General features: G+C 40.7%; 1 protein-coding gene, 1 non-coding gene and 1 pseudogene across 2 annotated transcripts; all 3 read left to right on the plus strand.

Moving 5' to 3' along the window:
* Positions 1-4,739: 4,739 nt before the first annotated feature.
* LOC138985417 (endogenous retrovirus group K member 25 Env polyprotein-like) lies at positions 4,740-6,552 on the plus strand. The gene is given in 3 exon segments (XM_070361799.1): positions 4,740-4,971; positions 4,974-6,466; positions 6,469-6,552. Coding segments are annotated over 3 exon segments (1,809 nt in total).
* A 3,912-nt stretch (positions 6,553-10,464) lies between these two features.
* On the plus strand, positions 10,465-13,402 carry LOC138985381 (endogenous retrovirus group K member 18 Env polyprotein-like; annotated as a pseudogene).
* Positions 13,403-18,153: 4,751 nt separating this feature from the next.
* Positions 18,154-18,260, plus strand: LOC138985470 (U6 spliceosomal RNA). The gene has a single exon (XR_011462538.1). It is a non-coding gene; the product is annotated as a U6 spliceosomal RNA (small nuclear RNA).
* The last annotated feature ends 53,829 nt before the right edge of the window (positions 18,261-72,089 follow it).

The following is a 72,089-nucleotide window of genomic DNA, read 5'->3' on the forward strand; positions in this document are numbered from 1 at the left end:
CAGAAATAAATTTGTCAGTCCTTGCAAGAGAGTGTCCGAGTGTTGTTCTTTCAGGTCTGTCATTTCCAAGTCCCGGGAGAAAATCCCCACAAGTGGCGCCATGAACAGGGACATGAAAGGAAGCCTGAACAAAGCAACAAGCCCTGCAGAAAGAGGTAAGCAGGATGGGACAACATAGCAATAAGATTCCTTTCATTTCTATAATGCATCATTTTCTGAAACAAAATAGTATTAATATTTCAAGAGATCATTTGAACGACTGCTATCATATTTTACTGGAACAATTCATGGTTCCCAGAAGAGGGGACACTCAATCTAGACATATAGAAAAGGGTTAAAAGTAATGTTTTGTGAGCATATCGGCAAGGGTTACATGGTCACTCATACGGGCTATCATAGAACAAATTGAAGGGCATAACGTTGATTTGGAAGTAAAGACTATTCAGTCCTTTACATGAATATGAGCTTAAGGAACAAGATATGCAAGGTGCTTTGAAATATAAGAATGTTATGTTCAATCAGATACAATCCTTAGAAAAACAACTTAGAGACATATATATACAGGATGTGTCAAAACTGAAGCCACTTAGAATGGAGGTCATTTCATTCAACGGACAGCCCAAATCTGAGGTTTTTCCTTCTGCTCCACCTGTAACAGCAGTTGCTAACTTTGCTCATACTAATCATTTCACTCCTCCTCGGGAGATGCCTGCTTGTGCTTTTGCTTTCCCAATACAGTTTAATCAACCTGCCCAAGGCCAAAATACTTGGGCTAATCTAGATTTTGACGTGCTGTCTAGCCTTGAGAAAGCATGCACTCTGCATGGACCTACTTCTCCTTACTGTGTAGAATTCCTCAGAGGATGGGCTGATCACTGGATGCCATATGATTTTTTTCAAATAGCAAAGATGGTTCAAAATCCTCAACAATTACTTCAGTGGCAAATATGGGTTAATGATGAGGCCCAACAAATGATGATTAACCAGCAATCTCATGGTAACCCTGCCAATTTAACCTATGGCATACTCACTGGAACAAGAGCCATGGCCGATATGATTGTGCAATTAGCTAATATTACCCCTCAGATGTTGCATTTCATTAAAGAAACTGCCTGCAGGGTGTGGGCAAAGGTTGATAGCACGAACTCTGATGGTTCATTTGTTAAGATTATTCAAGGACATGAGGAGGAATATTCTCAATTTATAGGGATATTAAAGGATGCAATCGAAAAATCTATTAAGGATGTGACTTTACAAAATATTATTTTCAAACAACTTGCTTTTGAAAATGCTAATGAGGAATGTCAATCCGTGCTTAGACCAATTCGAGAGACTGGCTCTCTTATGGAATATTTGAAAGCTTGGAAGGATATTGGATCTATGTCCCATAGAGCAAAATTGGTGACATTAGAAACTTTTAATGTACAGAAAGCTATTAATGCCAAATGTTTTAACTGCAGGAAGGCCAACCATATGAAAAAAACAATGCCACCTGCCAACACAGGCCAGAAAAAAATAATACTACTTCTAATAAGAAGAGACCCCCAGGAGTATGTCCAAGATGTAAAAAGGGGTTCCATTGGCTGAATGAATGTCATTCTAAATTTGATAAGGATGGAAACACATTGACCCCGATGCACAACAAAAACAACAGGGAAACTAATAAAGGGGCCATCCTCTAGCCCCATTACAAAAGGAGGACCCAACATATGACGCTACAAGCAGCTACATCTAAGAGTGCTTGCATTGATATACCTAGTCCTTATGACATGAATTAATGGAATTATATAACCCCACAAAATTCCCACTGGATATTATGGCCCAATTCCATCCGGGATGGTGGGACTAATTTTGGGACATAATAGCTGCACAATGAAAGGTTTAATGGTATTAACTGATGTTATGGATGAAGATTATAAAGGGGAAATACATGTTATGGTAAATGTTGTGAAAATGGGGAATATATATTTACAAAAAGGGGAACATTTTGCACAATTATTACTTTTACCATATGTCAAACCAATGAAAGCATCTGATAAAATTTGGCAGGGAGGCTTTGGTAGTACCAACCTTACTGCTGCACTATCCACCTTGTTAAAGGAACATCAGAAACCCATGCTCACTTTACGAATACAGGGAAAAAATTTCACAGGCATGCTAGATACCAGAGCTAACATTTCAATCATTAGAGTGGAAAAATAACCCCTTGATTGGGGTAAAATTGTGGCTCCTTCTAGACTACTAGGAGTGGATAAAACTGATGTAATAAAAAAGAAATCAAGAAAATGGCAAATGTTGATAGATCTAAGAAATATTAATAATACTATAATTCTTATGGGGCCATTACAACCTGGATTACCCTCCCCTTCCATGGTACCAAAAGGCTAATCTATAATTATTATTTTACAAGATTGCTTTTTTACTATACCTTTGCATCCTAAAGATAGAAAACATTTTGCTTTTTCAGTTCCTTCTATAAATCACATGGCTCCTGTTAAAAGATTTCAATGGAAGGTTCTACCTCAGGGAATGATGAACTCTCCTACCATTTGCCAATATCTCATATTTGTTTTATTACAACCCATTAGAGATAAATATCCTACTGCTTTCATAATTCATTACATGGATGATATACTTCTCTCCATGGAATCTGAACTCTGTTTACAACAGTTATATAATGAAGTTACTATTACTCTTCAAAATCATGGCCTGCTTGTTGTGCCAGATAAAATTCAATTGAAAGCACCCTTTAATTATTTAGGACATGTTATGGAAGAATCTAAAATCAAACCTCAAAAAATCTCAAATTTCTGTGCAGTCTCTACGCACGCTGAATGATTTTCAAAAGTTGCTAGAAGATATTAATTGGCTACAGCCATCTGTTGGCATCCCCACCTATGCCTTACAAAATCTATTTAAAATTTTAAAGGGATCCCTTAACCCTAATAGCCCTAGGCAGCAAACAAAAGAGGCCAGAGAAGAGCTAGCCTTAATGGAGGAACACATTCAACAATCTTTCTCAACTCAGCTAGATCATGATCAACCAGTTTCTTTATATATATTCCCCACTGAACATTCAGCCACTGCAATTATAGCTCAACACAGCCCAATAGAATGGGTATATTTATACACTAAACAGTCTAAAAAAATCGTATCATATATTGAGAAAATAGGGCAATTAATTGTGTCAGGGAGAAGCCATGTACAAACTTTGTCTGGATTTGATCCATATACAATACACGTCCCCTTGACAAAAAAAGGAATTGCAAATTGCCTTACAGTATAACCTGACCATGCAAATAGCATTAAATGATTTTCAAAATGTTATCTCATTTCATTTGCCAAAAGGAAAATTATGGGACTTTCTACAATGTACTAAATTCATTATAACTAATATCATTGCATCCCAGCCTATTTCCAATGCACCCACCTATTTCATTGATGGCAACAAGAAAGGCATAACAGGGATTGTCAGCCCTAATATCAAAGAGAAATTACCCACTACCTATTCTTCAGTACAAAGAATTGAATTGTATGTTTTATATGCTCTTTTGTCTCTTCAACCATTATCCTTCAACGTATATACTGATTCCAAATACCTTGCTTCCCTTTTTCCCGACTTTGTTACCACCTTTTTATACAATCTAGATGAAGAATTATATACTCTTTTTTCACAGACTCAAGCCTTAATTCACTCACGTACAGAACCTTTCTTCATTGAACATATACGTGCTCATTCAGGTTTACCTGGCCCTCTGGTTGCAAGAAATGATGCCATTGACAGGCTCATAGCTCCCGTCTTTACATCTGCCAGTGACAAACATGCTAATCTTCATACCAATGCTAACAGATTGCACTCTAAATACCATATTCCTCTCACTGAAGCAAGGCATATTATTAAAACCTGTGATGTCTGCCCCTCTGCACTTACAAACTACGATTTCAGGAGTTAACCCCCAAGGCCAACAGCCTAATTCCCTTTGGCAGTCTGACTTCACTCAGTGCTCCCTAGGAAAGTTTTCTTTGCTTTTTGTCTCAATAGATACATTTTTCCAGCTTTATCTGGGCAATACCTGTCTCTTCAGAATCCAGCAAACACGCCATTTCCACACTCTTACTCACCTTCCCCCTTATGGGGATTCCCTCAGTCCTGAAAACAGACAATGGACCTGCATTTACCTCACACTCGTTTCGTTCATTTTTATCCGAATGGAACATCACACACATTACAGGAATACCCTATAATCCCCAAAGTCAAGCCATTATTGAAAGAGCCCACCACACTCTAAAAACTCATTTATTAAAACAGAAAGGGGGAATTTAGAATAGGAGGTACACTTCTTATCCTATGAACCCTCAATTATTATTATCTTTAATTCTTTATTCCCTAAATTTTTTAAACTTAACAAAAAATAATTCTGACACTCGTGTAGATAGACATTTTGCAGAAGACAGAAACAGCAAATTAGAAATCAATACACCAATATGGTATAAGCAATTCAATCAATGGTTGCCAGTAATCTTACGACTCCTAGGCAAGGGTTATGGTCTTGTCGTTGCAGATGGAGAAGAAATCTGTGTTTCCCTTCACCATGTCCATTACCAAGAAGGACCCCAAGACCAGGCTCCCTTGGCAAGTGACGAAGCTGACGCGAAGGGTCTCGTCAATGACCTTGAAGGAGCCAATGAAGAAACGCCATTGTCTGAATCCTTACCTGACATGGGCTCAAGTGAAAAACATGACTCGTCAGGCTGAGCAAACACTGAAGAACACTGGAACTCCTATGACTCCAGATAAGCTGTTTTTGGCAATGTTAACTGTTCTTTCCTGTTCCTCTGGGGTAAGTGTGGAATATATTTATTGGACATATATACCTAATCCACCTTTGTTATCCATAGTGGATTGGGTTGACAAAGCCCCTATGGTATTCACCAATGATAGTCTGCACTTCCCTGCCCCATGGTCAATGCAGGGTCAATTCATGAAGAAGATGAAGGAAAAAAGATAAATGTTTCAATTGGATTCAAGACACTACCTATATGCTTTGGAGTTCACTCTTTGTGCATGACTATATTCCCACAATGGTGGGCTTACTCTGTACACAATGTTTCTGCCTACAGTATAGGAATGTTTGCAACTGCATCCTTCCTCTTAAATGGTTCTGAAAGACATTATCCTGGACAAATAGCTAACTATACTGACTCACTTTTCCAGCCTGCAGAACTAATATGTGATGCTGTATCTTGGAGAAAGAAACGATCAATTCAACCACTATATTGGTCTAACTGTCGGGAACAGTTCAGGAAGGTTTCTGTCAAACAACAAAATCAGTCCATATTCAAATTCATGGATTGGGGGCCCCATGGGTTATTTGTGAATTGCTCTGAGGAGCAAGAAAAAAATCATAGCTGTTCCTGGTATCATAGAGTCAACACGTGGGGATTCCATAAGACCAATATTGGCTTTTGGACTGATAAGGATGTATTGTTAAACTGGTATAATGGAGGGTTATCTCCACCTCGGCCCAGAATTATAGTCCCTCTTATAGGACCTGAACAATGGCATATTTGGAAGATTCCTGCTGCACTGGAATGCTTTGCCAATGTACATGGGACTGTGAAGGCTTTAAAACCCCAAAACTATACCTTTATGTATAATAGTACAGGTTATATCCAATCCTGTGTGCACCTCCCATACATGTTTATTGTAGGTAACTTTGATATAGATCTTTCTGCTAAAATTGTTAACTGTACAGCTTGTGCTTTATATACATGTTTAAACCATACTATTTCTTACCACAATGCCAACATCACTATAGTCAAGCAGAGGTCTAAACTATGGCTTCCTGTCAATTTAACAGAGCCATGGACCGACTCTGTATTCCTTTCAGTTCTGCTCAGAAATGGTCTGAAAAGGTTGAAACACATAATAGGGTGGATTATTGCTGGCATTCTTAGTCTAATATCCATTGTTACAGTAGGAACCCTGTCTGGTATGGCATTACACAATTCTATACAAAATCATGATTTTATCACTGCATGGCACAAAGACTCTCATGATCTTTGGACTCGACAAGCCCAAATAGATCAGCAATTACAAACACAAATTTATGAGTTACAAACTGTGATAATCCACTTAGGAGATCAAATGCAGCAACTGACTTTCCAAACACATATACGTTGTCACTGGAATTTTATGTCTTTTTGTCTGACTAACATGCCTTATAATAGCACTGAATATCCTTGGGATAAAGTTAAAGCACATTTTCTGGATCTCACAAACAACTCAAGTTTAGACATCAATCTGTTGAAACAACAAATTGCTAATTTTCAAGTTGAGGTACCTAAGGAGTTGTACAGCACTCAATTTTATGATACTTTAACTAAAACCCTATCATCCCTAGACCCTAGAACATGGTTTTCAGGAAGCAACATTTTTATATATGTATTAATCACCCTACTTTTTCTGTCATTGATTATAGGATACAGATGTCTCTACTCAAGACTCCATGCCTCTCACAACGGAGTCCAACTAGCAGCTGCCGTGCTTAAGCTAAAAACAAAAGGAGGATATGTTGGGAAGAACAGCACAAAATAGCCTTGACTGAGAAGGTCCTTGGGAAAATGGCGGAGGGCCAGAAGTACCCAGGCTTTGCCATAGCTGAAAAACATCTCCTGCTTTTAGCCATGCTCGGCACCAAGATTTAATAATACTAAAGATGTTGCTTGAGAAAAATGGGTCATGGGATAAACACCTGGGTCATTTAAGAACAGAGGTCATTTCATTCAATGGACAGCCCAAATCTGAGGTTTTTCCTTCTGCTCCGCCTGTAACAGCAATTGCTAACTTTCCTCGTACTAATCATTTCACTCCTCCTCGGGAGATGCCTGCTTGCGCTTTCGCTTTCCCAATGCAATTTAATCAACCTGCCCAAGGCCAAAATACTTGGGCTAATCTAGATTTTGGCATGTTGTCTAGCTTTAAGAAAGCATGCACTCTGTATGGACCTACTTCTCCTTACTGTATGGAATTTCTTGGAGGATGGGCTGACCATTGGATGTCATATGATTTTTTTCAAATAGCAAAGATAATTCAAAATCCTCAGCAATTACTTCAGTGGCAAATATGGGTTAATGATGAGGCCCAACAAATGCTGTTTGACCAGCAATCTCATGGTAACCCTGCCAATTTAACCTATGATAGACTCACCGGAACAAGAGCCATGGCCAATCTGATTGCACAATTAGCTAATATTACCTCTCAGATGTTACATTTCATTAAAGAAACTGCCTGCAGGGCATGGGCAAAAGTTGATAGCGCTAACTTTGATGGTTCATTTGTTAAGATTATTCAAGGACATGAGGAGGAATATTCTCAATTTATAGGAAAATTAAAGGATGCAGTTGAGAAATCTATTAAGGATGTGACTTTACAAAATATTATTTTAAAACAACTTGCTTTTGAAAATACTAATGAGGAATGTCGATCCGTGCTCAGACCAATTCGAGAGACTGGCTCTCTTATGGAATATTTGAAAGCATGTAGGGATATTGGATCTATGTCCCATAGAGCAAAATTGGCAGCATTGGAAACCTTTAATGTACAGAAAGCTGCTAATGCCAAATGTTTTAACTGTGGGAAGCCCGGCCATATGAAAAAACAATGTCGCATGCCAACACAGGCTGGAAAAAATAATACTACTTCTAATAAGAAGAGGCCTCCAGGAGTATGTCCAGGATGTAAAAAGGGGTTCCATTGGCTGAATGAATGTCATCCTAAATTTGATAAGGATGGAAACACTTTGAACTCCGGTGCACAACAAAAACAACAGGGAAACTGATAAAGGGTCATCCTCTAGCCCCACTACAAAAGGAGGACCTAACGTTATGACGCCACAAGCAGCTACATCTAAGAGTGATATACCTAGTCCTTATGATATGGAACTAATAGAATTATACAACCCCCACAAAGTTCCCACTGGATATTATGGCCCGATTCCACCCGGGACAGTGGGACTGATTTTGGGACGTAGTAGCTGCACAATGAGAGGTTTAATGGTTTTGACTGGTGTTGTGGATGAAGATTATGAAGGGGAAATACATGTTATGGTAAATGTTGTGAAAATGGGAAATGTATACTTACAAAAAGGGGAACGTTTTGCACAATTATTACTTTTGCCATATGTCAAACCAATGAGGGCATCTGATAAAGTTTGGCAGGGAGGCTTTGGCAGTACCAACCTTACAGCTGCACTATCCACCTTATTAAAGGAACATCAGAAACCCATGCTTACTTTACGCATATGGGGAAAAAATTTCACAGGCATGTTAGATACCGGAACTAACATTTCAATCATTAGAGCTGCAGAGTGGCCCCTTGATTGGGGTAAGGTTGTGGCTTCTTCTAGACTATTAGGAGTGGGTGAAGCTGATGCCACACAAACTTTTGTCAATGCATCCTATTTACAAGTGTATGGCCCTGATCAAATTGTAGTTTATCTTAAACCATATATTACTAATATCCCTATCAATTTATGGGGACGGGATTTTCTTGAACAAACGAAAGCCACAATTTCTTTAAATGAACCTTTTTAATGGGGGCCATTGAGTTAACACCACTGCCTCTCGATTGGGAATCTGATACCCCAGTATGGACACCTCAATGGCCCCTAACTAAAGAAAAATTGGCAGCTCTTACGCAATTAGTAAATGAACAATTACAAAAAGCTCATATAGAACCTTCATTTTCCCCATGGAATTCCCCTGTTTTTGTAATAAAAAAGAAATCAGGAAAATGGCAAATGTTCATAGATTTAAGAAATGTTAATAATACCATGTTACCTATGGGGCCCTTACAACCCGGATTGCCCTCCCCTTCTATGGTACCAAAAGGATGGTCTGTAGTTATCATTGACTTACAAGACTGCTTTTTTACTATACCTCTGCACCGTAAAGATAGAAAACGTTTTGCCTTTTCAGTTCCTTCTATAAATCACATGGCTCCTGCTAAAAGATTTCAATAGAAGGTGCTACCTCAGGGAATGATGAACTCTCCTACCGTTTGCCAATATCTCATATCTGTTTTATTACAACCTATTAGAGATAAATGTCCTATTGCGTTTATAATTCATTACATGGATGATATACTTCTTTCTATGGAATCTGAACTCTGTTTGCAACAGTTATACAATGAAGTTACTACTACTCTTCAAAATCATGGCCTGCTTGTTGTGCCAGATAAAATTCAATGGAAAGCACCCTTTAATTATTTAGGACATGTTATGGAAGAATCTAAAATCAAACCTCAAAAAATTCAAGTTTCTGTGCAATCTCTACACATGCTGAATGATTTTCAAAAATTGCTAGGAGATATTAATTGGCTGCGGCCATCTATTGGCATCCCCACCTATGCCTTACAAAATCTATTTAAAATTTTAGAGGGATCCCCTGACCCTAATAGTCCTAGGCAACTAACAAAAGAGGCCAAAGAAGAACTGGCCTTAGTGAAGAAACGCATTCAACAATCTTTTTCAACTCGGCTAGATTATGATCAACCAGTTTCTTTATATATATTCCCCACTGAACATTCGCCCACTGCAATTATAGCTCAACATAGCCCAATAGAATGGGTATATTTACACACTAAACAGTCTAAAAAAATTGTATCATATATTGAGAAAATAGGGCACTTAATTGTGTCAGGAAGACGCCATGTACAAACTTTGACTGGATTTGATCCATATGCAATACACATTCCCTTGACAAAAAAGGAATTGCAAATTGCCTTACAATATAACTTGACCATGCAAATGGCATTAAATGATTTTCAAAATGTTATCTCATTTCATTTGCCAAAAGGAAAATTATGGGACTTTCTACAATGTACTGAATTCATTGTAACTAATATCAGTGCATCCCAGCCTATTTCCAATGCACCCACCTATTTCATTGATGGCAACAAGAAAGGCATAGCAGGGACTGTCGGCCCTGATATCAAAGAGAAATTACCCACTACCTATTCTTCAGTACAAAGAGTTGAGTTGTATGCTTTATATGCTCTTTTGTCGCTTCAACAGTTATCCTTCAACGTATATACTGATTCCAAATACCTTGCTTCCCTTTTTCCTGATTTTGGTACTGCCTTTTTGTACAACCTAGATGAACTACAACTCTCTTTTCACAGACTCAAGCTTTAATTCGCTCACGTACGGAACCTTTCTTTGTTGCACATATACGTGCTCATTCAGGTTTACCTGGCCCTCTGGTTACAGGAAATGATGCTATTGACAGGCTTATAGCTCCCATTTTTATGTCTGCCAGTGACGAACATGCTAATCTTCATACCAATGCTAACAGATTGCACTCTAAATACCATATTCCTCTCGCTGAAGCACGGCATATTATTAAAACCTGTGATGTCTGCGCCCCTCTGCATTTACGGACTACGATTTCAAGAATTAATCCCCGGGGGCAACTAGGGGGCAACTGATTTCCTTCAGCAATCTGACTTCATCACTGCTCCTTAGGAAAGTTTTCTTTGCTTTTTGTCTCAGTTGATATATTTTCCGACTTTATCTGGACAATACCTATCTCTTCAGAATCCAGCAAACACGCCATTTCTGCACTCTTACTCACCTTCCCCGTTATGGGGATTCCTTCAGTCCTGAAAACAGACAATGGGCCTGCATTTACCTCGCACTCGTTTCGTTCATTTTTATCAGAATGGAACATAACACACATTACAGGAATACCCTATAATCCTCAGGGTCAAGCCATTATTGAAAGAGCCCACCACACCCTAAAAACTCATTTATTAAAACAGAAAGGGGGAATATGGAAGAGGAGATACACTTCTTATCCTATGAACCCTCAATTATTATTATCTTTAACTCTTTATTCCCTAAATTTGTTAAACTTAACAAAAAATAATTCTGACACTCGTGCAGATAGACATTTTGCAGAAGACAAAAACAGCAAATTAGAAATCAATACACCAATATGGTATAAGCAATTTAATCAGTGGCTGCCAGGAATCTTATGACTCCTAGGCAAGGGTTATGGTCTTGTCATTGCAGATGGAGAAGAAATCTGGGTTCCCCTTCGCCATGTCCATTACCGAGAGGGACCCCAAGACCGGACTCCCTCGGGAAGTGACGAAGTTGACGCGAAGGGTCTCGTTGATGACCCTGGAGGAGCCAATGAGGAAACGCCATCGTCTGAATCCTTACCTGACATGGGCTCAAGTGAAAAACATGACTCGTCAGGCTGAGCAGACAATGAAGAGTACTGGAACTTCTATGACTCCAGATAAGCTGTTTCTGCCAATGTTAGCTATTCTTTCTTTCCTCTTCCTCTGGGTAAGTGCAGAATATGTTTGTTGGGCATACATACCCAACCCACCACTTCTCTCCATAGTGGATTGGGTAGATAAAGCCCCTATGATCTTTACTAATGATAGCATGCATTTTCCAAGTCCCTGGTCCATAAAGCAACCAATTCATGAAGAAGATGAGGGAAAACCAATCAACATTTCCGTGGAATTCAAAACCTTGCCTATCTGTTTCGGATCTCACCCCCTTTGCATGACTATCTTCACACAATGGTGGGCATACTCTGCCAACAGTGGGACTGCTTTGCGTCTGGGAATGTTTGCTATGGCATCTTTCTTACTTAATGGCTCCGAGCGACATTGTCCAGGCCAGATAGCCAACTATTCGAACTCGCTTTTTCAACCAGAGGAACCTTCATGTCATACTGTATCTTGGAGAAGAAAACAGGAGATACAACTGTTACATTGGTCTGATTGTTGAGGCCAATTTGGGAAAGTTTCTATAATTCAGCAAAATCATACTAATCATACATTCAAATTTGTTGACTGGGGACCTCATGGGTTGTTTGTAAACTATTCTGAAGAACAGGAGGAACATCATAACTGCTCCTGGTTTAATAGATCAAGCATTGGAGGTTTTCATAAATCTAAGACAAATTTCTGGACTAATAAGGACATATTGCTGAATTGGTATAATGGGGGCTTATCACCCCCATGACCCAGGATTGTCGTCCCCATTGTGGGGCCAGAGCGATGGCACATTTGGAAAATTCCAGCAGCCTTAGAGCACTTCACTAGTGTTTATGAGACTGTGGGTGTGTTTCGTCCTTCTAATTATACCTTCCTATACAATAGTACTGGCTATATTCAATCATGTGTTCACCTTCCGTATTTGTTTATTGTAGGGCATTTTGATATTGACTTATCAACCAAGATTGTCAATTGTACTGCATGTGCATTGTATACCTGCCTTAATCACACCATTTCATATCACAATGCTAGCATTGCGCTAGTTAAACAAAAATCTGAGTTATGGCTTCCCGTAAACTTAACTGAGCCTTGGACTGATCCTGTATTTCTTTCTGTATTGTTGAAAACTGGACTTAGGCGATCTAAACGCATCATTGGGTGGATTGTTGCAGGCATCTTAAGCCTTATCTCCATTGTGACTATAGGAACTTTGTCTGGTATGGCTTTACATAATTCTATACAAAATCATGATTTTATCACTGCTTGGCACAAAGACTCTCATGATCTTTGGACTTGACAAGCTCAAATAGATCAGCAATTACAAACATGAATTCATGAGTTACGAACTGTGATTATCCACTTAGGAGATCAAATGCAGCAACTGACTTTCCAAACACGTATATGTTGTCACTGGAATTTTACTTCTTTTTGTCTGACTAACATGCCCTATAATAGCACTGAATATCCTTGGGATAAAGTTAAAGCGCATTTGCAGGATCTCACAGATAACTCAAGTTTAGACATCAATTTGTTGAAACAACAAGTTGCTAATTTTCAAGTTAAGGTACCTAAGGAATTGTACAGCACTCAATTTTATGATACTTTAACCAAAACCCTATCGTCTCTAGACCCTAAAACTTGGTTTTCAGGAAGCAACATTTTTATATATGTATTAATCACCCTGCTTTTTTTGTCATTGCTTATAGGATATAGATGTCTCTACTCAAGACTCCATGCCTCTCACAACGGAGTCTAACTAGCAGCTGCCATGCTTAAATTAAAAACAAAAGGAGGATATGTTGGGAAGCCCAGTACAAAAGCGCGGTTGGAGGAAGTCCTTGGGAAAATGGCAAAGGGCCAGAAGTACCCCGGCTTGGTGCTGCAGGCAGAAAAACATCTCCTGCCTCTGGTTATGTCCGGCGCCAAGATTTAATAATAAATATTAAGGATGTTGCTTGAGAAAATGGGTTATGGGATAAGCACATGGGTCACTTAGAGCGCGCTGTCCTTGAAATAGTTTTACTGATTGGATGTTAACCCCATATGCGCTCTGCTGGCTGTATACCCTAAGCTCTTTGTTCCTGCTTCTATAAAAAGGCTTGACTGCAGAAATAAACTTGTCAGTCCTTGCAAGAGACTGTCCGAGTGTCATTCTTTCAGGTTCGTCGCTTCCAAGTCCCGGGGAGAAAATCCCCAACACTGCTATACTCTCTGCCTTCCTGATTCTCACTATTGCTTGACTTCACCCTACAGCCATATTCAGGAAGGTTGTAAGAGAGAAAGAGACCTTCAGAGCTGGGAAGGGACCAGCTAGTCCAGTAATTCCAAGCTGTGCTCCTGTGGTGCCTAAGCATCTGCACAGAGTTGGGACTCAGAGCAGAGGTGAACCAAACTGGGGTCTGCTCAAAGCCCTTACCAGCTTTCACCTGCCTTGCTTCAAACAAATCAGTAAAAGGTTTGAAACTCAGTGACCTAGGCCAGTTGCTTTCCTTTCCAAGTAAGGAAATTAGAGCTTGAAGAGCTGACTTCCTAGATAAAAAGCGCTTGAGTGTGGTAGTGACAGAACTGTTTTAGAAATGGGTAATTTCTAGGAACCAGAAGTTCAGCCCTCGCTAATGAAGGAGTGAGTTATAAGGTAACTTTGTAAAGTTTTGGTTTCCTCTGGAGATTTTAACCTTTGGTATGGACCTAACAGAATCAGAAGATATTAAGAAGAGGTGACAAGAATACACAGAAGAACTGTACAAAAAAGATCTTCACGACCCAGATAATCACGATGGTGTGATCACTCACCTAGAGCCAGACATCCTGGAATGTGAAGTCAAGTGGGCCTTAGAAACCATCACTATGAACAAAGCTAGTGGAGGTGATGGAATTCCAGTTGAGCTATTTCAAATCCTGAAAGATGATGCTGTGAAAGTGCTGCACTCAAGATGCCAGCAAATTTGGAAAACTCAGCAGTGGCCACAGGACTGGAAAAGGTCAGTTTTCATTCCAATCCCAAAGAAAGGCAATGCCAAAGAATGCTCAAACTACCACACAATTGCACTCATCTCACACGCTAGTAAAGTAATGCTCAAAATTCTCCAAGCCAGGCTTCAGCAACACGTGAACCGTGAACTTCCAGATATTCAAGCTGGTTTTAGAAAAGGCAGAGGAACCAGAGACCAAATTGCCAAACATCCGCTGGATCATCGAAAAAGTAAGAGGGTTCCAGAAAAACATCTATTTCTGCTTTATTGACTATGCCAAAGCCTTTGACTGTGTGGATCACAATAAACTGTGGAAAATTCTGAGGGAGATGGGAATACCAGACCACCTGATCTGCCTCTTGAGAAACCTATATGCAGGTCAGGAAGCAACAGTTAGAACTGGACATGGAACAACAAACTGGTTCCAAATAGGAAAAGGACTACGTCAAGGCTGTATATTGTCACCCTGCTTATTTAACTTCTATGCAGAGTATATCATGAGAAACGCTGGACTGGAAGAAACACAAGCTGGAATCAAGATTGCCGGGAGAAATATCAATCACTTCAGATATGCAGATGACACCACCCTTATGGCAGAAAGTGAAGAGGAACTAAAAAGCCTCTTGATGAAAGTGAAAGAGGAGAGTGAAAAAGTTGGCTTAAAGCTCAACATTCAGAAAACGAAGATCATGGCATCTGGTCCCATCACTTCATGGGAAATAGATGGGGAAACAGTGGAAACAGTGTCAGACTTTATTTTTTTGGGCTCCAAAATCACTGCAGATGGTGACTGCAGCCATGAAATTAAAAGACGCTTACTCCTTGGAAGGAAAGTTATGACCAACCTAGATAGCATATTCGAAAGCAGAGACATTACTTTGCCAACAAAGGTCCATCTAGTCAAGGCTATGGTTTTTCCAGTGGTCATGCATGGATGTGAGAGTTGGACTGTGAAGAAAGCTGAGCGCCGAAGAACAGATGCTTTTGAACTGTGGTGTTGGAGAAGACTCTTGAGAGTCCCTTGGACTGCAAGGAGACCCAACCAGTCCATTCTAAAGGAAATCAGTCCTGGGTGTTCATTGGAAGGACTGATGCTGAAACTGAAACTCCAATACTTTGGCAACCTGATGTGAAGAGCTGACTCACCTGAAAAGACTCTGATGCTGGGAGGGATTGGGGGCAGGAGGAAAAGGGGATGACAGAGGATGAGATGGCTGAATGGCATCACTGACTCGATGGACGTGAGTCTGGGTGAACTCCGGGAGTTGGTGATGGACAGGGAGGCCTGGCGTGCTGCAATTCTTGGGGTCGCAAAGAGTCGGACACGACTGAGTGACTGAACTGAACTGAACTGAAGGATATGCTTGCCACCTTCTTTGGATTCTCTGTTTTGGGAACACAACCTTAGAGAAATGTACATGCTGTTTCAGGAAAAAATTCAATAGCAACTTTAAACTAGTGCTTCTCCTGGCAATGTGAGGCTAAACATGGGCTACTATGGCAAAGACTGTGACTTTAGACCTATCTTTAGTGTAAAGCTCCTTTTTCACACTTTAGAGAAGGCTGTGATGAAATGATATTGACATTTTTTTTTGACAGTGAAGTTGCTCAGTCTTGTCCAACTCTTTGCGACCCCATGGACTGTAGCCTACAAGGCCCTTTCATCCATGGAATTTTCCAGGCAAGAGTACTGGAGTGGGTTGCCATTTCCTTCAACAGAAGATCTTCCCAACCCAGGGATCAAACCCGGGTCTCCCACATTTTAGGCAGACGCTTTACCGTCTGAGCCACCAGGGAAGTCCGATGAAATGATAAGCATGCCTAATCCACGTCCCTAGTTCCCAGATGGCAGCTTGACTTGTGATGGTGCTGGAAATCTGCTGTCACCCCTCCCCCTGCCTAAACTCATCTCTCCTTTAGACCCTCCCTCTCCAACCCTAGACTTATCAACAGTCTGCCTGACATTTCCATTTGCTTGTCTAGGAAACATCTCAAATTCACATGACAAAAGGTGAATTTCTGGTCTTCTGTACCAAGTCAATTCCATTTGAACATTTTTCATCTTGGTTAATGGCAACTTTTCCAGGCTTCCCAAGTAGCGCTCATGGTAAAGAACATGCTTGCCAATGCAGGAGACTCAAGAGACCCAGGTTTGATCCCTAGGTCAGGAAGATCCCCTAAAGTAGGAAATGGCACCCCACTCCAGTATTCTTGCCTGGAAAAGTCCATGGGCAGAGGAGCCTGGCAGGCTGTGGTCCATGGGGCTGCAAAGAGTCCAACACAACTGAGTGACTGAGCACATGTCATACATCATGCCACAGTGGCAACTCTGTCCTTCTGCTTACTCAGGCCAAGATGCTCAGAGTCATCTTGCTCCTGTCTCACATCCTCTGTCCACTCTATATCTGACGAGTTCTCACTCCCTCCACTGCTATCACCTCGGACTAAGCCACTATCATTTCCTGTCCTGTTTAGTTTGAGTTTCTTAACTTGGCTTTCTTTCTGCCTATGACTCTTGCTTTCAGTCTATTCTTGGAGTGGTCAGAGAGGTCCTTTTTATAAGTAAGGCAGGTCATGTCATCCTTTCTTCAAGACACTCCCCATCTCACTCAGAAGTTAAAAGATCTTCCTCCTCCAACCCCTACCCTCTTCCATATCCCACTTCTCCAAGCCACACCTGTCCAAGCTGCCCCCAGGTCCCTCCATACCCTTCCTTTTCCATGGTCACTGCTTCTGTGCCTCATCCCCGTAACTTCTCTGGCCTTAAGGCTCCACTACTCTTGTTCCTCCTGGTCACTCCACTCTAGCCACACCAGCCTCTGGGCTGAGCCTCAAACACTCTTGGCATGCTTCAGAATTAGACCATTTACTGGTGGTCCCCTCTGCATGGGTCGCTCCAGTCAGATTTCTAACTCCCTCACAACTTCAGGGCTTTGTTCCAATGTCCCTTTCTCAATAATCATCCTTGCTAAATCATCAGGGAACTGCAGATAAAAACCACAATGAGATATCATCTCATACCTGTCAGAATGGCTATCGCCAAAAAGGACACAACAAATGTTGGTGAAGATGTGGAGAAAAGGGAACCCTCTACACTGTTGGTGAGTGTAAATTGGTGCAGCCACTGTGAAAAACAGTATGGAGGTTTCCCAAAAAACTAAAAATGAAACTACCGTATCACTTGGAAACGTCCCCCCCCAAAAAAAAAACAAAACACTAACTTGAAAAGATACTACCCCAATGTGTTCATCAGTTCAGGTCAGTTCAGTCGCTCAGTCGTGTCTGACTCTTTGTGACTCCGTGAACTGCAGCACACCAGGCCTCCCTGTCCATCACCAGCTCCCGGAGTTTACTCAAACTCACGTCCATGGAGTTGGTGATCCATCCAACCATCTCATCCTCTGTCGTCCCCTTCTCCTCTTGTCTTCAATCTTTCCCAGCATCAGAGTCTTTTCCAATGAGTCAGCCCTTTGCATCTGGTGGCCAAATGTTCATAGCAGCCTGATTTACAACTGCCAAGATTTGGAAGCAAACTAAGAGTCCATCAACAGATGAGTGTACAAAGAAGATATGGTATATATTCAAAGGAATACTACTCAACCATAAAAAGGAACAAAAATATGCGGTTTGCAGCAACATAAATGGACTCGGAGGGCACTACGCCAAGTGAAGTAGGTCATACAGAGAAGAACCAATACTGTACACTTTTATAGAGAATCAAAAAAATACAGCTAACTAATGAATATTAACAAAAAAGCAGACACAGATATAGACAACTAGTGATTACTAGTGGGGAGAAGAAAGGAGAGTAAGAGATAAAAGCTATTAGGTATAAAATAATCTATGAGGATACATTGTACATTGCAGGGAATACAGCCAACATTCATATAACTAAAAATGGGATATAACCAATTGGAACGATACAGAGAAGATTAGCATGGCCCCTGCGCAAGGATGACATGCAAATTCGTGAAGCGTTCCATATTTAAAATAAAAAAAAAAAATTGTGACTCATATTGTTTGTTGTTGTTCAGTTGCTCAGTCATGTCCGACTCTTTGAGAACCCATGGACTGCGGCTTGCCAGGCTTCCCTGTCCGTCACCATCTCCCAGAGTTTGCTCAAACTCATGTCCATTGAGTCAGTGATGCCATCCAACCATCTCATCCTCTGTTGCCTCCTTCTCCTCCTGCCCTCCATCTTTCACAGCATCAAGGTCTTTTCTAAGGAGTCGGCTCTTTGCATCAGGTGGCCAAAGTATTGGAGCTTCAGTTTCAGCATCAGTCCTTCCAATGAATGTTCAAGGTTGATTTCCTTTAAGATTGACTGCTTTGATCTCCTTGCTGTTCAAGGCACTATCAGGTGTTTTCTCCAATACCACATTACATTATACCCCTGTGATATATATATTCAACAGCAGTTATCAGTTCAGTTCAGTTGCTCAGTCCTGTCCGACTCTTGCCATACTTCAATTAAAAAAATAATTTTAAAAATTTAAAAAGAAAATAATTCTAGCTAAACAGGAAAAATCCTGCCACCCACAAATGTCTGTCCCTACCCATTCCTGTCTGTGGATAAGCACAGCGGTGTGTCCAGAGAGAGACCAGCGGTAGAACACGGGGAACTCTCTCGAGACCCCTGATGCCCGGAAGCTGCGTGGGAAACGCTGTTGCTCCCGGTGCCCTGGCAGGGGGCGAAGGCAGCTAGAAGCCAAGTGATGGGGAGAGGCCCCTGGGAGTCTGTCAGTGCCCGGCAGCCTTGCTTAGAGGATCTGAGAGGCCGAAATCACTGAACGGGTAGGCACTGTTAGCCGGCTGGCTTCAAGCACTTGCTCTGAACCATGAGAACCAGTTTTACACCTGTCCCTGGGCTGGCGCTGGAGAGGCTTAGTGACTGAGATGTAGCGGTGCACAGGGACCCAGCATCCTGCCTCCTCAGTGCAGGCGGGAGCGTGGGGCCCTCTGAAAATGGCGGGAAAGCTCTGAGAGGGGCCCACAGGCTGACACCTCACAGAGGGAGGGTCCAGACAGCATCGCCAGACAGGTGATGGTTGACAGCAAGGAGCGTTTGAGCAAGTGATGCTGGGTTAGTAAATTGCCTCACTTGTTAAATTAAAAAAAAAAATTTATTTTTTTAAAAAAGGAAAAAAGGAACAACTGGGTTCAAATCAGTTCAGTTCTGTTCAGTTGCTCAGTCGTGTCCGACTCTGCAACCCCATGAATTGCAGCACGCCAGGCCTCCCTATCCATCACCAAGTCCCAGAGTTCACTCAAACTCATGTCCATTGAGTCGGTGATGCCCTCCAGCCATCTCATCCTCTGTCGTCCCCTTCTCCTCCTGCCCCCAATCCCTCCCAGCATCAGAGTCTTTTCCAATGAGTCAACTCTTCGCATGAAGTGGCCAAAGTACTGGAGTTTCAGCTTTAGCACCAGTCCTTCCAAAGAACACCCAGGACTGATCTCCTTTACAATGGACTGGTTTGATCTCCTTGCAGTCCAAGGGACTCTCCAACACCACAGTTCAAAAGCATCTGTTCTTCAGCACTCAGCTTTCTTCACAGTCCAACTCTCACATCCGTACATGACCACTGGAAAAACCATAGCCTTGACTAGATGGACCTTTGTTGGCAAAGTAATGCCTCTGCTTTTGAATATGCTATCTAGGTTGGTCATAACTTTCCTTCCAAGGAATAAGCATCTTTTAATTTCATGGCTGCATTCACCATCTGCAGTGATTTTGGAGCCCAAAAAAATAAAGTCTGACACTGTTTCCACTGTTTCCCCATCTATTTCCCATGAAGTGATGGGACCGGATGCCATGATCTTAGTTTTCTGAATGTTGAGCTTTAAGCCAACTTTTTCACTCTCTTCTTTCACTTTAATCAAGAGGCTTTGTAGTTCCTCTTCACTTTCTGCCATAAGGGTGGTGTCATCTGCATATCTGAGGTGATTGATATTTCTCCCGGCAATCTTGATTCCAGCTTGTGTTTCTTCCAGCCCAGTGTTTCTCATGATGTACTCTGCATAGAAGTTAAATAAGCAGGGTGACAACATACAGCCTTGACATACTCCTTTTCCTATTTGGAACCAGTCTGTTCCATGTCCAGTTATAACTATTGCTTCCTGACCTGCATATAGGTTTCTTAAGAGGCAGGTCAGGTAGTCTGGTATTCCCATCTACCTCAGAATTGTCCACAGTTTATTGTGATCCACACAGTCAAAGGCTTTGGCATAGTCAATAAAGCAGAAATAGATGTTTTTCTGAAACTCTCTTGCTTTTTTGATGATCCAGCAGATGTTGGCAATTTGGTCTCTGGTTCCTCTGCCTTTTCTAAAACCAGCTTGAACAGCTGGAAGTTCACGGTTCACGTATTGCTGAAGCCTGGCTTGGAGAATTTTGAGCATTACTTTACTAGCGTGTGAGATGAGTGCAGTTGTGTGGTAGTTTGAGCATTCTTTGGCATTGCCTTTCTTTGGGATTGGAATGAAAACTGACCTTTTCCAGTCCTATGGCCACTGCTGAGTTTTCCAAATTTGCTGACATATTGAGTGGAGCACTTTCACAGCATCAGCTTCCAGGATTTGAAATAGCTGTACTGGAATTCCATCACCTCCACTAGCTTTGTTCGTAGAGATGCTTTCTAAGGCCCACTTGACTTCACATTCCAGGATATCTGGCTCTAGGTAAGTGATCACACCATCGTGATTATCTGGGTCGTGAAGATTTTTTTTGTACAGTTCTGTGTATTCTTGCCACCTCTTCTTAATATCAAATATACGTCCTTAATTTTTTGCCAGCTATTGCCAAACCACTATCCAGATTCTTCTACTTCACATTTTCATCAACTGTGTGTTCATTCCTTGCTCCAAACCTTTGATAACACCGTCTTATTAGAAAGAAACATCTTTGCTGATTCTTATTGTTTAAGTCACTAAGTTGTGTCTGACTCTTTGGGACCCCATGGCCCTCCAGACTCCTCTGTTCATTGAATTTCCAGGCAAGAATACTGGAATGGGTTGCTATTTCCTTCTCCAGGGGATCTTTCTGATCCAGGGAAGGATCGAACCTGCTTCTCCTGCATTGGCAGGCGGATTCTTTACTGCGATACAGGCCAACAATTGTATGTTATTACCGGTTTAGTTTATATACCTTTGATTACTATTGAGGGTGGACATTTTTTACATCATTATTGATAATTTACAGTTTTTACTTTTATGTATGTTTTTTAACATTGGAAAATTATGAAAACTCTTTATGCATTAACCCTTTCCTAGCATTTTAATTTTTCTCTCCTCATTTACTTTTTATATTTTTATGGTGTTTTTCTCAAAATGTTAAATGTTTAGAGAATTAACCATCCATCTTTTCTTTTATGGGATCTAGTTTTGTTGTTTTGCTTAAAAACTCTCTCAATTCTCTTCCCATCAATATTTCTCCGTATTTTCATCTAAGTTTTCTGTGATTTTATTGTTTCACCAAAATCATTATATGTTCTATGTTTATTCAGGTTTAATAGTTGTGACAGGTTGCAAAAATGGCTACAATCTTCAATTCATCCTTCTCAGGACCACTCCTTTCTGCAGTGTCAGGGTGCAGCTCTACCCATGAAGAGGTGGAATCTGTTTACCCACCACTTAAGTCTGGCCTTGTGACTTGCTTTGACCAATAGAATCAGTGGCAATGACAGCGTGTGGTTCCAATGCTAGAACTTATGAGACCCTTGGTGCTTCTCCCAGCTCTCAGGGAACTCTCCAGGGCCACCAGGTGATCAAGCCTGCTGGGTGAGCATGTGGCCTTATTGCTCTCCATCACTCCAGCTGACAGCAAGTCAACTTCCAGAAATGTCAGTGAGGTTCTCTTAGACCAGTTGGTTCCTAGCCAAGGTATCAGCTGAGCAGTAGCTGACAGCAGAAGCATCAAGACTTGAAGAAGAGCTGCTCTGCTGGGTCTAGCCCAAATTGCTGTCCCACAGAAAAGTGAACTAAATAATTGGAAGCTGTTTTTAAGCCCCTAAGCTTTGGAGTTTTCCTGGTTGTATAGCAAAAGGTAGCTGATGTATGAAGTAGGGAATTCTATTTTATTTATCCAAGAATTAGCCTGTGGCCTAATAGCATTACTTAATAGTTCATCTTCTCCCAAATATATTGTCTTGATTCTGCCTCTAAGTTATCCATTAAATTCTATTGATTTGTCTGTCCTTTGTGTAATAGATTCACTCAATGATACGCTTCAGTATCTGGAAGGATAGGTCTCTCTTATCTCCTACAATTCTTAACTACTCTTATATTTTTATTCTTCCAGATGAATTTGGTTTTATTGTTTCATATTGCAAAAATACATATGTTGGGCTTTTGAATGGAGTGTTATGAAACATAAACTTTGAAAAGTATTGACTTAAAAATATTGAGCTATCTAGAAATATATTTTGAATAATTGTCATATTTTATATATTTCTGAAGAACTTTATAGTTTTCCTTATGTAGATTTCTCATAGTTCTTGTTAAATTGATGCTTGGGTATTTGTATTTTACAGTAAAAGGAAGATTTTTTTTTCATTATATTTTATATGATTACTTTAGATTTTTAAGAAAACTATCCATCTCAATATATTAATTTTGTAACTGACCACCTTACTGAACTCTCTGTTTCTAGAAAATTGTTTAAAATTGTTTTTTTTTTTTTTAAACTGGATTTTTCAGCTATTCACATCATATCATTGCAAGTACTGGTGACTTTTTCTCCTTTCCAGTGTTTTCCTCTTTATTTTACTGTTGCATCTTATTATTTTGGTTAGCACTTTCAGAGTAATGTTAAAGAATAGTGGTGATGGGTCACCCTTTTCTGAATCTTGCCTGTATTGTTTTGTTTAAACAAGAAAATAACTCTTTTAGAGCAGGTTCCATGTCTTGTTCTTTTATTCTTTCTCCCTTGATTCTTAGCACAATGCTTGCTTATATTTGGCAATAAAGAAATATTTAGTAATTTAAGGGCCAGATACTTATTGTAGACCTTCTTTGTGTTGGACACTGTAAAGGGAACTGTGGTGCAAAGATTAAGATAAGGTTCCCCTTATCTTAATTAAGGGGAATGTTAATTACTGTTATTATTAATAACAATAATAAGCTTTGTTATTGTTGTTCATGTTTTAGTCACTACGTCGTGTCTGACTCTTTTGCCCTGATGTCAGCAATTAGAAGGTCTTGGGTGCTCTCTGAGGAGAGGCTCCACCACTGGAGGGCGAGAGAGGAGGGCTGATTGCTGGGCCAGTGGTAGGTGAGAAGGCAGAGAGCAGCTCTGCAGGGAGGATAGAGCTGAACACCGTTCTCTCTGTTGACTTGGTGGGTGGTTCATAGCTCAAACCCACACAGTATCCACGTTCAGATATATCTCTGGGAAACTCTCCTCTGGGTGACCACATCTTAGCCTACTTCTGTTGGGGGATGAGGCACTTCCTGGCAGGCAGAGTATAACCCCCAGCAAGGATCTCCCCAGTTGGACATGGAATGCAAGGTGGCATTGGCACACTGAAGATTCCAAAGAATGCAGAGTAGTTTTGGCTTCTCAGTCGTTCCAGAACATCAGCACAGTGGACAAGGTGTTTATCAGGCTGCAGTGCTTGGCAAATGGGGCAGTAGCTGGCAGAAGAAACAGGCGTGGTTATGATGCTCAGGGACAGCCTAAATGGGGCAGTAGCTGGCAGAAGAAACAGGCGTGGTTATGATGCTCAGGGACAGCCTGGAGGGGATGACACTGGTGCCTTCCAGAGAAGGCAGGTTCTGCAGGGTGCGGTGGTATCTTATGTCACCAGAGGAGATGGCCGGGGGGCTCCACCTGATACCTGACCAGGCTTTCCTGTGATTATGTTTAAGACGGGGCTTGGGGGATTCTCAGAAATACACAAAGGGGCCTCGAGGGGTTTAAGGTCTTGCGTGGCAGTTAAATGTAAGAGCCAGCAAAATGTGGGTGGTGAGTATTCCTATGTTCCCTTGTGCACCCAAGAGCTAGGCTGTACCTGGGGCAACATGTGTTACCAGGTGAAGAAACTGTCTCTAAATAGGTCTAATAAGACAACCATTTGCCACTGTTGCTGGGATTGTCTCTGCAGGAAAAGTGTCTTAGCAGGACACACACACACGAGTTCTAGGGTGAAATACTCAGGAAAACATTGGGTTAAAGAACATTGCCGAGGTTTTCGTATATATACCCTTTTTTTAAGGGCCTCTGGTACCCTGATCCATTCGCATCATATTCACTGGGTGCCTACTCGGTCTCCGTGAAGTAGGCACAGTGGTGAGCACCATAGACATGGCCCCTGCAGCCTAGACGGGGAGACAGAGCTGCTGTGCATTATGACTGTCTAGGAGAGAGGGGAGTGTTCAGCGTTCCCCAGACTCATGCCATGAATCCTTTCTGGCGGAATACCTTTAACACCTTTCATGCTTGGGATACTGAAATATCAAAGGAAAAGAAGTGGAAGGACAGCTGGGGAGGGTGAGGTATGGCTATTTGGTCTCTGACTAAAGGACATTAAACAAGTTGAAACAAAGAAACAATACACATCATAGAAAAGGTTCCTAATTGAGCAATAAAGCCCAAATAGGGACTTCCATGGTGGTCTGTGGTTAAGAACCCACCTTTGAACCCAGGGGACGTGGGTTCAATCCCTGGTCAGGAAACTAATGTCCCACATTCCTTGGGGTAACTAAGCCCTTGAATGCAACTGGAGAACCTGCCTGCTACAGCTACTGAGCCCGCCCACTATAGAGCCCTTGCGATGCAATGAAGACCCAGAGCAGCCAATTAAAAAAAAAAAAAAAATCCCAAATAGGGGTGAGGTGAGCGGAAAGAGATTCTGAACTGCTCCTACCCTCCAGAGCCCTTGTCTTTCTCTCTTCTTCCTTTCTCCTTCCTTTCTTTCTGATTTCATTGCCTCCAAATTATGTGAAAATCTGTATCTCCCCTCTCACATACATACTTGATATTTAAACATAAGCTCAGTAGTTATAAATATGCAGTTACCAGATTATTGCGTGTGTGCTTCAAATGTCTTTTTGAAGCTACTGCTTTGAGTTATCTAGTCATAAAATATGCCCACCATGTAACCGATGGACAAAACTCTTCCTCATTTTCACCCCACGCAGCCAAATCTTTCTAACACACAGTGGTTTTCTTTCTCAGTCCCATTCAGATGCATTCCTTTGACAGCATTCCACGTCTAAATTCTTGTCATAGAGTGGAGGGAACATGCACGCAGCCATAGAAGACAAAATCCTTCAGGATTTCCTGCCTCACTCGCTCTGCTTTGCCCTCAGGGGAGGTGCTTTCTCACGTTGTCCACCAGTCTGGTAACCTGGGGCAGTGCTCCAGTCCACGGGGCTGAAGGCCGCATCTCTCCTTTGTGAGGGGGTAGGACTGTGGGAGGGGAGGTCGGGGTGACCCTGCTCCAGCCCAGAGCCTGTGCAGGGCAGTCACTTTTAGGGAAGCACACGGAAATTGAGGGTCTAGTGTCCATGCCCTGAAAGCCTTTCTAGGTCCTAGCGTACTTGTATGCAGTTAAAACCCCACTGGTGAGCTCACCAGAGGGTAGTGAAAAGAAGGCGCGTTTGATTAAGTTCAGGCTCCACGCAGTGGCTCCTGACCTTTGTTCTTTCTCAGGAGGCACTCCTGAATTCAAAGCCCAGGTTCAGTGGTCTCAGCCAACCTGGGGGGGCGGGAATCAATCTGCTGGATGATGAGTCCAGAGCTGAGGGCCATAGGCATTTGGATTGGCAGGGAACGGGTCATCAGTAGCACCTGAGCTTTCTTCCTGTGCCCAAGGCACACTCTCCTGCTTTACCCTTGCGTCTGTTATCAGGAGTCCCTCCACCCCTCAGCCCCAGGGTTCAGTGTAGTGGGCTGATCTGTACCTGCCACAGTTCTCCCCTGGCCGAGCCCACCAGGGTCTCAAGGAGAGGAATGCCCCCTACCACAGGGCAGCACTCACCCCAAATGATCTCATATCCACCTTTCAAAAAACCTCCCCAGACCCTCTCAGCCTCTCAGCTACAAGAGAGTGGATCATTGTCTGAGTGTTCCCCGAGCTTCCTTCAATTCCCTCTCATAACACTGGTAATATTGCTTTTTCCTCCTAAGTTGTCGAGATGTTTTATCTCCTTTGCAAGCTGGGAAACTCCTAGGGGCAAGGTTTTTTTCTCCTTATTCATTTGTGTTTCCTCGAAGTACCAAGAAGGGGTGTCTCACATAGTAGGTACTTAGCAAGTTAGTTCAATCAGTGAAATTGGAGGTGATATAATATACATAGACGTATATGATCTATATCTTGATAAGACTCAGGCCACAAGTATAGCATAAAATTGATATAAAGAAAAATACGGGGGAACCTCCCTGGCTGTCTAGTAGTTAAGACTTCACCTTCCAATGCAAGGGAGCAGGTTTCATCCTTGGTCAGGGAACTGAGATCTCACATGCTTCGTGGCCAAAAAATCAAAACATAGGGCAGAAGCAATATTATAATAAATTCAATAAAGACTTAAAAAGAAAAATATGAACACCCCACTTACAACCGAGGTTTTTAGCAGTCATAATGGCTGCTACTAGCTATGCATTATTGACAAGAAAATTGACAAGAAAATTCATGGATCTTAGAGCGTGGCTCCTTATTTTGATAACCACATTCTGTGGTTAGTATGTTGAGCCTGAAACTAGAGACTGAAGCCACCCCTGCCTCTGGGCATCAGATGGCGCTCACACACCATTAGAGAAGTTTTTACAAACTGCCTCAGTCTGGTTTCTTTTACCAAAGCAGAGAGCTGTGGTTGTCTGCACAATTCTACGACAAACTGATCTCCTTCAGACGTCTGGGCCAGAGCTCAGGTTCTCCAAAGGCAGGCTTAATACACACACACACACACACACACACAAACCTGATTGTAAAGCACCCAGCTCAGGCTGTGTTGAAGGTCAAATCCTGTTTCTGTCAACGTAGTGACACTGTCTCTTCTTGCTTGGTCTTTGTGCCTTTTAAACAGCTTTATTACAGAGAAGGAAAAGACCAGCAGAAAAGCAGAGAAAGAGAGCTAGAGAAAGAGGGTATTATCTGGGCACGAGAATCAGTGCTGACCTATAGGGAAACCCAGAGTGCAAGTACTTTGGACAGATCACTTGCCCTGAGCAAACCTGGGTTTCTTTTTAGAGGGAGAGAACATAGCCTCAGTGCTTTCAGATCTCGGTTGTGTCCCACTCTTTGTGACCCCATGGGCTGTGGCCTGCCAGGCTCCTCTGTCCAGGGAATTCTCCAGGCAAGAATCCTGGAGTGGGTTGCCATTTCCTCCTCCAGGGGATCTTCCTGACCCAGGGGATCAAACCCGGGTTTCCTGCATTGCAGACAGATTCTTTACCGTCTGAGCCACAAGGGAAGCCCATAGTAGGTACCCAATAAATGTTTGTTGCATGAATAAATGGTTGCAACAGTCCCCCACCCAGCGTAGGCACAGCAGGGCTTCCTGCTCCATTTCAGAGATGTTGAATGACATGTCCTTGGCCTTAGGGTTCAGAAAGTAATGGAACTAGAACTAGAATCCTGACTTTTGCTCCCAAAATTTTTAAAATATTTCAGTCTTTAAAGTCTTTACTCCATTGTGTATATGTACATTTGAATCAGTTCTAATGAGGTGGATGAAACTGGAGCCTATTATACAGAGTGAAGTAAGCCAGAAGGAAAAACATAAATACAGTATACTAATGCATATATATGGAATTTAGAAAGATGGTAACAATAACCTGGTGTACGAGACAGCAAAAGAGACACTGATGTATAGAACAGTCTTATGGACTCTGTGGGAGAGGGAGAGGGTGGGAAGATTTGGGAGAGTGACATTGAAACATGTAGAATATCATGTAAGAAACAAGTTGCCAGTCCAGGTTCGATGCGCGATACTGGATGCTTGGGGCTGGTGCACTGGGACGACCCAGAGGGATGGTGTGGGGAGGGAGGAGGGAGGAGGGTTCAGGATGGGGAACACATGTATGCCTTTGGCGGATTCATCTTGATATTTGGCAAAACTAATACAATTATGTAAAGTTTAAAAATAAAATAAAATTTAAAAGTAAAAAAAAAAAAAGAATAAAAATAAAATAAAATAAAAAAATAAAATAAAATTAAAGTCTCATCTTTATGTTTATAGAAGTTCTCTTCGATATGTTGGAGAGTTTAGGTGAGATACAGTCCATATGTCTGATGGAAAACCAGTGCAGTCTTGTGGGGAATAAGCTGTTTTTCGATATCTCTGGCGTTAATCCAAGTGAAGTTACCCATACCACCTATTTTCCACCCATAAAATCTTGGACAGGTCTACACCTGCCAGTTGCTGGTTCTTGGGTGTGTTTCACAAGCCAGTGATTAGCTCAAAAATTCTAATGCTTCTGTGAATTGTTATGAAAGGACGAGTCCAGAATTTCAGGAAGGGTGTGGCAGCAGCATTGTGCACATTGTAGGAGGTCCACATTTCGGGAATCGGAGTGCAGCTCTTCCTGTTCCCGTTCATATTCACCCCTCCCCTGCAGGAAGTGAAGTTCAGGGAGCTCTCAAGGGTATCTCCTGTGTTGGTGCCTGAACAGGACTTCTTGAAGATAAGATCTCTGGTCAAAAAAAATCTCTCAGGGGGACCTGGAATTCCACCCCATCAATGGCTTTGTTTCTTCATTTTATGTAGAATCTTTGCCTTGAAGCCTTTCTTTGAACACAGATCTACTCATCGCTGTGCTAGGTTTTGGGAGAGATGCAAAGAGAAATACAAGTTTTTTCTACTCAGTAAAAAATTTTTTTCCTTCCTGTCTTCCTCCTTCCTTCCTTTTCTTTCTTCTTTCCTTCCTTCCTTCCAGTAGTATTTCCTGAGCACACGTTATATGCCAGACCCTGTGTTAGGCTCTGGGTCAATCAAACAGTTAACATTTTGAATGTTCACTATAAGCATGCACTAACTATCTAAAGTGCTTTTAATGAGTTAACTTATAGACTCACAATCTCTGTTGATAAATCAGAAAAGTGAGGTTCAGAGAAGTTGGGTGATTTAACCTGAGGTCACACTGCTAGAGAATAGCAGTGACAGGATTCAAATTTGGGCATTCTGACTCCGGAACCTGGGTCTTAACAGGGGCCCTGACCTAAGCTCCTCACCTAGTAGGAGGGGTGGGGGCGGAACACAAATGTAAAAAGATGAACTAGAGTCCAATAGGCCTGCGATGGAAGGGGAAATACGGAGAGGGCTCCTGGAGCCGACTGCCTGGAGGAGCTGGGAACCCATCACCAGGCATGAGGCAGGAACTCTGGAACCATAGCTTAGTCACCAACAATCAGAACATGAAAAAACACTCTTTTCTTACTCAACGACTTTCTTTGCTGTTAAGGTATGTCGTGCCACTGAGGCTACTTTGGTAATACAGTTTTTAATTCTTTTAAAAGTAATATAATAATAAAGCACTGATTGAAGCAATGAGCACCATTTGCATTTGTAAAACTTGGCAGGATCCCACGTGTACAGTCTCACTTTATGCTCTTGCTTTTCTCTCTCAGCCTCTGTTGTTCTCTGGGTCAATGGCAGGGGTTGAGGCAGGGTGGAAATCTCCAGACACTAGTATGTCTCCCAGGACCTCATGGACCTGATTACAGCCACTAGAAATGGAAAAGGAATTGGAAAGGGGTGGATAAATTCAGCCACACCATTGTGAGCTTTCATCTGTTAATTCTCTGCCTGCTCACTGTCCCTCAAAGTCTTGCGTCTTCCACCTCCTTTCCTGCCCTTCTGTCGTCCTTCAGGACGTGGCTCACAGCCTGCCTCTAAAAAGCCTCCCCTGCCACTAGCCCCGTCCCCTTCATGTCAGACTCCTGTAGTGCTTAAGATCTGCACCACTCATTTCACTAGTGAGCAGATGTTGCTTTTTGAATAGCTGATGGTTTCATATTATGACATCATATTTTATATCTCTTCAAATTCAACTCAGTACCCCTTTTCTCAAACAGAAGAGTCTAGTTAACTATATATTTAGGGTAGGGCTTCCTTTTAAAGCCAAGGAAATCTTGATCGTGCACCTGTAAATCTCTCTCCTTTCAAACTTGTCAGCAAGTCATTCTTCCTAATGCCATTTTGCTTAAAAATTAGTTCCTCTTCTGATGGACTCCTAACACTTTTTCATAAACGTAGTTTATCTAGAAGTTACAAAATTTCAAAGTATCAGCATGGTTGTTGCTACTTTTAAGAATATTGCATTGTTTTATGTACACTTAAAATTTTTTTCTCATGAAATATGTATAACATATAATTTACCATCCTAACCATTTGTCTATTTAAAAAAATCTCCAAGACTTTGAGATAAATAAACTGAGTACATTTATATCCTTTTACATTTGTACTATTTCATAAATGTATAAGTTCCATAGATTTTTCATTAAATGTGTCCTATTGGAACACTGTTGTTTCCTTTTTGCTCTTTTGTGATAACAGTGAAAATACGGATAAGGAATATATTTACATAATAAATTCATTACACTTTAATTTTTGCATTCCTCATTAATGCTCCTGAAAGTTTAATTGATAAATTCCCAGTTATGAACAACTCAGCAAGTTCATCACACTCTGCTTTTTACCTCCACACTCATCTAGGTTTCAAATGTTGTCAATACTTACAGCTGGGATTGAATTTTTTTTGACATTACCTTGAATATTATGATTTTATATGTAAATAATATGAATAATACTACTAATAGTAGCTAACACTTTTCAAATACTTACTGTGTTGCTGGGGATTTTTCTAAGTGATTTACACAGATTGACTCAGGCACTCAAAACATTCATTCTATGGTCAATTCCTGTGCTGAGTGACACTTCATACCTTCTCATGAAGTTAGACGCATAACAGAATCAGATGTCTTTTGTCCTCTCTTGGATTTGTTCTTGGGATGTAGGGCACAAATATTAAAGTTCACCTAGTAGGTGAACCATCTAACTAGACTAGATTGGAAATTCCTAGAATTATTTATTTGTGATACTCCAGGTTATCATTTAGCATACAAATGTTTGAAAAATAATGAATATTATTTCAATGAAGCCCAATAAAATACAGGATCATGATGGGCTTTGAAATGGCAGGGGAAACAGCTGTGCGGGGAGCTGAGTTTGCAGCTAGAACTTACTTATTGTTAGCGAGGTGAGTCAAGAAAAACATCTACTCCTGTCAAGGCAAAATTTAAAGTACATGATGTTGGCTTCGTGCATGATTGCAAATGTCAAAATTCCATTAATTTGATTTTTAAAGTTTAAGGTATTCTGCCATTTGGTTACTCAGTGTATGAATAGAATGACATTTATTCTGCTTGGCTTTCTGTAAGCTGCACATGCACACTTATTTGAAGGGTATCATTTATCCCTTTAATGAGTATTTTAGGAGCACACCATGTTGGGCCAAATAGGATGTGTGAACTAAAAGAAAAGAACTCTGGTATTTAGACTCTAATGGAAGGCAGGCCTGATAAACTTGGAAGTCTTGCGTTATAATGAAAAATAGTGTGGGACTAAGTGGCAGGGAGTGATATAGACGAGATGGTACGCCTACAGAGTTCAGAGAAAGGAGAGGATGATCAACTAAGGCCTGATGAGGAAGATGGGATTCTGTTTGGGCTTGAACTGCAGGGAGGGGAAGAAGAGATTCTTTCAGGAGTGGAGATATTTTGTGACCCAAAGCAGGAACTAATGATATCTGTTTTTTGAGGTAATGTTTTTTTTTTTTCCTGGAGTGTTTTTTTTTTTAAGAGACATCATTTAATTTAATCTATCATATGGCCAGCTGAAACTCAAAGGTTCTATTCCTATGAGAAGAGGAGAATGAATATTGAGAAAGAGTTAGCAATCTCTGCCACAGAGGGAATGATTAAAAAAGGAGACAAAGTGTGAGAAGACCAAACTGTTAAAATCCTTGGCTTGGAAAGGGAGGCAGTCCTCTAATAGATGTTGTCTAGGGACACTCTTGGCTCTCAGCTGTGCCTTATTTAGATAGAGACAGAGAGAGAGAGGTCCTAACGCACCTTCGTTCCTTTAAGGATTCTGGGTGCTCCTCCTTCCAAGAAGTAGATCTCACCCTTGGACCTCCACCACCATCATCCTTAGACACAACAACCTGCAGCCATACCTTTGCCAAATTCTGGGTTTTTCTATCTAGAGTTACCCATATGCCACATAAGCAGAACACCCAGATGTTCTAGAAGAGTGTTGCAAATGCAGCCACGTGTAGCTTTTTGCTTCACATCATTGGTGTTTTGTTTTGTTTGTTTTTTCCCCCAGAAACAAAGTAGAAGTGAATGTCTACCTTGCTCAACTTCTGCCGGCAGGTTCTGAGTCTCCACACAGAAGTCATTGATTGGGAACCCCAGGGGGATGTTTAGCGATGTCAGTGCCTGAGTGTCTCTTCCAAGGCTTCTGAGTTAATTTGGTCCTGATCATGGCCTGGGCCCCAGGATTTAATAGGTGGTTTTAGTGCAGAGCTGCTGTTGGAAATCTGCTCTCCATCTATTCACAGGGATATTTCCCAGAGGATGCAATTCGGAGTTAGTGACTTATTTTAAAATGGTTCTAAGAGCACTTAGGCTTGGCTGGTAGAGAGAACAAACTGGTGAGCAGCATTGAGGATTGGGTAGAATTAGAAATAAAGTTGAGATGCCGAGTCCTCTGGATCCAGAGTGAAGTGTGACACAGGTGTGCTCTGGGTGGGAGGCAAGGTGGCTGACCCTGGCAAGATAAGAGCGAGGACACACGTCAGGGAGGCAGACACAGGAGGGAAAGGGTGAAGGGCTGGGTTCCGCTTCTCCAGCCTTCGGAGATGAATTCTAAACTGGAGGATTTAGATTGACTCTGGACTTTGGAACAGTGCAGAGGCAAGCAGGAATCCCAGGGGCGAGAGTGGAATTAGAGTTCCCCTCTGTCAAGCACCCCTCTTTCAGAGCTGCTGGGCTGGTCCTGTGTGCACTGAGGGGCTGAGAAAATGAAGGTTGGACACACCCACCTCTCCGGTCCCTTCTCTCCAGGCTTTTCCGCCAGGGGACTGTGGGCAATTCCTACTGAGAGCAGGAGGTAACGGACAGTTCCTACTCAGACAAGCTTTGACTTGGAATTGGAAAATCTCCTAAATCCCTATTTACTGTTTTGCCCAGTCATTCATCTCTGCAATCCAGGAGTTTTAAAGGGAGCTTTTAAAAATGGGACAGGTAGAAGAAGTTGAGGAATAGGAGAGAAAATTCAAATTGGTCACTTTTCACCTGTTAACGTTTGAAGACCTGGAGCTAGCTGGTAATGCCTGGATGAACAGTAATAACCTGGCTTCACTTTACTCCCTAACGTCATTTTTGCTCTTTGTAGACATTTGCTTGGTGTTTTTCTGCATCTAGTTGCTCTTCGATAGAGGGTAAGATCTGATTATGGCCAGATAGGAGGATAATATTAAGTGACTATGTTTTGCCTCATATCATATTTCTGTGTTATAATAGTCTGCTTTCCTAGGACATTAGATTTTTCATTTAAGTGCAGTACAAGCATTGAGTTTGGCTTTTCTCCAGTTTTTTCTGGTGGACACTAGAGGAAACAGTGTGTAAAATTTATTCTTGTCTTGGATCCCTGTAATTAGGGGTTCAAATCATCAAAGAGTTTATCAAAGAGTTAGGGGTTAACTGTCAAATTTATCAAAGAGTTAGGGGTTAACTCTTTGATAAATTAGTTAAGATTTCTGAGCCTCAGTTTCTGTTTTGTGAAGTGGGGATAATAATAGTCTTTATTTTATAGGGTTGCCTTCTTTATTGCTGCTTTAAAAATTATTAATATTATTTGGTTTTTACAAAAACCTGTTTTACAATGCTGGAACAATTTGGGCAACAACATATAAAATAATACTGCACTAAAACTCAAAGTATAAAATAAGTAAAATATCAATACTGACATAAATATTGATACATGATTTGTTAATAAATGGAGGGAGACTAAGCAAATCTGTGCAGAAGAATTGCAAATAATTCCCAAGGCCAATGCATTTTTCAGCCCCAGGTCTGAAGTGTCTGATGGTAAACAAAACAAACATTCATTTGAAAAACAAACAAACCTTGGAATGGCCTCCAGAAATCTTAACACCTAATGAAAACAAGTTAAACACGGAAAAGTCAGGAATGTTGGAGGGGAAACATTCTCTCTTCAAATACTATAAAAACAATGTCGATAATTTTATGTTTTGCAAGACCCAAAGTTTTTTCCACGTTAGAGTGATTTCTTACAAAACCCGAAATTTTTCACATTTAAGTGACTTTTAAATTTGCATTCCTGTAATACAGTGTTGGCTAATCCTTTAGAGTCTTTATTTTTCCTTTTCATTTAGAAAAATGAGGCTGGAGTAGTTCTGTTTTCTGATGTCAAAGAGAGTAGACTTTGACAACGTCATCCCTCCCCTTTCTCTCCATCCCCCACCCTCTCCTGCCCAGCCAGAATATTATTTTATGGCTATTCATCAACTCTTCCTGTAGCTAAAGAAAATCCTTTTGGAAAAATGAAAAGTATGTGTTACCTATTCTCCAGATTTTGTGTCTGTTTCCCTTTCGGACAGCCCTAGAAGAGATGAGTGTATGTGAAGGCGTGAAAGGGATCAGGAGAGGATCTGGGAGAAGAAGGCGGTAGGTGTGTCAGAGATTTTGTTAAGCAAGGCTTCAGCCAGCACCACCTGCAACCTGCCTCCTTCCCAACAGAGACCTAGCAGCTTTGCACCAGGTCTGCAGGGCCTGTTGGAAGTTTGTATTTGCATAATGCTTCTTAATGAGTGCTTTCAACAGAGCTCACCTTCATACTTTTGAGGAACCAGTCTTGTTAAATCTTGTTTCATGAGAAATAGTTTAGCATCCATCCCTTCTTTATGTCAAAGACCCAGGAGCAAAAAAGTGTGATGGGATAGATTAATGAAATATGAGCTGATTATTTTCTCTGGTTATTTTCCTTTTTTCTCTACTTGAGGAATATAGCCTGGTCTAGTTTTTTTTTCTTTTTAATTGGTTCAGAGATTTTTGTTGGATGGAAAGGAGAAGCAATCCTTCCTTCTTTCCTTTCCCCTTCCTTCTTTTCTTTTTTAGCTAATTGCCAGAACAGGGAAGTATCGCCATTATTTTGTAGTAGCACCAAATGGAGTATAATCTATAAAAATACTGAATCGTTATGTTGTATACCTGAAACTAATATAATATTATAAATCAACTATATTTCAGTTAAAAAAGAAAGAGCTAATGGTAATGTCCTCTGAGGAAAAGGGAGATAAATAAAAGCCTTTAATGGCTTGGGGAAATTGAGGCTGAAGATTCTCCCCAAATTCGTAAGTAAGAGGTTTGAGGTATCATGGGGAGAATAAACACATTGCTTAGGGGCAATAGCTGAGGAGTTGAGAAGACCCCAGGAAAGTGGCACTTAGGGGAGAAGAGACTGAACGTGAGGGTTGCCAGTTCAGGGGGAGATCCCTGCAGCCCGCGCATAACAAGGGGCCAAGTCTCCTGCCCTTACAGAACCTCTCTGGGCTGGGAGGGTGTTCACCCAGAGCGCCTCCTGCCTTTGCTGCATTCCCAGTGACCCCACTGATCTGTGCCACCTGGGAACGAAGGGGATGCTCATCATGACTGGGATGAAATGTGGGCTTAGTGCCATATTAAGTTGATTAAAAGGCAATAAAACAGCAATATTTCTTGAACACCTGAGCTTGTGGACTGAGATTCATATCTGCTACACTAGAATTAGTACATGGCTAATTGATTCAAGGGGAAAATATTGATCTTTCACACCAAAGGCAAACATTTGAGTAAGCCCCACAAAAGTAGGAACTGCGTTAATTTCACGTATTAAGGGAGAAGGAAAATGCATACGTGTATAGGGTTTGTTTTTCTATAAAAACTCAGGTTCAAAAACCCTAGTCAGAGTTTCTTTTACAGAATATATACATTTTAAATTCTAGGACTTTGCAGTCATTTGGGGCAAGTTTTAGGTGTGACTGGAGAGGGAGTCATTGACTTATTTCTCAGGTGGTTGTCCTTTCCTTTTCCTGTCCAACTAATGCACTTTCTCATCTGTGAAAAGAACGCTGGACTGGGAACCAGGACCCTGAATTCCAAAGCTTGACCTTGGGTGAGCCATTTTACTCCTAAATAGTGAAACCAAGGGGCTTGGCGTACACAAGAGTCCCCAGTTGCGATGGTCGAGGACGGGGAGTTGCTTGTGGGGAAATGTGTGGAGTGAGGAACAACAGACTTTCTCTGAGGACCAAAACTCAAAGTTTGACTTTTAATACTTACTAGTTTCTATGACTTTTGGCAAATTATTTGATTTTTCTCAGTGTGTGTGTGTGTGTGTGTGTGTGTGTGTGAGAGAGAGAGAGAGAGAGATACGGAGAGAGAGGATGAAATGAAAGTGTATGCTGGAGTGCTTTGTAAATTGTAAAGTATTGTGCAAATTGCCTGGTTAGCAATCAATCAATATAGATTTTTGAGGCCTGAAATATGGTGCTTGGATCTATAAGAAGATGAGAGGAGCCAAAGATGATTCTGGGTCTCAGTGGACTTTTTGTTCAGTTGAGGACAAAAAACGATCAGCAAACACTGAGCAAAAGAGAACTTTCAAACAACAAGTCTTACTGGGGCAGGACAGAAAAAAAAAGAGCTGGGGCGTAGTATTAAAAAATTATGACATTAAATAAATTATCTGCCAAGCCTTCTAAAATCTGCCACAATAAACCCAGATGATCTTCCATTTTTAAAAATTTTATTTTTTTTTCCCCTGGAACTTTATATATCATCATAGCAGGAAACAGTTCCCATCCTAGTCAGAAAACGCATATAACTTCTCTGAGTGAGAATCTCCACGTGTGTTAAATCCTTGATCAGTTAGGATTCTTAGCTTTTTGATTTCTTGAAAGTGAGTGTTTCTGAAAGGAATAATAGTAAACGCTAGAAGTCATCATTCTTGGCGTAAATCAGCCTATTTAAGCCTCACAGCAGTCCGGTGAGTTAGGCCCCATCAGGACCACCAGTATCCCTGCTCTGTAGAGAGGAGCCTGAGGCACAGAGGAATTCGAAACAGTTGAGCCTGAACCTGTGAACCTGGACAGCCTGATTCCAGGGCCAGTATTCTGTTATTAACCAGTATTCTATGCTGCTGCTGAAACAGAAACATCTCTGATTTCTAAACTTTTTTGCTAACAATGAAATTTGTATCCAGTAGAGTGTGGAATACCGAAAGTTCTCAAAGAGAGTTTTTCGGGAAACATTGTCTTATTTCATTTAAAGTGAGAGTATCTGTGACAGTCAGTTTGTTCATTGTTGGCGCCATCGGTGAAGACAATATCCCAGGAAGATCAATACTTTCCTTTGTGCTAGGGATTCTATAGAGTGATGATACTGGAACTGTGAGTCCTACACTCACACAAAAGTGGCAGAAGATAAAAAAAAAAAAAAAAAACGGAGACAAAGAGGGAAACAGAATGAGGTCTTGAAAAGACAGAGTGGAAAAACAACATATGTCAGATTTATTTTAATACGACTCACTTGAATTCAGTGCATATTGTGAACAGTTTTGATTGGGATTTTTGAATTCCCAGAGAATATTTTGGTACATCCTTTAATTTTAATTTAAAACTATGTATCTGCATGTCCAGATGCTTACCTTTAGGACCAAATTAGTTACGTGTGTCCTTAAGAAATCATTTGTATTGCAAATGTTGTTGAATAAAAATATTAGGTCTCCAGACAGAGGGGTCTGTTCATGCTTAATTCCTATTTATTAACAAATGCACATGTAAAATTATATAAATCATCTTTTAAAAATACAGATAGCTATAGTAAAGCTATTATATGAGAAACAATAATAAGATTTTACAGTTGTGATGGAAAATTGGTTTGGGTGTTTTATTTCCACATTAAGCCTTACATACCTTCAGACACTTAGGGCACTTCTGAGGAATGAGGAAGAAATCAGGAAACAATACAATTAATGATAATTGCATTAAATCACCAACACCTATTTGATTGTAGTACTGAAAAAAACACACATGATACTAGGTGGCAAGATTAAATGGAGAAACTGGAACTTAAGAAGAATGAGACGGACATTCAGAAAATTTGAGAAATCAGGCAGTAAAAATTCCCAGAATTCCCAAAATTATTGCTTTGTAATATTACTTTGTAAACACACATGTAAAAAAGGTTTTATCTCCTTTCCTTTCTCCTCCTTTCCTTCAAAGGCCTCCTTTTTTTTCTTCTTTAATTCTTTCTCACATATTTATTGGGTGTCTACTGTATTCCAGTCATTGTTCCTGCTCAGAGTGTTTCAAACTTTGTTCCCACTCCGGTATTCTTGCCTGGTAAATCCCACGGACAGAGGAGCCTGTCAGGCTACAGTGCATAGCATCTCAAAATTAAGTCGAACATGACTTAGCGATTAAACAACAATAGCTACTATGTTCCAGACGTTGTTCCCACTCAGAGTGCAGCAAGACAGATGTGATCAGGAGAGATGAGGTTCCTGCCCTCCTGGGACTTACAGTATCTCTTCCATGCTGTTCGCATTTTTTTCATTTTCACTGCCATCCCTCATTAATAAATGTGGGCTATTGTAGCCAGACGTATTTCCTAGTTTCAACTTTCTTTCCTTATTCTGTTTGGCAAATTGCAAACAAATAAATCTTTGTATTAATAGTATGTTGCTTATTTGAATTTTTTTCACAGAGTGAAGAGCAGAATATGATAATATGGTTAAATGCAGGTAAAGACTTAGCACAGTAAGTTCCTGTTCAATGTTGGTTAAGTTCCCATTAAATATTGGATCCTGCTGTTATTCTAGCGCCTCCACTGGCTTCTCCCTATCCAGGAGGAAAAAGTTAGTTTCTCATCCATCAATTGCACGCCTTCAAGATTTTGTTTAGAGTCTGACATATAACACATTAGGCAGGTCTGTTTGGTTCACAGTTTGTGGGATAGTGAGGGTCAGGTTAGTTTTGTGACACACACTAAAAAGTGATTCAGTTCCCAAAGTGATGATCACTGGCGTAACAATAGGAAGAAAATCTTTGTCCAGATCACCTTTGAGTATTTCAAATTCTACTCTGTTAGCCAGTGCTCACCCTTTATAACAATATAGGATATTGTTCCAAACAACTTAACAGGGAGAAACCAAACAGCAACGCAGGATATTGTTCTTTTTACTAAATTGCATGCTAACTTTACGTGCCTAAAAACAACTTATGATTTCTCCTCCCTATTGTCTCCCCTCACCCCCACTGGTAAATGACACTGCCAGGCACCTGCTAGCGGAGTGTAGAGACCTTGGCATTGTCCTTGACTTCTTTCTTTCGCTGTTACCCATACTGAGTTCCTAAATAAAGCCCAGGGGCTCTCATTTCAAAACGTATTCCTGTCACACCTATCTCTCCTAATCTCTGGTCCGAACATCACCTTCTGTGGCCGGGGTTTCCCCCAGGAGCCTTGTTCCTTGACATTTTGCTTCTCTTGCCTGCTATAGTCGATTTCCACACAGCAGAGTGATTCTTCTGAAACATTAAGTGACATTAAGAACCTAAGTCCTTGGCTTCTCCAGTGATCTATCTTCTTTAGAATCAAGGCAAACACCTTGCAGGGGCCCCTCCCTGCCCCGGCTCCTGGCGTGTGTTTAGCCTCATTTTCTACCCTGTCACCTCTTGCTCACAACTCTCTAGCACGCTGGCCTTCTTACTGCCCCTCTGACTCACTGTCTCCCAAGCAACTTAACCTCCTGGAGCTGCTTTGGTTCCATTGTTTGAAGGGGATATTTGTGTAGTTGAGAGTTTCTGTCTCACATTGCTTGCGGAGATTATAATGGATTAAGGCTTGTATTGTGCCTTGTGCCTAGCCTATAGCAATTCATTAACTTTTTTTAACATTGTTTGTCTTTTATTACTACTCTCAATTCTCCACATGTCCTTCATGTCTCCCTGGCAGATTGAATTTGGTATTTCCAACCTGAACTCATAAATGCTTACCAACAAACCACTTATTGTTCTTGGCACTCCTACTCAGGTGAAGGACATCACCAGTTTTCTGTTTTTTAAAAACCCCAGTGGGAGGATAATCTATTTCCCTCCCCAAGTAGTATCCCTTTATTTATTTTTGGCTGCCCTGGGTTTTCCTTGTTGTGTGGGCTTTTCTCTAGTTGTTGTGAGCAGGGGCAATCTTTGTTGCGATGCTCAGGCTTCTCACTGCCGTGGTGTCTCTTGTTGGGAGGCACGGGCGCTAGGGTGGGCGGCCTTCAGTAGTTGCAGCGCGCAAGTTCAGCACTTGAGGCATAGAGGCTTAAATGCTTCTTGTCACGTGGATTCTTCCTGGACCAGGGATCGAAACTGTGTCCCCTGCGTTGACAGGTAGACTCTTATCCGCAGCACCATCAGGGAAGTCTGGCGTCACCATTTTTCAAGATCCATGTCAAATCTACACCTCACTCTTGCTCAGATGTCACCTCTAATTAGCCACCAAGTTCTGAGAGGCTTCTCTAGTGGCTCAGATGGTAAAGAGTCTGCCTGCAATGCAGGAGACCTGGGTTCGATCCTGGATTGGTAACATCCCCTGGAGAAGGAAATGGCAACCCACTCCAGTATTCTTGCCTAGAGAATCCTATGGACAGAGGAGCCTGGTAGGCTACAGTCCATGAGGTCACAAAGAGGCAGACACAACTGAGCGACCAACATTCTGTTGACTCTATTTTTGAAAATTTCCATCTATCTCTTAATGTCACCACTCAAACTCTCATAGTAACTTCCTAACTGATCATTCTTTTCTGGTCTCTTCTTTCTAAAGGATCCTGTGTTCTGCTCTCAGATTCCTACAGTTCAGTTTGGCCCTGGTCATGCCACACCTGGCTCAGAATTCTTCAAAGTCTTCCTGTCACCTACAAAAGAAAAGTTCTGTGACCTGGCTTGTTACTTAAGGCCTCTGTACTTGTCAGGATTCTCCAGAGATATAGAACTAATAGGATATGTGAGTGTGTATACTCACATATGTGTGTATAGAAATCAGTTGTGGGCCTCACCAAGAGGAGTTCATTGCCAAGTGAAGAACTCACTTCTCAAATGGGCAGATAAGGGATAGCTCACAATAGAGAGGGCTTGAAATGATTATAAAAGAGTGTCCTGAGCTGAAGAGCAGTTGAGAAGTAGACTTAACTAGGTTACCTAGATATGTTAGGATTCCGCGTTCCTGCCAAGAGAGAACCCAGTATCAGCTCAGACCCCACCTGCAGGAGATCTGGGAGGGACTCTTTCCCCAGTCCACAAAAGACACCCACACAGGGAGGATTCATTGTTTTCTGTTTAAAGAGAGAACGGTCCACCTTGGCTCTGAATAAGCAGTGGGAGGTATCTGAGTGTGATTCCTGGAGGATGTAAACTTTCCCCCAAATCAATTACAAATAGTGCCTCCAAATGAGCTTTGAGCAAATTCATGAAAAGCTAAGTGGTTTTTGCCTGTTGTAAGAAGCGTTCCAGTACAAGATCAAAATGCCCACGTTCAGAACTGAGCCACACAGCAGGAAAACATTTACAGAACCAAGGAAAGGGGGGAGCCAGAGGCCCAGAAACAAAGATGTCTTAGTTCTCACCAGAAACTTGACACTCTGAATCAGTTTAATAATATACGTGTGTCTATTATGTGTACTACTTTGTAAATGTGTGTATTTAGTATTCTAGAATAGTATATTTTCTAATTATTTCTATATAATCGTTTGTGGTCCTCAGAAGCTTTGAGTTTGAGTTCCTTCAAGTATTTGAAGGATTGAGTGAGTCAACATAAAAATGGAGGGGGGTGCCATCATCTTCTCTGATACAAAAAATACAAAAGTAAAAATGCCTTATTAATAATTACTTCACTTTATTTTTAAAAGCACAAAGGAAAAGAAATCGCCTAAAGTAGGCTTTTTAAATACTGAAAGCAGAAAACTGAAGGAGAGTATAAACTATAAAAGCAAATTTCAAGTTTACCTATGGCAATGATGTAAATTGCATCCTAAGTAATGCGATCTCCCATTTTAGGTCAGTCAGTATATATTTTCAATTTCTAAAGCGAATGTTACCTATTTGAAGTTATAAAATATGCATCAACTTATTTAAAACAAAAGCAGGATGACAGATTCTACTCATGAGAATTTTTAGCAATACCACAGAATTCTAACACTACTTTTTGCATATCAAAGATTTTTTTGGCAACAAAGAGCACCATGAGATAGGAACATATTAAGGAATTCATTTATAAACTGACTGTAGTCTTGCAAATGTCAAACACTAACTTAAGGTGTTTGATATTTCACAGAGCTGGAGAAAGGATGAGCTTTCTTCCTTTCTCTCATTTCCTTCCCTCTATTCCTGCACTAGGCCAGCCCCTCTCAAATAAAAAATCAGAACCTTTTGTCTCAATTTCCAGAAACGCTGTTCCTGCATTAATAAATAGTTAATGCAATATTGTCTCTCTCTCTTTTATTTTTTTTAAAAGGAAGGCAGATAAAAAATACTCATTTGAAGAATGACTCAGAATTACAAAACTTTAGTCAAAGATATTTTATTTTATGCCGTAAGCTTATTAAGGGTTGAAATAATGTTTGTTCTTCTTAAAAGGAAATATACGTATTCTGCCAAGTTCAGGGCCTAGCATAGAGTGAACACTAACTAAATGGTAGTACTTAAAACAATCTCTTCTAAGATTTATTGTCAAAAAAATATTTGACTCTTCTAGGAAACTTGTTCCTTTTTAATAAAATGAATGATGAGAATTACATATTCTCAGTTGTTTACTTGTTGTATATAACTGATAGAAACTCAAAGATAAATTTAGTGCTTAGCTTCAGTAATCATCTTATTCTAGATACTTAACACACCTATTTCCAGTCATTGTACAATGGTAAAAATTTAGATGTCTTGCTTTATTTGGGTTTTAGCATTCTGATCACCTTCAAGTGGTTTTTAGAAGGAGATGAGGATAATGAAAACAAAACAAGAAAGAATGCTGTAAGCCTTCCACTCCTGAGATTAGAATGCTTCCAAACAAAGTGACTTTATTTTTATGTCATAAAAATAAAATCAGACGAGATGCCAATAATAGGTATACTTTCTGTTTTTTATTGTAGTGTTGAGTATTTAAAATATCACAGGAAAAATAGCCTAGATGACTAATTCATGCCCCACTTAAACTGTGTTTTATAAAATTTAGAACTTGTCTATTTTCTAAAGAGAATTCTGAGAGAAGCAAAATATTAATTTATTCTGTGTTATAACGCTTTAAAGCATCGTGCTTTGTACATGGATATATGGATAGGATTCCACACATTTGTGCTCTCATCCAGTTGCTGCTGCTTCCTGCTGGGTGATCTCTGCAGAGTTAATCAACCCTCTGTGCCTCTTTCCTGTCTGTAAAATTAAAAAAAAAAAAAAAACCTACCATACATAGTTGTAAAGATTTATGACAGTATGCAGCTAGCCTGAGACAAAATCTGGGACCCATTAAATATTCTGTAAATGGTGGCTGTTGTATTAATAGCAAAACCAATAATATATGCCTCTGCTAGCCTGAAAGTGTGCAGAACACGAATCCTCAAAGGACCTTTGGTAAACTGCACTGAGCAAGCAGAGTAATACTGACAGCAAACCAGGCTGGCTCTTTCTTCTAAGGTGATTCTTGGTTGACTGACTTTTTCTCTTCTTGATGAAGTTGGATGTATTTATCCATTCTGAAGGAGATCAGCCCTGGGATTTCTTTGGAAGGTGTGATGCTAAAGCTGAAACTCCAGTACTTTGGCCACCTCATGCGATGAGTTGACTCATTGGAAAAGACTCTGATGCTGGGAGGGATTGGGGGCAGGAGGAGAAGGGGACGACAGAGGATGAGATGGCTGGATGGCATCACTGACTTGATGGACGTGAGTCTCAGTGAACTTGGAGCTGGTGATAGAAAGGGAGGCCTGGCATGCTGCGATTCATGGGGTCGCAAAGAGTCGGACACGACTGAGCAACTGAACTGAACTGAACTCTATTTTTAATAGCAAGAGTTATTAACTATTGTTTTTTGCTTATATCAAGCATCAAAAGTAAGTTAACATTAAGAAAATAACATTGTATAAGGAAGAGAAAAAAATATCTTAATCACTTATAATAATCGTGATGAACATGTTTTTCAGGCCATAGGCTTGTTTCCTGTAACACCCTGAATTAATTACTTACTTTTGCCCCAAATCTGTTTTTGGTTAATTGCATACAATTTCTGTTGATTACATTAGAGGTGTGCTTAGATTCCAAAAGGCTGAATTTTCCCCATAACATAATATCCCAGTTGAATCTGGAAATTGTACCTGTTGGAAAATAGATGCTGACTCAGATGGTGAACTATAACACAACTACATGCAGTCATTTTGTCATCTAGAGCTCCTGATCCCATAATTAAACACATTTTTTTGCTCTGGAAGAAACTGATTATATGATTATCAATTTGTCAAAGCTGTAGAGGTCCACTAATATAACAATTTGGCTTTGGTATTTAACATTTTTGCAGCTTTTTCTATTGGCAAAATTGAACTAAGCAGAGAATCATGAATTAAATGTATATCAGGTTTGAACCTTTAACTTTGTTCTCTCTTGTTGTTGTTCGGTCACTCAGTTGTGTCCCACTGTTTGTGATCCCGTGGACTGCAGCACGCCAGGCCTCCATCACCAACTCCTGGAACTTGCTCAGACTCCTGTCTATCAAGTCAGTGATGCCATCCAACCATCTTATCCTCTGTCATCCCCTTCTCCTCCTGCCTTCAATCTTTCCCAGCATCAGGTTCTTTTCCAATGAGTTGGCTTTTAATATAAAAACAAACAAAAACTTTACCTGCCAATTGTAAACTTTTTAGTGTAGCTATGAAGTTTAGAAACACTTCATGGACTCTGGCAAGACACCCAGTAATGACTGCATTGACCTGCTGGGGGAAGTTCCCTGGAGTGTTTAAGGGACTGGTGAGACGAAGTCTATCAAACTGTACTGGACTGTGTGACTGTGGAATGTGATAAATGCTTCTCAGACAGGAAGCCCATGCTTATTTCTTCCCAGGTAGGCTAAAAGCACAGCTTTATATAGAGAACACTAGAGGTACAGATCACCTGAGGCAGTGCATTACAGATGTGTGTTTTTGTCTGCAGGGATCGATGGAAATGCTGCATTTAATGTACTACTTTTGCTGCTGTTTTCCCTATTGTAGTGAAATATGCATTAATCTTTCATGTATGCATTAAGCACCTCATGTGCTTCTATGCCGTATCATCAAATAAATATATATTTGGCTGTTTTCAAAATAAATGGTCACCCTGTATGGCTCTCTGATCCCTGAACAGCACAGTGACTTGGGTGACCAACCATCCTTGTTTGCCTGAGCCTAAGTAGTTTCCCAAGATCAGGACTTCCAGTCTTTTTTTTGTTTGTTTTAATAGTATAATGATTAAATATTTGTTTGTATTTTTTTATATGATATTATACATGTTTCAATGCCATTCTCCTGAATCATCCCACCCTGGACTTCAAGTCTTAAGATCAAGAAAGTTCCAGAAAAGCTCGATGAGTCGGCCATCTTACTGGTGACATAACGAGATGTGAAAAAGTTGGTGAGTATGTTCCACCTTCAATACTAGTATGGGAAGTGTGAAATCAACTGAATGTTAAATACTAATGTTAATTTAAACAAAAGAACAGTAGCTATGCTCTCTACCATAACCTGTGGTTGCCCCAGGTCTCAGGACTATTTTCATTATTATCCTCTGCCTGGTATTTATAACATACAACAGTGAGTGCTAACCAAGTCTGCCTGGTATTTATAACATACAACAGTGAGTGCTAAGCAAGACTTTGTGGGCCACCTCTGCTGCCACATCAGATTCCAGCATGGAGCCAGAAAGGTGCAACATCTAAGCGAAAGCAGTTCATTAATACTGCAAGGATTTGTAAACCTTTTCCTCAAACTTAGAGGGATGTTTTAAGGAAATATTAAACTAGAAAAGGCTGGAAGAAAAGGAAGTATAATCTATTGCAAAGCATCTTCCTGGTTTTGTGACTGCCTCTTGTTTCTTGTGCAGTTGTCTTAATGAGTGCGAGAGAAACAGGGCAAAGAGTCAGGGTTCTGGAGTCAGACAGGACTGGGAAGGAATCCTTGGCTGTGTAACCTCGATCAAGTTGCTTAATCTCTATGGTCTCACCTCTGAAATGAGAGATGTTTAGTCGAAATCATTTTCCTTTGTCATACACTCTCAGAGAATTAAATTTCTCTTCATGAGAGCACGGAGCTTAATGGTGATTATCTGCTGTGCCAATCTCCCTGTGAGCTCTACGAGAGGAGGGGCCATCTCTCTTTTTATTTTAACTGCATTGCCATAGTGGGCATTCAGTCATTTTCTGTTGAATGGAAGAGTGAAGGATTTTTGTGAGGATTATGTGAAACAACTTACGTGTTGGATTCTAGGAACCTTCTTTACTTCCTGTCTCCCCCATCAAACACACTGGAAAAGTTGTAGTTACAGTCTTGCTTCTGTATTTGTAGAAAAAGATTTATTTAGTAGATATGTTGTAAATGTATAGAGAAACTGAAAATCCGAAGATCAGATAGTGTATCTTCACGTTCATCAAATCTGCATATTTAGTCAAAACATTGATTCCTCTCCAATTATTTGGGGGTCATGTACTTGCAAATTTAGGTTATGGCTAAGTATTGTGACCACAGAGAACTGCTGGTTTATTTTGTTATGACTAGTGGTACTACTTCTATAGTGAGGATAAACTGATTACCAACAATTTAGATGGATTGCATACATTTTCAAATATCTGTTTATGCCAATTTTGAGCCCAGTTATTGCATTCCAGATAAGAACTGTGTCTGAGCAGGCAGTAAAAAGTGAGGACTGGCAGGAAGTTTATTTTATTTTACCCAGTCAACTCAATATTTCAGCTGTATGTGATTTTCCATCCAAATTATGTAGTTGATTGCTTCAATTTTTCTTTACTTCCTTCTGCATGTCTAGACACATCATTAGAACTGACAAAGAAAATGACAGAATTTAAGTGGCATGCCTATCTCTACAGCACAGGGCCTTATGAGAAGGATAATCCTTGGAACTACTCCTTCTAAAGCAATTCATATAAGACAGGCCATACTATTTATTTGTACAGGGAACACTGTTCAGCTCACCAATACGTTGATATGGAGTGGATAGAAAAAATTCAGTTGTATCCTATTTTTATAGCAAACTTATTTTACTATAAAATTCCAATACCCTTTCAAGGAGTCCTTCAATTTTGTGTGTGTTTTTGAAGAGTTATCTAGCTATAACAATTCAAGCATTTTAATGGCTGTTCCATGACTTGATCCCAAAAATCAACAGTGGATGGTGGAAAAATCTAACAGTGGATGGTGGACTGTCACTGTTTTTGTCCAGAGTAGTCTTCTTATTGTTATTTTCTTACCTTCCCACATACTCTGTTCTTCCTGAGCATATTACTCTTAGCTGTACTTTCTTTATTTAAAACAATATTTATTTATTGACTGTGCTGGGTCTTCGTTGCTGTGCGAGGGGGCTGCTCTCTAGTTGCAGCGCACTGGCCTCTCATTGCAATGGATTTTCTTACAGAGAATGGGTTCTAAGATGAGCGGGCTGCGGTAGTTGTGGCTCACGGGCCAGTTGCTCTGCAGCACATGAAATCTTCTGGGACCAGGGATCCAACCCATGTCTCCCGCATTGACAGGCAGATTCTTTACCACTGGGCCACCAGGGAAGTCCCCAGCCATACTGTCTTAATGATTGAAAGTGAGGATTAAATTGAAAACATACAAACCAAACAAAAAAAAACGTGAATAATTATTTTATGCATAAACCTAATAAGAATGCAAAATATCAGTTGTAACTGACACAAAAACACTGGGGGTTTGCCACAAATTCCATTTTAATTTCTACATAGTTGATGTAAATAGAGAAGGAAAAATCTCTTCTTCTACCCATCTCGGGTTCTCCAGCTAAGACTTACAATTACACTGACCAAAGGCAGATTAGCCAGGGAAAGACACACTATGTTTATTAACATGGGTGCCATGCATGTATCACATGGAGTACTAGAGATGAAGAACTTGCAAGTTTTGGTAGTATTTTAGCAGAGGAACTAAACATTTTTAGAGAAGTGACAAAGGAAAAGGGCCTTGAGTTTCTAGGGACAGCATATTGTGGAACAGCAAATACATGAGAAACTAATGGAACACAAGGACTCGTTAGCAAAGTTTGTTACATAGATTCAGATTGAAATCTGAAGAAGGAAATAACTTCCTTCACAAAAAGCAGTAGACACTGTATGAAGAATAATGATTCCTTATTTTCTGTCTTCTCCATGAGAAGAAACATATTAATTCTATAGGAGGTGGAACGCAAGTAAAAGTTCTTGGAGAATAACGCCTTCTCAGTTCAGTTCCGTCGCTCAGTTGTGTCTGACTCTTTGTGACCACATAGACTGCAGCACGCCAGGCTTCCTTGTCCATCACCATCTCCTGGAGTTTACTCAAGCTCATGTCCATAGAGTCGGTGAGCCATCCAACCATCTCATCCTCTGTCGTCCCCTTCTCCTCCCACCTTCAATCTTTCTCATCATCAGGGTCTTTTCCAGTGAGTCAGTTCTTTGCATCAGGTAGCCAAAGTATTAGAGCTTCAGCTTCAACATCAGTCCTTCCAATGAATATCCAGGACTGATTTCCTTTAGGGTTGACTGGTTTGATTTTTTTGCAGTTCAAGGGACTCGCAAGTGTCTTTGGAAGGAATGATGCTAAAGCTGAAACTCCAGTACTTTGGCCACCTCATGAGAAGAGTTGACTCATTGGAAAAGACTCTGATGCTGGGAGGGATTGGGGACGGGAGGAGAAGGGGACGACAGAGGACAAGATGGCTGGATGGCATCACTGACTCAATGGACGTGAGTCTGGGTGAACTCCGGGAGTTGGTGATGGACAGGGAGGCCTGGCATGCTGCGATTCATGGGGTCGCAAAGAGTCGGACACAACTGAGCGACTGAACTGAACTGAACTGAACTGTTCAAAAGCATCAATTCTTGGGCGCTCAGCTCTCTTCATGGTCCAACTCTCACACCCATACATGACTACTGGAAAAACCATAGCTTTGACTATATGGACCTTTGTCAGTAAAGTAATGTCTCTGCCTTTTAATATGCTGTCTAGGTTTGTCACAGCTTTCCTTCCAAAGAGCAAGCATCTTTTAATTTCATGGCTGCAGTCACCATCTGCAGTGATTTTGGAGCCCAAGAAAATAAAGTCTATCACTGTTTCCATTGTTTCCCAATCTATTTGCCATGAAGTGATGGGACCAGATGCCATGATCTTCATTTTATAAATGTTGAGTTTTAAGCCAGGTTTTTCACACTCCTCTTTCACTTTCATCAAGAGACTCTTTAGTTTCTTTTTGCTTTCTGCCATAAGGGTAGTGTCATCTGCGTATCTGAGGTTATTGATATTTCTTCCTGCAATCTTGATTCCAGCTTGTGCTTCATCCAGCCTGGCATTTCGCATGATGTACTCTGGATATAAGTTAAATAAGTAGGGTGACAATACACAGCCTTGATGTACTCCTTTCCCAATTTGGAACTAGTCCATTGTTCCATGTCCGGTTCTAATTGTTGCTTCTTGACCTGCATATAGATTTCTCAGGAGGCAGATCAGGTGGTCTGGTATTCCTATCTCTTTAAGAATTTTCCACAGTTTGTTGTGATCCATACAGTCAAAGGCTTTACTGTAGCCAATGAAGCAGAAGTAGATGTTTTTGTGGAACTCTCTTGCTTTTTCTTTGATCCAACGGATGTTGGCAATTTGATCTCTGATTCCTCTGCCTTTTCTAAATCTAACTTGAACATCTGGAAGTTCTCGGTTCACGTACTGTTAAAGCCTAGCTTGGAGAATTTTGAGCATTACTTTGCTAGCGTGTAAGATGAGTGCAATTGTGTGGTAGTTTGAACATTCTTTGGTATTGCCTTTCTTTGGGATTGGAATGAAAACTGACCTTTTCCAGTCTGTGGCCACTGATGAGTTTTCCAAATTTGCTGGCATATTGAGGGCAGCACTTTCACAGCATCATCTTTGAGAATTTGAAATAGCTCAACTGGAATTCCATCACCTCCACTAGCTATGTTCATAGTGATGCTTCCTAAGGCCCACTTGACTTACACTCCAGGATGTCTGGCTCTAGGTGAGTGATCACACCATTGTGGTTATCTGGGTCATGAAGATCTTTTTTGTATAATTCTTCTGTGTATTCTTGCCACCTCTTCTTAATATCTTCTACTTCTGTTTGATCCATGTCATTTCTGCCCTTATTGTACCCATTTTGGGGCACAAGATGAAATGTTCATACCAAGGGATGAAATGGTCCCTTGGTATCTCTAATTTTCTTGAAGAGATCTCTAGTCTTTCCCATTCTATTGTTTTCCTTTATTTCTTTGCATTGATCACTGAGGAAGACTTTCTTATTGCTCCTTGCTATTCTTTGGAACTCTGCATTCAGATGAGTATATCTTTCCTTTTCTCCTTTGCCTTTAACCTCTCTTCTTTTCTCAGCTATTTGTGAGGCCTCCTCGGACAACCATTTTGCCTTTGCGCATTTCTTCTTCTTGGGGATGGTTTTGATCACTGCATTCTGTACAATGTTGTGAACCTCCATCCATAGTTTTTCAGGCACTCTATCTATCAAATCTAATCTGTTGAATCTATTTGTCCCTTCCACTGTATAATCATAAGGGATTTGATTTAGGTCATAATAACATCCTCCAGAATGTTTAAATACAGTGGAATTGGTCAAGACGGAAATTTCCATAACTTCCTTTTTGATTGTTCAGAGAAGGCTTCTAGGCACTAGGAAAACAGCGGTAAGTGAGGCAGTCACGTCACTGCTCTGGTTTTGGGCTGGGGTATTTTTTGTGGGGCCCGTGCAAGTGGCAGCAGATGCCCCCTCTGCCCGTCATTCTTTTATGTTCAGACTTAATAACATAAAGGCCTGTCTGGCAGTGTCTGTTCTACACACATCCTGTTATTTCTGCCCTATCAAATGTTAAGGTGGTATTTTATGCTGGCTCATGTTTAAACACTTTTTTTTTTTTACTTCAGATTTCAAGCATGAATGTTTGTGATCTCTCGTCAAAGGAAGCTAGGCTGCTGCTCTTGTTGGGGTCACACAGGGACGTGGGCAGCACTTTGGCTACAAGTCATCCCCAACAGCCAGAAAGATGGAGCCAAAAGACAAAACCATATTTGAAGAAGACATCTAGTATTGAAACTAGATTTGCCAATTTGGTTGTCAGAGGAGTGGGATGGTGGAGAGGGGGACAAATGTGGGGAACTTTCTAGAGTTCTGTAACTAGAAGAAAAACATAAAACAGAAATGAGATGACAGGTCAAGACATGGATCATAAGTAGAGCTGGGTGTTGACCGCGTGATGTATGTGTGTGTCATTTGGGTCAGAAGGCACAGGGTTAGTTTGGTATTAACATGTACACACTACTGTATATGAAATGGGTAAACAGGACCTACTGTAGAACGCAGGAAACTATTTAATATCTTGTAATAACCTTTAATGGAAAAGAATCTGAAAGAGTATACACACATACGCGTGCACACACACACACACACACACCCACACACATGGTGGTGATGGTTTAGTTGTTTAGTTGTGTCTGACTCATGCTACCCCATGAACTGTTGCCCTCCTGACTCCTCTGTCCATGGAATTTTCCAAGCAAGAATACTTGAGTGGGTTGCCATTTCCTCGCATATCCTTTACCACTGAGCCACCAGGGAAGCCTAATATATATATATATACATATGTACACTTTGGCCACTGATGCAAAGAGCCAACTCATTGGAAGAGACCCCGATGCTGGGAAAGATTGAAGGCAACAGGAGACAAGGGGCAGCAGAGGATGAGGTAGTTATCTCTGACTCAATGGACGTGAATTTGAGCAAACTCTGGAGATCGTGAAGAACAGGGAAATCTGGCATGCTGCAGTCCGTGGATTGCAGAGTCGGACATGACTTAGCTACTGAACACACACACACACACACACACACACACACATATAACTGAATCACTTTGCTGTACACCTGAAACTAATACAACGTTGTAAATTAACTATAGTTGAATAAAAAATGAGTAAAAAATAATAAAAAGGAGGTGCATTGTTTAAGGACCTGAATAAGGGATTTAAGGGGCTTCCCAGGTGGCACTAGTGGTAAGAAACCATCTGCCAGTGCAGGAGGCATAAGAACCTTGGTTTCGATCCCTGGTCAGGAAGATCCCCTGGAGGAGGGCATGGCAACCCACTCCAGTATTCTTGCCTGGAGAATCCCATGTGCAGAGGAGCCTGATGGGCTATAGTCCATAGGGTTGCAAAGAGTCGGTCACCACTGAAGCAACTTAGCACCTGCACACAAGGGATTTAAAGTATGTGTCAAATTTTATACCTGCTGAGTAATTAAAGCTATTCATCCTAATCTAGTGATGAAGTCAGTTCCTTCTGTGTCTTCTACTTTTGAAAATTTGCCAGTCAGGATATGACTTCTTTTTTAAAAAAGGAATCTTCTCTTAAATATTCAGTTCCATTTATCATAATAGATGAAACAGACTGGAAATGAGAAAGAGTATAAAAGAAAAGGGGGGATATAAATGACAAATATTAAAATATGTGCATTATAAAATGTGTCACAAAAATATAAAACATGTATTGGGAGAATATCCCCCAGATAACTAAAGTGACTTAAGTATCTTACATTTATAGTGTTTGTGGTACTTAAAAGACAGGAATTAAATTTCTACTACTTTAATTGGGATGAAGAACTAGAAAAAATTCAGTGTCTTTCAGCAGCTGTAAAATTTTGAAATGTATAGGTGATAAATATAAAAAAGGAATTTCTTCCCCAATTAGTTTTGATTTCAGTTCATCAGGACATGAGTGGAATACTCACAGTTTCACATGACACACCATCCTGGGCTTTGTTTTCTGCAAAGACTAAGGTGAAGCTATAGGAAAGCCTCAGCTCTTGTACCACACCATCATATTGTTCCTCCACAGACTTGTCAACATGAAGAGTCTATGTTATGGCTGATGGTTATGTTTGAGCCATGTATTAATACAGTCTTTTCTCAGAACTGAGACATACATGGAGTCTTTTTAGTGGAAAAAAATCCCAATCCTTTGAATGTTGAAAAAATATTTTTATTATAATGTTACTTGAAATGTATAGATATGTAAGGATTATTATACAATATGGGGAATATAGCCAGTATTTTGTAATAACTCTAAATGCTGCTGCTGCTGCTAAGTCACTTCAGTCATGTCCGACTCTGTGGGACCCCATAAACTGCAGCCCACAGGGCTCCCCCCATCCCTGAGATTCTCCAGGCAAGAATACTGGAGTGGGTTGCCGTTTCCTTCTCCAGTGCATGAAAGTGAAAAGTGAAAGTGAAGTCGCTCAGTCATGTCCGACTCTTAGTGACCCCATGGACTGTAGCCCACCAGGCTCCTCCATCCATGGGATTTTCCAGGCAAGAGTACTGGAGTGGGGTGCCATTTCCTTCTCCAATGCACGAAAGTGAAAAGTGAAAAGGGAAGTGTATCCTTTAAAAACTTTATAAAAATGTATAAGTATGACACTATTATATTCTCTTTATACTCTTAGCTATTAAAACAAGTATAAAACCAAAATAGATTTACAAATTAAATAAAACCAGTACTTTAAAACCAACAAAATCCAAATTAGCATGATTGATTTCATGTGGTGGATAATGTATTACTGAAATTAAATTGCCTCTTGCAACAGGAACTTTCAACCCCGGGTGCGTAGATCTTGGCTGAGGAATGCTCTACAATAATGCTGTGACCCTCTGTATGTCATCCTAAGGAGGAGTGTGGTCTAGTGGATACCACGTGGGATTTAGGGGCAATCAAACCTCAGTCTAAATACCTGCTCTGATTTTTTTTGCCCTGTAAGCACTGTGACCTTAGACAAGTTAATTTTTTAAGCCTTATTTTTCTCATCTGTAAAATGGGTAGGTGGGTAATACCACCCTCCCAGATGTTTTGAGGGTTAGTGAGATCATTTAGGATACCTGGCACATAGAAGGTATTCTATAACTATTAGTTCCTTCCCTCTCCCTCATTAACCTAGTTTTTTTGGTAAAGTTCCTCACAATCTTGGATTTCCAAAAAGAACTGCAGCTATCAGACTATACTAAAAACCAACTAGCTAAGACTTAATTTGGAGTCACAGAATAATAAAAGCTCATCACCACCCCCTACTTTTTTTTTCACTATGGTTCCTTATGCTTTCTTCCTCCATTCATATGTTCTAGACATTATCACATGTCCAAATTGAACTCAGAATGTAAGGTCCAGATCAAATGCAGCCAAGGCAGCTTTTATAAAGTCTTGAGTAGAGTGAATCGACCCCTCTTGTAACGTCCAAGGCACTTAGTCTGTGCCTCTCGTGGGCTCCTCAGATTTGTAAGCAGCTGGGTATGACTGACACCATGGTGGAGCCTTGAGGATGGGCCCGGAGGACAGCTTTCCCACGACACAGCTGGTCAAGGACTGCTGGGAACGACTTCAGACGACCTGCCCCGCCAGGCAGTCATGGCGAGGCCCCTGGACACTCCAGCGGGTAGGCTGCATCAGAGCCCTGAGGGGGTCTTTCGTTCCGCGGATTACTGGCCTCCCATTAGCCCTTTCAGCCAGTCACGCACAGTGCGCAATCCTGTCAACAGCTTCACTGGTATTTTTTTTTCAAATTGGAATATACTTTTGCTTTATCATGTTGTGTTAGTTTCTGCTGAACAGCATAGTGAATGAGTTATACGTGTGCATGAGTGAGTGCTAAGTCACTTCAGTCGTGTCTGACTCTTTGTGGCCCCATGGACCGTAACCCACCAGGCTCCTCTGTCCATGGGATTCTCCAGGCAAGAATATTGGAGTGGGTTGCCATTTCCTTCTCCTGGGGATCTTCCCGACCCAGGGATTGAACCCGGGTCTCTTACGTTTCCTGCCTTGGCAGGCAAGTTCTTCACTACTAGCGCCACCTGGGAAGCCTTTGTATACACATACCCCCTCTTTTTGGATTTCCTTCCCGTTTAGCGCACCACAGAGCACTGAGTAGAGTTCCCTGTGCTGTACAGTTGGTTCTCATTAGTTATTTTGTACGTAGACTTAGCAGCAGCAGCAGCAGCAGCAGAGTATACATGTCAATCCCAGTCTCCCAAGCCATCCCCCACCCGCTGGTGTCCATACATTTGTTCTCTACATCTGTGTCTCTATGCGGGAGACCCAGGTTCAATCCCTGGGTCAGGAAGATCTCCTGGAGAAGGAAATGGCAACCCACTCCAGTATTCTTGCCTGGAAAACCCCGTGGACAGAGAAGCCTGGTGGGCTACAGTGGGGTCGCAATGAGTCTGGCAAGACTGAGTGATTTCACTTTCACTTTCTGCGTCTCTATTTCTGCTTTGCAGATAAGTTCATCTCTACCATTTTTCTAGATTCCACATATATGTATTAATATATGATATTTGTTTTTCTCTTTCTGACTTCACTCTGTGTGACAGTCTCTAGGTTCTTCCATGTTTTTGCAAATGGCACAGTTTCTTTCCTTTTTCTGGCTGAGTAATATTCCACTGTACATGCGTACCACATCTTCTTTATCCATTCCTCTGTTGATGGACATTTAGGGTGCCTCCATGTCCTGGTGCAGCCTCATTTCTTTAGAAGAAAGGAAGTAGTAACTCAGTGTGTGGTGAGGTGGGGCTCAGGTCATGAAACCTCAGTTGTAAGAAAGCTGCTCTCCTGGCAAGGAGACACTGCTCAGTGGCTAAACTGTTGCGATCTGGACAGGAAGCTGAGTCAGCTTGTGGATTAGCCTCTGAGGAAAAGGTGGTGAGGGAGTCATTCATACACTAGAGTCCCAGGAGAGACGGAAGAGACCAGAAAATGAGGCCAGTGCATAAAGCAGACTCAACCACAGGGGAGGGGAGATCCGCTGAGAAAGGGACGCTGTCAGGACAAAGATGTGATTTCTGCTGCCTTTGGTGAGGACAGTCGAATAGAGGTAGTCAAATGTACACCAAAAAAATGTCCAAGGAAACCCACGTTTGGAGTAGAATAGACCACTCCCCAGGCAGAAGCCCTGCCCTTGGTTCATCTTAGTATCTGAGTAGTGACTGAGAATAAATATTTCTCTCTGTAAGGGATGTGTGCAATAGTGTAGCATTCCTCAACCTGACCAGGGGAGGTTTCTATAAAGATCCAAATTTCCAGACTACATCTTAGACCTGCAGGATCAGAATCATCAGGGAAAAGGCTGATCTGAAGTTTAGAATTTTTTTTCTAAGCTTCTCTGGGGATTCTTAAAATCAGTCCAGTTTAGGATGCCCTGTTGTGCCTCGAAGGGCTCACAGCTGGAAATGAGAAAGTCTCAGTCTGAATCAGGGCTTCAGTGCTCACTCATTGAGAGGTACTGTGTGAGCAGCATAACTTCTAGGAACCTCAGTTTCCTCAAATGAAAAAAGGGCATCCTTTTCCTCCCTACCTCACTGGCTTGTGAGGCTCAAATGCCTGTATGTGTATGACAGTGCAGAGTAAATTCAACCTGTTTTCCCCCAACTATCAATAAATTATAATATGTTACCAAAATTTCTCATTGATTTGCAATGATTTTGGAAGAAGTATACATTTAGGTAAAGTCAATTACAGGATGACAGCGGAAGCCTTATCTTCTCTATCTGGCTTGCTCATCCTCCCATGCAGCATGTGTTGGGTGAACCAGTTATGTTTCTTCGGGAGATGTTTGGGTTATCGTTGCTGCTTTCATTGCCTTCTCAGGGGTTTGTGAAACATGTCAGGTCAGCCCCAGACTCTGAGGAGAATATCTGTGTTTGTCTTCCTCTGAAGGTGGGATGGAAGCAGACTCTGGGATGCAGACTGGAGTGGGACCACAGGGTGGTCAGCTGTGCGTCGTCCGGAAGCAAGACGGGAAGTTGAATATCAGAAAATTGAGCATATAGGTTTGTATGTGAGTATACTACTCATACACACACATATATGTAGACATATACATATATAACTATACACATAAATGGGGTTTCCAGGGGTAAAGAATCCACCTGCCAGTGCAGGAGACATGGGTTTGATCCCTGAGTCAGGAAGATCCCCTGGAGAAGGAAATGGCAACCCACTCCAGTATTCTTGCCTGGAAAATTCCATGGACAGAGGACCCTTGTGGGCTACAGCCCATGGTGTCACGAAGAGTCAGACATGACTGAGCACTCATGCACACACACACATACACATAAATATATAGGTATTAAAAAATAAAAAAGTAAGATTGGGATTAAAAAAACTCATTTGTTTTTCAGTAAATACAGCTGTGATAGCTTTTCAGCTTAATAAATACAGACTCATAACTTTATATTTAATGGCTGACTACTAATACTTATATTAATGGATATGTTGTAACTTACTTAACCATTTGTGAGTGATTGGAATGTTTTCCAGATGTTTGCTAACATAAATGTTGTCTCATACATATATCTTTGGTTACTTGTCAGATATTTCCATAGGAGAAATACCTAGAAGTTGAATTGCTGGGTCAAAGATTACACACCTTTAAAAGAGACTTTTGATCTATTATTTCAAGTGACTTTCCAGAAAATTTTTATCAATTTATATTCACACCAATACCATCTATGTGTCTACCCTCAAGGAAACCTCAGTCTTCCTTTTTATACTTTAGGATATTAACTCTTGGTCTACCTTATATATTTGGAAGTATTTTCTGGTGTTTTAAACTATCTTTTTCTCTAATTGGACTGTGTAAATCCTTGATGTTTGCTGAGACTTCATAGTGTACTTCACAGTTTGAAAAGAGATTAAAGACTGTTCCTCTCACTTTGATCAAACATTAGTAGAGAGCTATGACTCCTAGTTAAGAAGAGCTCAACATATTTAAGAGGCAAAGATTTATATAAGATCTTGGACTTGTTGCATTGCCTCTTGAAAGTTTCAAATAGTCCAAATGACCAAGTTTTTTATACGATTTAGAATAGAACTATCAACTAATACATGTATTAGAACTCCAGGTAATACATTTTTTTCATGAACAAGGTGCTGTTTAGAGGATTAGAGCTTTGTGGCTAATTAATCCATTACACATCTTTATGATAAAGTTTTTTTATAATTTAGTTAATTTATATAGTAAAATTTGGACTTCACAAGTGGCGCTAGTGGTAAAGAACCCATCTGCCAATTCAGGAGACTTAAGAGATGTGGGTTTGATTCCTGGGTTGGGAAGATTCCTTGGAGAAGGAAATGGCAACCCACTCCAGTGTTCTTGCCTGGGAAATCCCTTGGACAGAGGAGCCTGGTGGGCTACAGTTCATAGTGTCACAAAGAGTTGGACACAACTGAAGCGACTTAGCATGCACTCACGCATAGTAGAATTAATAGTTTAAATTCTACATTGTAAACCCATGCAAAATATTCCCCCTTCCTGGCTTTAGGAGACATTCTTTTGGATGACTTTTACCACCTCAAGTATTTTTGGTTTCTTGTGTGTAACAGCTAAATGTACAGCGGTTGTCCCTGTTCCTGGGCCAACATGGGAGACAAAACACAGAAAAAACTGCAAAACAAGGTAAGATACATGTGTGATGATAGACACTGAGAGAGGAAAAGAGCAAAGAGGCTTGCAGATTGAAGGGTCTCAGTAAGAGCCTGACTGAGGACTAGTAAATGAGTGGGAGGAAGGAATAACTGAACTCCATACTGATGGAGAGGATGAGTGTCTCCTGAATTTATGATCCAAACTCCAGGAAGAGGCATCCTTGAGAAAACTTCATGAGAAGAGCAAGAAAACAGGGAGCCTGGACAGGGCTGTGTGGGCTGCTGTGTGCAGACCCTGTGGGCAGCCCTTTGAGAGCGCTCGGGTTCCTTCCGTAGCTGTTCCCTGGATGAACAGCTATACTTGGTGTCTGTCCTCTGTGCTCTCTTATCCCAGATCTCCAGGAATTTGCTCTTCAGGCCCAGTTGAGGAAAGCCTTTTTAGATTGTGCGAGACCCAGTCAGCCAGACAATCAGGAAAGATGTTCTTTTTATTCTGGTAAGCCCTTGCACTTAGAACGGTGATTTACACAGGTGTGGTGTGAATTGTTCTTTGAACCAGTAAACTAAGAAAGGATTATTGTTTTCTGTTCATTGGTGATGAGTTATGTTACTTTAGAAAAATGGAATGATTTTCAAGGACTATAAAATTATCTGAACCCACAGGGACAAAGAGGTATCTGATTTGTGGCCAAACTCTGAATGAAAATTTACTTTTTGCATTGTATAATATAAAAGAATATTGACTCTTCAGATAGTTATTGCTTGGAGTGTAACTTCTATTGCAGTTATCCAGAAATTCAGAAAAATAATAACATCTTGGTGTTCGATGTTACTTCAGTTTAAAGAATTCAAAGACTTTTATTTTTCAGTTTTATTTTGATAAATATATAGTTTTAGAATATTCATTTTATTTGATAATGTACATTAGAATTTTATAAAATACGCAATTAAAATATCTGCACTATTTAAATAAGGGTCTTCAAAGGTAAACTTGACTTTGTATCATTAAGTGAAATCAGTAGACATGCTGTTATACCATCACTTCAAATTGGCTGGATGATCCTGGATTTTATGATGTTAGGTGAGTAAGATATCAGAATTCCAAGGATACAAGCAACAAAAAGATAATAAGAGCATATATATCATTAATAATTGAGAAATTTTTGAAGTAATTTATCAAGTAAATTGCTTAACCTGTTATGAAGGTGAATTAAGTTGGATACATCTAGTTATAGGATCCAGATCTCAGAATACTTCATATATTATTTTACCAAATAGTCCAGTTAATTACCTATTTTTCTTAGCTGAAGAAAATCCATATAAATTGAAGTACTTTAATGAGAGAACAGTTTAAAAACACACAGCACTCAAATAAGTGTAAAATGTAAGTTGATGTAGTTTTCCAAGATTTACAAAATGATCTTAGTGAAATTTTAGTAGGTACCCAAGTAGAGAGAAGAAAACACTCTGGATTCTGGCTTTTGAACTATCTTAAATTCAGCAGTGAATGAAAGTTAATTCAGATTTAATTCAATGAAAATGGTAAAGTTGTTTGCCTGGATGAAATGGTTATTAATAAACATAAAATTGGAGAACAGTTATTTAAACTACCCTTGATCGAGCCATAGTTATTTTATTTCATAGAAAACGTTTTTGTTTCCTTTCTTTTATCTCTTGCTGAAAGAGTGCTGGAAACCATTTGGGAGTGTATATTGAAATAAAATGTTGTTGTTCAGTCACTCAGTTGTGTCCAACTCTTTGTGATCCCGTGGGCTATGGCACGCCAGGCTTCCCTGTTCTTCACCATCTCTTGGACTTTGCTCAAACACATGTTCATTGAGTCCATGATGCCATCCAACCCTCTCATCCTCTGTTGCTCCCTACTTCTCCTGCCCTCAGTCTTTCCCAGCATCTGTGTTTTTCCAGTGAGTTGGCTCTTTACATCAGGTGGCCGAAATTTTGGAGCTTCAGCTTCAGCTTCAGTCCTTCCAATGAATATTCAGGACTGATTTCCTTTAGGGTTGACTGTTTTCATCTCTTTGCAGTCCAGGGATTCTCAAGAGTCTTCTCCAGCACCACAGTTTGAAGGCATCAGTTTTTCAGCACTCAGCCTTTTTTATTGTCCAGCTTTAACATCTGTACATGACTTTTGGAAAAACCATAGCTTTGACTATATGGACCTTTGTAGGCAAAGAATTATCTCTGTTTTTTAATACACTGTCTAGGTTTGTCATTGCTTTTCTTCCACGGAGCAAGTGCATTTTAGTTTCATGGCTACAGTCATTAATACAGATGTATTAATAATCATCTGCAGTGATTTTGGAGCCCAAGAAAATAAAGTCTGTCACTGTTTCCATTGTTCCCCCATGTATTTGCCATGAAGTGATGGGATCAGATGCCATGATCTTTGTTTTTTGACTGTTGAGTTTTAAGCTAGCTTTTTTTACTCTCCTTTTTCACACTCATCAAGTGGCTGTTTAGTTACTCTTTACTTTTTGTCATTATACAGTGGTATCATCTGTATATCTGAGGTTGTTGATATTTCTCCTGGTAATCTTGATTCCAGCTTGTGATTCATCCAGCCCAGCATATAAGTTAAATAAGCAGGGTGATAATATACAGCCTTGATGCACTCCTTTCCCAATTTGGAACTAGTCTGTTTTTCCATGTCTGGTTCTAACTGTTACTTCTTGACTTGCATACAGGTTTCTCAGGTAAGGTGGTCTGGTATTCCCATCTCTTTAAGAGTTTGTTGTGATACACATAGCCAAAGGCTTTAGCGTAGTCAATGAAGCAGAAATAGATGTTTTTTGGAATTCCCTTCCTTTTTCTATAATCCAATGGATGTTGGCAGTTTGATCTCTGGTCAGATAAATATATTGTTTAATTTCATGGTTTTTAATTATCTTTTTTAAAATGTGGTTACTAAAACATCTAAGATTGTTTATTGGGCTTGGGTTATATCTCTGTTGAACGGTGCTGACCCAAGGTGACTCCTTTAGTGCATAAATTTCCTCTTCAATAAAATAAGACAAATAATTTCTATAGCATGTCCCTTTTATATTGCCTCCACATAAAGGTATTATAAAAGGCTGGAAACAAATTCGCATTCATTTATTCATTCATCAAAGTATGCCATATATTTACTGTGTCCCAGAAATTAAACTAGACACTCCTGAATAATCCCCAATCCTTGCCTTTGCCAACTTATAGACAGAGAGACTTAAAAGGTGGTTTGTTTGGTAAGCATACAAAACTACTTAAACTTGAGAAAATTTCATGGGAAAATCCTCTTGCAGCCTAAGTCTCAGAGATGTATTAATAATGAATCACGTCTCTACAAAAAGTAAAACCAGCACCAAAAATATCTGAAAATTCGCCTTAAGAAGATCTTAGTGTCACGTTTCAGTTCTGATTTTTTTCCCACTTATGTGCTGTGCGACCTTGTTAAGCCCCTGAACCTTATGGGTGTCACAATCTCCTCCCCCATAAACTGGATTTACTTTATGAGATTGCTCTGAGGATCAAGCAAGAGAATATACATGAATATATGTGAAATATAAGTATGAAGGATAATTATAGTTATCATTAGAAACAATTATGACCATTTAGGTTAAAATGAAAGTGCTGAGAATAGAGCATTTTGGGGACCCACAAAATAATTTTTAGCTTATATAGATTCTAACAGGAGTAGAAGAAACCATAAAGAAGTTTCTTTATGCTTACTTTAAATAAAGAAGCATAAATCAAAGCATAGTACATGATATTAAGATCTAACTCTTCATATGCTTCCAAATCATTTTAAAAATTGCCTTCAAGAATGAAATGAACAGAAGGCTCTCAGGAGGAAACTGCTTCAGGGCTGCATTTTTGATTAAAGGTCTGGCCTAAGGCCTTATTCTTTGTGGGAATCTAAATGAAAGAAAAGAAGAGGAAGAAAAGAAAGTCAGTGCTCCTTGTTAACTCTGGTGGCCTTTTGATAAATTTTAATTCTGTCTCTTCACCTATCCTTATAAAGATAATAACATCCTTGGCTGTATCACTGGATTACAAAAGGAGGGGTGTAAATGACTAGTCTGGGTTTCCCAGGTGTGTTCGTCACTTAGTCATGTCTGATTCTTTGCAACCCTGTGGACTGTAGCCTGCCAGGCTTCTCTGTCCGTGAGATTTTCCAGGCAAGAATACTGGAGTGGGTTGCTATTTCCTGCTCTAGGGGATCTTCTAACCCAGGGATCGAACCCATGTCTCCTGTGTCTCCTGCATTGCAGGCAGATTCTTTACTCTCTGAGCCAGGATTCCCAGGTGGCTCAGTAGTAAAGAATCCACCTGCCAAAACAGGAGAGTCAAGAGATGAAGGAAAGATCCCCGGCAGGAGGAAATGGCAACCCACTCCAGTATTCTCACCTGGAAAATTCCCTGGTCAGAGGAGCCTGGCTGGCTATACAGTCCATGGGGCTGCAAAGAGTCAGACACAATTGGGTGACTGAGCGCGCCCACACCCACTGGAACATATAAGCTAAGTGATTATTTTACAGATAATACTTTTTAGTTAGCTTAACCCAGAGTCACCAGGTAGTAGAGAAGTTTTGCAAGGATGTAGAATGGGTTTTCTGCACCTTCTGTTTAATTGTAAAGTGTTGGTTTTGTTTAGTGTAAAGACTAGAAGGAATAGAGGAGGAGGGAAGGGCATGGCAGGGAAGGAAATATCACCTTTGGTTGATGTGGCTTCTAAATCCAACTTTCACTATCTAATTTTAGTCCTGCTGCTGCTGCTGCCAAGTCACTTCAGTCGTGTCTGACTCTGTGTGACCCCATAGACGGCAGCCCACCAGGCTGCCCCGTCCCTGGGATTCTCCAGGCAAGAACGCTGGAGTGGGTTGCCATTTCCTTCTCCAGTGCAGGAAAGCGAAAAGTAAAAGTGAAGTCGCTCAGTCGTGTCTGACTCTTAGTGACCGCATGGACTGCAGCCCACCAAAGCAGCTTTTAAATAATATATGTGACTGATACTAATATTGCAGTCTCTTCTTTTCCCTCTCTTTTTCGTGGGGGAGAAGGGGAACTGTGGAAGTGTCTGAGCAGTCATCAGTCTGGGCAGCTGACCCCGGAATTATAAAGAATTCACTATTGCCAGGGTTTTAGTATCTAGGGTGATGAGCTTGTGACTGTTCTTTAGTAGTGCACCAGTGACAGCCATCTTCATAAGAGAATAGGCTTTTGGTCAAATGATTCAATTATAGATTTGATGTTGATAACCAATGGGGGCCTTCTGGTAGTTAATATGATAGAAGTTGTTTTTTGGGAAATGATTGTGTGTGTGACTCTGATTTTTAACTCATGAATGAGGCTTGTAGGGCCCCTCTGCGGCAGCTTATGACATGCCCCAGGCTGTCCAGGAGTGTTCTGAAGTACCAAATACTCACCCTTTTGTTGTTTTACTCTCAGACAATAACCACGAGGCTATGCTCCTTCACTCCATCCCAGAAGTGCAGCTGCTGATGGGGAACGTGTCTGTTGTTCCGTTGAAGGTTATTCTATGGTCCTACATTGTGTTTGACATTAAAGGGAATATTATTGTTCTGTCCCTTGTATAAGAGAAATGCAAAGTGTTTAAACTTCATCCTCCACTGACCCCACCTTAGTTACTCTTACTTATTCATAAGAAGGTGGCAAGACGCTTAAAACAGAAAGATTTTCGGGAGAAAAAAAACATTATCCTCTTACTGTACTGGAGAATGAAGGAAAGTGGAAGGATCAAGTTGAAGATCCTTTCTTTGCTCTTTTAGATCTCGTCAGTTCTTTAGAACCTGTTTGCCGTCGTCTCCCCCACCCCGCTGGCGTTTTCCTTGGCTTCCCCACTCAGGTGTGTCTCCTCTCCTCTGACACTCACAGCATTCAGTTCCAGGGATTCATCAGGCATAGGGGCCACAGTAGATCCTCATTTTTCCTGGGCTCTATATTTTCAAACTTACCTACTCAGAAGTGTCAGTACTGGCAGCGTTTCTTGCAGTCATCTGTGAACGTGAGCAGAATGGTAAGTAAGTGTTAGTCACTCAGTGGTGCCCGACTCTTTGTGACCCCGTGGACTACAGCCCACCAGGCTTCTCTGTCCATGAGATTTTCTAGGCAAGGATACTGGAGTGGGTTGCCTTTTCCTTCTCCAGGGGATCTTCCTGACCCAGGGATTGAACCTGGGTCTCCTGCACTGCAGGCAGATTCTTTACCGACTGAGCTAGTTGAGTCTGTCATCATGCATGTTTGTAGCTGAGATTGGACAAAGAGACACCTCTCCTTCCTGTTTCATCTCTCATACTTTCTGTGCTTTTCATAGTCTATTTAGTGCCATGCTCTTTTTTTGCACTTTTGTGCTTTTTTCGCACTTTGGTTTACAGTGTTTAAAATAACCCCCAGTACAGTGCTGAAGTGCTATCTAGTGTTCTTAAGCTCAAGAAGGCTGTGATGTGCTTTATGGAGAAAATACATGTGTTAGATATGCTTTGTTTAGGCATGGGTGCCATTGGCTGCAAATTCAATGTTAATGAATCTACAATATATATTATGTAAGATATGCAGATGACACCGCCCTTATGGCAGAAAGTGAAGAGGAACTAAAAAGCCTCTTGATGAAAGTGAAAGTGGAGAGTGAAAAAGTTGGTTTAAAGCTCAACATTCAGAAAACGAAGATCATGGCATCCGGTCCCATCACTTCATGGGAAATAGATGGGGAAACAGTGGAAACAGTGTCAGACTTTATTTTTCTAGGCTCCAAAATCACTGCAGATGGTGACTGCAGCCATGAAATTAAAAGACTCTTACTCCTTGGAAGGAAAGTTATGACCAACCTAGATAGCATATTCAAAAGCAGAGACATTACTTTGCCAACAAAGGTCCATCTAGTCAAGGCTATGGTTTTTCCTGTGGTCATGTATGGATGTGAGAGTTGGACTGTGAAGAAGGCTGAGTGCCGAAGAATTGATGCTTTTGAACTGTGGTGTTGGAGAAGACTCTTGAGAGTCCCTTGGACTGCAAGGAGATCCAACTAGTCCATCCTAAAGGAGATCAGTCCTGGGTGTTCTTTGGAGGGACTGATGCTGAAGCTGAAACTCCAATACTTTGGCCACCTCATGTGAAGAGCTGACTCATTGGAAAAGACTCCGATGCTGGGAGGGATTGAGGGCAGGAGGAGAAGGGGACGACAGAGGATGAGATGGCTGGATGGCATCACTGACTCGATGGACGTGAGTCTGGGTGAACTCCGGGAGTTGGTGATGGACAGGGAGGCCTGGCGTGCTGCGATTCATGGGGTTGCAAAGAGTCGGACACGACTGAGTGACTGAACTGAACTGAACTGAAGATATCTTTAAACAGAAATACACATAAAACAAAGTTACATATTGATAGGTTGATGAAAATGTTGTGGCCAGAGACTTGTAGAAACCTAACCCTTTATTTCTTCTAGGAGCAGTGGTTTAGTATTTTCTAATTCCGTGATTGGAGTGACTTTATGCTGCTACTGCTGCTAAGTCGCTTCAGTTGTGTCCGACTCTGTGTGACCCCATAGACGGCAGCCCACCAGGCTCCCCCGTCCCTGGGATTCTCCAGGCAAGAACACTGGAGCGGGTTGCCATTTCCTTCTCCAATGCATGAAAGTGAAAAGTGAAAGTGAAGTTGCTCAGTTGTGTCTGACTCTTAGCGACCCCAAGGACTGCAGCCCACCAGTCTCCTCTGTCCATGGGATTTTCCAGGCAAGAGTACTGGAGTGGGGTGCCATTGCCTTTTCCGCAGTGACTTTATAGGCCATTATTACTGTGAATAACAATAATTAACTGTATATTATTGTTTTTCCGGGACCTGAAGAATGTAAATCTCAATGTATGCTTATTTAGTGGAATAGTCAATCAGTCAGTTCAGTCGCTCAGTTGTGTCTGACTCTTTGTGACCTCATGGACTGCAGCATGCCAGGCTTCCCTGTTCATCTACAACGCCTGGAGCTTGCTCAGACTCACGTCCATTGAATGGGTGATGACATCCAACCATCTCATCCTCTGTTGTCTCCCTCTCCTCCTGCCTTCAATCTTTCCCAGTGTCAGGGTCTTTTCCAATGAGTTCCCATGAGTTTCAGTTCTTCGCATCAGGTGGCCAAAAGTATTGGAGCTTCAGCTTTAGCATCAGTCCTTCCAATGAATATTGAGGACTGATTTTCTTTAGGATGGACTGCTTTGATCTCCTTGCTGTCCAAGGGACTCTCAAGAGTCTTCTCTAACACCACAGTTCAAAGCATCATTTCTTCAGTGCTTAGCTTTCTATATGGCCCAACTCTCACATCTGTACATGACTACTGGAAAAACCATAGCTTTGACGAGTTGGACCTTTGTTGGCAAAGTGATGTCTTTGCTTTTTAATATGCTGTCTAGGTTTGTCATAGCTTTTCTTCCGAGGAGCAAGTGCATTTTAATTTTATGGCTGCAGTCACCGTCCACAGTGATTTTGGAGCCCAAGAAAATAAAGTCTGTCACTGTTTCCATTGTTTCCCCATCTATTAACCATAAAGTGATGGGACCAGATGCCATGATCTTTGTTTTTTGAATGTTCAGTTTTAAGCCAGCTTTTTCACTCTCCTCTTTCACTTTCATCAAGAGGCTCTTTAATTCCTCTTTGCTTTCTGCCATAAAGGTGATGTCATCTACCTATCTGAGATTATTGGAATAGTCAGTAGTTTCCAAATATTTGCCAAGTCACTGAAATCTAGGGATATGGGACAAGGCACAGAACAGGGAAGAGCCCTGTTTGGCCACAGCCTGGGGATCCATTTGTTAGTTGGAGCAATCACTGCATGTCAGGGTGGCCCTGTGCCACTAGCCGGTGACTCCTCCCTGGTGAGGCAAGGAGCCAAGCCTTGCCTGGCTACTCAGGGAAGGTACTCTGGGTACTCAGGTGGAAATGGGTCAGGAATGAAGAGGTGGGGCTCTTGGCTGGGTTGTACTGCTTGAAATGTGTAACTCAGAATAAGTTATCATTCTATCTCAGTTTTCTTAAAAGTAAAGTGAGGTCGTTGAGCTAGGTTACTGTTTCATGTCCAGTGGATTTGGAATATGAAGAGAGGGAGATGGCACTGGAATGCAATGAAAGCTTAAACCCCACCTCATGGTCTTTCCATAATGCCCAAATGCAGAAATACAGATAATCACAGATGTTTCAGCGTCTGAATTCTGCCTTCAACCAAATGCACTTGTTCTGACAATCCGGTTGACAAGTTCTGTAGAACATGCGTTCCGATCGCACCTTCTGACACAGGAAGAATCGCTTCTTCAGACCTCTTGACAAGATCTGCGTGCTGCTTTCAGTCATATTCAACTTGAAGCTTGGAGTTCAGGTCAAATGAAGTATTTTCAAGGCTCAATATGTATTCCCCAAACAGCAATAAATCACTCAGAAAGTTATGTGCTCATTTGCACATGGCTTCAAATTACTGAGTTAGCCAGCTGAGGGCATGTATTACGGTTTTTCAGCATATGATTTTTTTATTTCTGGTGTTCTGATCATCCAGTAATTAGTGGATACAGTTGAAATTACAAGCTGCTGCCATTGCCTCAGATGGTCAGGTTTTCAGGATGCCAACTCCCAGCTCCTCTGGAGTTGACATAAATATTATGGAAGCAAAAAATTATAGTCATTTGCAGGGAAATCATGTGTTTAATTGCCAAGTGAAGCACAGGAAAAACAGCAGAAGCACACATCATGTATCAGTTAATGTGAGTGCATTATTGCATGTTGCAAAGGGGTCTAAAAGGACTTTTCAATAGCAAAATGAAAACAAAACTATTCTAAAAAATGCCATCTGTGAAGCCTCCAGATATGTCTGACTGGCTCATTTCCTTTCAAAAATAGTCCCTGCATCCCCAAAGCTGTTAATAATGAATGGAAACAACTGCAGAGTACAAACGCACTATGACTGATGGAGGGAGACTTAACGTCAAGGTCTTAGCTGCTATTGAAATCAACATGGAGAGGAACGTTCCGCAGACACGTTTTGTGTAGATATTTCAATGTTTGCTGCAGATGGCACTTTAACACAACATAAGACTCCTCAGATCCTACACACAGGCGGATTATTTTGATAATTCATTTCAAACGCAGAATTTACTTGTAAAAATTGATTTATAAATAAATACGAATTATATGAAATTTTTTGATTTCCTATTTTCCCTTTTTGCTTTTTGGTAGACTAGTCATCATGGGAAAGATAATTGATAGCCATGTAAGATTTTATAATGGGCCTCAAATTAATGGAAATAGAAATAGAAAATACGGTTGTTATATTTCTGTATTGGAAACCAATCACCACAGAAAACTTAAACCTAGTAATATGTCACATGTTTTACTCCTCTTTTTAAATTACATATAAAATTGGAGACCTCATCTATTATTCTAAGTGAAAGTTGCTCAGTTGTAGACTCTTTGCGACCCCTTGGACTATACAGTCCTTGGAATTCTCCAGGCCAGAATAGTAGAGTTGATAACCTTTCCCTTCTCCAGGGGATCTTCCCAACACAATTATTTCCCAATTATTCTAAAAGCAAAGGTAAAAAACTGTCCTGGGTTCTATCACTGCCAAGGAGTCAACACAGTATAGTGGTAAAGGTCATGAACTCTGGAATCAGATTATCCAGTATTTCTTTTCTGCCACTTACCAACATGTGACCTTAGGCAAGTTTTACATTTATACATGTCTCAGTATTTTCCTCTATAAAATAGACATAATATCAGTACTTGCCTAATATGTGTTGAGAATTACATGAGACCATATGCCTGAAGCAGTTAATTTGATCTCTGGGACATATGAAATGTTCAAGAAGTATAAGTCCACACCATTATTTAAGTTGTTGTTCAGTCTCTAAGTCATGTCTGACTCTTTTGACTTGATGAACCCAGCATGCCAGGCTTCCCTGTCCTTCACCATCTCCCAAAGTTTGCTCAAACTCAAGTTCATTGAGTTGGTGATACCATCCAACTGCCTCATCCTCTTTTGTCCCTTTCTCCTCCTGCCCTCAGTCTTTCCCAGCATCAGGGTCTTTTCTGATGAGTCAGCTCTTCGCATCAGGTGGCCAAAGTATTGGAGCTTCAACTTCAGTGTCAGTCCTTCCAATGAATATTCACGTTTGATCTCCTTTAGGATTGACTGGTTTGATCTCCTTGTAGTCCAAGGGACTCTCAGGAGTCTTCTCCAACACCACAGTTCAAAAGCATCAGTTCTTTGGCACTCAACTTTTTTGTAGTCCAACTCTCACGTCCATAAATGACTAGTGGAAAAACCATAGCTTTGACTAGACAGACTTTTGTTGGCAAAGTGATGTCTCTTCTTTTTAATACTCTGTCTGCGTTCATCATAGCTTTTCTTCCAAGGAGCAAGCATATTTTAATTTTGTGGCTGCAGTCACTGATGCAGTGATTTTGGAGCCTCCCAAAATAAAATCTGTCACTATTTCCACATTTTCCCCATCTATTTACCATGAAATGATGGGACTGGATGGCATGATCTTAGTTTTTTGAATGTTGAGTTTTAAGTCAGCTTTTTCACTCTCCTCTTTCACTTTCATCAAGATTCTCTTTGGTTCCTCTTCACTTTCTGCCACCATTATTTAAGCAGCAGCTGCAAATACATCCAGCCAGACACTGTGTTGTGACATTCTCTTGTTATTTAACAATTTTTAGGCAAGATGATTAAAAGAACTGTTTTATATTATGAGGGTCTATTACTGTCCTAAACCCATTATTTTATGTAATTTCTACAGTAAAGCAGGAATGTAGATTTCATCATCTCATTTTATAGATGAGGAAACAGATTTAATTGAGACTCACAATCATGCCCTTTGAAACAAAATGATAACTAGTGCTTATTGATGGTTGTGTGCCCACTGTTCAATCATTGTAAACTGTAGTCTCTCAGTTCTCACAACATTCTAGGAGGTGGGTAGTCTTCCAATCAGTATTTGCATAGGAAGGAACATAGGTACACGGAGATTAAGTAACTTGTATAAGAGTGCGTCATTAAAAAGTGTCAGAAGTCAGGTTTTATTCCATCAGTTTAATTCCAGGATCCTTGTTCTCAAGTACTATGCTGAAAGAAAACAAGGGATTCACAGCCATGTAAAAAGGTTACTTATAATAAGTAATGAAAGAAATAAATGACAGACATGTAGGCGAAATATATAAACAGAGAATTTACAGTGGAAGAAATAACAAATGGCCAATATATCCATATGATATTCCTGTTGCCAGTTTCCTAAAAAAGATACACAAATTAACATTACAATGATGTATAGTTTTTTACCTATCAGATTTGAAAAATATGAAAAGATTGATACTGCTGTTGATATAACCTCTATAGAAGTCAATTCAGTGGTACCTATTAAGGATGAGAAATGCACATACCCTTTGGTCTAGCAATTTAGCTTATAGAAATATATTTTAAAGAATTATTCACACAAATATATATGTATACATATATATTTGTGCAGAGATGTTCATTGTATCATTATTTGTACAAAAGTGAAAAATTGAAAACAACCAAAAAAGAGGAATGTTTTTGATAAATTATAGATTTTTAATGCTGTTGAATATTTTGTAACACTTGAAATACAGGAATGAAGTAGATCTTTATAACATGTTATATAGAGAAGTCTGTTCATGGTGAAAATCAAGTTGCATTATATTATGTATTTGGTAGAATTTTTTTGGTAAAAATACATTTATTTACCTTTTGTATTTGTGTATTTATAGAAAAAAGACAGGAAAGAAATACATAAATTATTAACAGTTATTTTTAGGAGTATTCATGGATGGAAATTTATAACGAGAAAAATTTTGATTTTACTTAATAACACCTTGATATTATTTAATATATAATGATATAATATTTGTGTTGTTCAGTTGCTAAGTCATGTCCAACTCTTTGTGACCCCGTGGACTGCAGCACACCAGGCTCCTCTGTCCTCAATTGTCTCCTGGAGTTTGCTCAAATTCATGTCCATTGAGTCAGTGATGCTATCTAA

The sequence above is a fragment of the Bos mutus genome, chromosome 24, assembly GCF_027580195.1.
Source record: "Bos mutus isolate GX-2022 chromosome 24, NWIPB_WYAK_1.1, whole genome shotgun sequence".
Lineage (NCBI taxonomy): Eukaryota > Metazoa > Chordata > Mammalia > Artiodactyla > Bovidae > Bos > Bos mutus.